The sequence below is a fragment of the Helianthus annuus genome, chromosome 3, assembly GCF_002127325.2.
Source record: "Helianthus annuus cultivar XRQ/B chromosome 3, HanXRQr2.0-SUNRISE, whole genome shotgun sequence".
Taxonomy (NCBI): domain Eukaryota; kingdom Viridiplantae; phylum Streptophyta; class Magnoliopsida; order Asterales; family Asteraceae; genus Helianthus; species Helianthus annuus.
In genome coordinates this window covers 52973367-53045455 of record NC_035435.2, presented here as the reverse complement: position 1 = coordinate 53045455, position 72089 = coordinate 52973367, and the positions used below count along the sequence as shown (strand labels likewise).

The window sequence follows — 72089 nt, the reverse complement described above, 5'->3', positions numbered from 1 at the left end:
CGAACCTGACTTGAATGGTATCTATGTTAGGACGTAGTTGACCACTTACAACTTGATTGAATTTTCTGTGTATCTGCCGAGCAAACCAAGGTGAGTTCACACCCTCTACAAAGCATGGGATTCCCTGGGTTGGGAATGGGGTTAAGGAACGTAGATTCCTCGTCCTCCTTGGGTAGGACATCAATGGTGCAGGAATGTAATTCCTCGTCCTTACGGACAGATAACTCGTACTAGACCAAAACTCTATCACGAAGTCCCTCCTTTTATATCGACTTAATCGCCGGGCCAATGGCGAGCGGGTCATTAGTTAGATAGCGCTATTTAGGTCTGACAAACCTCACACCGTGCCGCAGAGGACAGGCGTGAACTAATGGATCTGGGGCACGTCAATGATGATAGACATTGACAGTTTCAGGGCACATAAACATGACTACAGTCAGCAGTCGATATGGTAACGAGTCTAGTGTATACATGGGGTAGCCCCCACGGCCGAAATGCCAGATAACTAACACGGGGTAACCCCCACGGCTGGAATGCCAGAGTAACCGGGAATAAACAAGTCACGTTTTCAACTATGGGGTAACCCCCACGGCAGGATGCCAGATAAAGGGAACTGTTTTTGAAACAAACTAAAACAAACACCCAACTGTGAACTCGCTCAACTTGTTGTTGACTCGTTACTACATGCTTTGCAGGACCATAGGTACTTAGCTGGAGCTTGCACGGAGGAGAGTCGTTGTGGGACATGGATAGCTGCGTGCCATGTTAAACATGGAAACAATTGAACTTATGTTTTGGTTTTAAATCTTATGCTTCCGCTTACAACTTAAACAATGTTTTGTTTGAACACCAATTGTATTGGTTGGATTTTATAACTACTTATATGCCTGTTCAATATGATTGGTGGCTGGATCCTGGTCAGTCACTCCTCCAAGCGGTAGTACTCCGCAGGTGGATTTTGGGGGTGTGACATGAATTACCAGACAATATTGATGTTACATTCACAGCATCTTACACTGATCATGAGTCTGTGTTAGTTAAGAGAGTTGTCGATCAGGTGTTGGATATAGATGAAGAGTCAAAGTCGGAGTCTAAGTCGGATAGTTCAAGTTCATCTGAGAAGAGTTCGAGTTCGTCTGTCAAGAGAGTCTATAATAAAGAATTCTTGTTATCAAAGAATAATTTGAATGACGAAATGTTTAAGGTTGCTTATACCTTGAATAATTCGGACAAATTATTTTCTGATGAGGAATTCCCAATAAGAAGTGTAAAAACTAAAATGATCAAACAGGTTTTCAAATTAACAGAAATTGATATTTCTGAAATAAAAGATTTAAATCTTTCTGCAAAACCTAAATCTTACACTTCAAGGATTCAACAAAGAATAAACAAGAAAATGGGTTACGATTGTGGTTATAATTTCCAAAAGAAACCAAACCATAATGGTAATCTAAAAAAGAAAGGTCTTGGTTTTAGTTCGTCAGAAAATTATAAAAATCAGAAAATTTAAAAACCAAAAACAAAATTTGTTTCAGGAGGAAGCTCAGAGGATGAACAGAAGAAATCATTCTGGAAGCAGTCAAATCAAGAGTTTCTTGCTGAAGTGAAGAAGAATGTGAGAAAGTTTGCTGAAAGAGTTGACAGAAGAACCTGTTTCAAATGTCAAGAAATTGGTCACATAGCTTGGAATTGCCCCAAGACCAATTACCAAAAACAGGGAGTTTCTTCTAACTCAAATTTGAAAAAGATTTGTGTTGATAGAAAAGAACAATTGGTGAAAATTGGTAACTTGTTTAAAAATTCAAGTTCTGAAAAAGGTGAAAGTTCAAAACGTTTTTACAAAAGAAGAGGTGATTTGAGTAAACAAAAATGGATTGTAAAAACAGAAAGTAGTTCTGACAATGAATCTGATTCCATAAAATCAGAGGAGTCATTGGTTGATAAGAAGATTGTGATTTCCGTTCCAGAAGTGAACGATGAAAATTTTCCTAAATTGTCAAAAGAAAATTTAATGAAGAAAGTGGGAAAAGTTGAGATCTCAAATCAATTCTTCGCTGATAAGGGAGAATTTGATGTTGAGAAAGCTTTCAACGGGAAAGTCAAGCACATTTTCGGGAAGATGGTTGATAGGAAGGTTAAGGGTGCTAAAGAGTTTTATAAATCAAAGTGTTGGTGGGACAGATGTGTTCCAAAATCACCCAAGGCTGGTCAGGCTTGGGTGGATGTTATGTTTGATTAAACACCTGACTATGCCGGAGATCCCTAGTTGGTAATCGTGGATCAGGAATCGGCATCATTCTAATTTTTGGTAGGTTGTTTAAAAGACTTCAAATGAGTTTATTTTTACAAGTTGAAGGACTATGCCGGAGATCCCTAGTTTATAATCGTGGATCAGGAATCGGCATCTTTCTTAAAATTGATTATGTGAATGAATCTTAAAGTGTTAAAATTTTACAGGTTGAAGGACTATGCCGGAGATCCCTAGTTTATAATCGTGGATCAGGAATCGGCATCTTTCTTAAAATTGATTATGTGAATGAATCTTAAAGTGTTAAAATTTTACAGGTTGAAGGACTACCCGGAGCTTCCAGGTTGGTAAGTGCGAAGCAGGAATCGACATCCTGATTGGTAAATGGTTGTGTAGATGTGATATTCCTACAATTGGTAGTGTGTTTTCTTCAAGTGGTAAAGAGGTTGCTTAATTGCAAATGGTAAATCAGGGATATTAAGTTGTACCTGATTTACTATTCATGATAAATAGATGAACAAGATGATGAACCATATCCCCATGCTTAACTAGTGGTAAATCTACAAGTGGTAAAAACAAACTCATTTCCCGGAAAAATCATTTTGATTAAAACAAACTTAAGTGTTTTGAAATCTAAATGAGAAAATGGTTTGTTGTGAGGGGGAGTTCTGATTGTTTATGCCAAATGGATGGCGATTTGAAGTGATTTAATATCAGTTGTCACTTTGTTTGTACAGTTTGTTTTGATTTTGATTCTTCTAGTGGGTAAAGAGTTTAGATAGTTTTCAAATTCTTTTATTGTGTTTGCATTTTAGGGGGAGTAAAAATTTCACAGAAAATCCAAAAACATTAAAGATTTGAAAAAGCCAAAAACATGATAAAATGAAAAATGTGTTTTGTTGTATTAAAGAGGAAATGATAGTACATCAGTGGACGATCACAACATGCTAAAGAATTGGAAAGTTAATTAGTGATAAATGGTCTCACTAATGATGTATCAGTAGGTTTTTGCATATTTAATAAACTGTGACGAGATATAAACCTAAATTTCAAACTTGCTTAATTCGTGGGTAACATCTCTCGGATATATGTGTAACCCCCGAAATCTTGTTTGAAAGGTCCCTTATTCTGAGATACTAGGTCTTTATGCTTAGTGATATCTGGGGTATTATCCCGGGACTTCTGCTCTATGGAAGTACTGACCTAGTCCTCGGATAATACTTTCTGTAAATGCTTGAAAAAGCGCCGCCCTCAGCAAATCGATGAAACAATAAAATTGATAGTCATTGCTGTTGTAAAAAAAGATCCTCTAAAGGAGACCCACCAAAAGTCGAGCCGTCATCTTTCTGCTGAACGGAAGTTCTGACCTGAGCTCTCACGGTTTCACACCTAACCCCTTACAGATATCATCTAGGTATACTCACCTGTAAGACTGAATATTGGGATCTGGATACGGGAGTATATTCTGAGGTGGGACACGTGAATAAGTTTAAGTGTTTAAGACATTAATCTCGTATCTCGAAACAGTTGAACTTTGTGTGAAAATTTAAGTGGATCAGTATACTGACAATCTAAGTGAATTGTTTAAAACTTAAAATGTTTAAGGCTTAACGGTGTTGTTGATTTGTCTCATAAACTGATATGATCCTCTTACACAAACTCGAAAAAATATTGTATGTAAATATTTCTTTACTGCATTTCATTTCGATTATTTCACAAAATTCCAAAAAGATTTTCAGCGTATTTTAGCATAAAATTTTGAAAAATCCAAAAAGATTTTCGACAACTGATATTGAAGAACTGATTTTCAAAATTCCGAGTGCTAAACATGATGAACAGGTTTGGAAGAATTTGATTGAAAAGTTTTTAGGTAAAAAAAAATTCGTTAAATGATCAATGTTAATACCTGATTGTATATTGATTGTAGAGGAGTCAGTGTTGGTGCATGCAATTTGATAATTTGTTAAATATTTTTTTTCTTGTGAATCTTATGTTTTGGGTAGAGAATGTGCAGGATTTCTTGAGCTGGATAAGAGTCAGGTTCCATATCTGAGGACTATGTAAAGCCAGGTTGCCATTCTGATGCTGTAAAAATCAAACTTTGATCCCAGCATGTTTTGAGGGGGATACTGTTAGAGAAAGAGTTTGAAGATACAAGAGATAGATAGAGATTCTGGATGCCCGAAGGCTGATCAAGACTGAAGATGCGAAGACTCGACACTTAAGACTTGTCAACATCTGAGGGGGAGTCTGTTGGTGCATACATCTGTCGATTTCGTCTTGTATCGAGTCTTAGTCTTAGAATGTTAGATTAGGGCACGTTGTACGGAAAAATAGGAGAATGTATATGTATTAGAAGCTGATTTCGCTCATAGGTGCATAGCTAGTGATTTCGCCCGAAACCATCTTGTAATTTCGCTCATAGTGTCATGTGCCATTTCAGGCGAAATCAGCTTATAGCTGATTTCGCTCCAAATGGTCCCATGTCACTTTGGGGCAAAACCCCATCCCCTATATATACTGTCTGAGCGAAATCAGTAGGAGAAGTCTTGTTTCCGGTACCGAATTGCTGCCGAAGTGCCGTTTGATCTGTAATCAGTGTGAAATTAATATACAAGGCAAGAATTAGTAGAACAAGCTGTTTTTCAAGTTCGTTTCTTGTTATTCCGCACCTGAAACGGATTAGAACACCTTCGATTGACTCGTTCGGGTCAGCACGCGATCCTACATTTCCTTTCTTCCCAGCACCGGTTGTAGCTTGAACCGGCGTGCTTGACTCTCCTTTCTTAACAACCCCGCTTGTTCCTTGTTTGAAATTCGAGAACCTCCTTTTATTCTCGCCAGATGACTCTACGTTGGTCTCCTTCTTCTTTGGCTCAACATTTGAAAACTTGTTTAAGCGGACGGCTTCCTCAGTAAGAGCTACGCTCAGATCGATTGCCTCTGTGATTGTCGCAGGCTTTGAAGTAGTCACCATACTCATGATTTGAGGAACTAAACCCCAAATGAAGCGCTCGATTCGCTTGTATTCCGGTGTAACCATATAAGGTACCACATGAGACAGGTCGTGAAACATTTGAACATACTCCGCGATTTTGGGTCCTTCCATCTTCAGATGCCAAAACTCAGTTTCCAACTTTTGAATTTCAGGCGAGAGTAATACTTTCTTCACATAAGCTCTTTTAGCTCATTCCATGTCATTGCATATGCAGCGGCTTCACCAAGGGTTTGTACTTGTAAATTCCACCAGGACAGGGCTCCGTCCAAGAATAGCCCAGAAATGTAAGTAACTTGTTGGTCTGGAGCGCACTTGCTCATTCAGAGAACAGACTCCGTCTTCTCGGCCCATCTGACAAAAGCAACGGCACCTCCGGTGCCATCAAAGTTTACAGGCTTGCAGTCTAGGAACTGCTTGTAGGTGCACCCTGCACATACGTTAGAATATACAAATGGTATTAGCAAACTTGCTAGAGATATCCAAATGTATCGTGGTATGTCTTAATGACTTAATATTACCATGAGGCGGATTGTTATTGCCATGGTTTTGGGAGATATTCCCACTGGTTTCCACCTGCGAAGCAGCATATTGCGCAATGGCGGCAGCAATGACTTATTGGAGTTCTGCCTCGTTGGTAGGCATGTGTGTCTGGCGTCTTGGTGGCATCTTCTAAAAGATGTGTTTACGTTGGTCAGGTCGTAATAAATAGAAGGATCATACGTATATAGTAACAATATGAACACATAACATCTCATGTTATAAACAAATCAAACACACAACATCTCATGTTATAGAACATAAACAGTAAATCAAACATCACATATGATGAGAATACTACGATTGCACTGTCATAAATCAAGACCACAATGTAAGGTTTACAAGTACACAACTGTATCATACAACATCCATGACAAAGGGCCACATCGCCCTAGTCCAAAACTATCAAATCAGTGTCAATACATCCAATATACATAGCAACAAAAGTCATAATCAAAATGCAGTCTCCCAAAAGCTGCGCAATCTGTGCAATCGCCATCTTCTCAACAAAAGTCTACCCGTGTCGTACAAAATGGCCCTAAGCTGATGGCGGTGGAGGAGGGGGAAAATGAGAAAAGAGCAAACGTCGCATGTGAAGCCAATCCTCCTCCATAGCTCGATGAGAGCGCAACAAGTAAGCTATCTGCTGCTCAGGAGTCCAAAAGCGAGCGGCAGAATCTGGTGAAAGTGGACGTGGAGGATGAGATACTGCAGGTGGAGTCTGGCACTGGCACGGGAGTCGCTGAGCTCTCTCAAGCTCCTGCACGCGACGGGTCAGCGCCTCCTGCTGTATCATGAAAGATCTGAGAATATCCTCTGTAGAGTAACCCATGTGATAAGGATGATAAGGATCAGATGGTGTCATGATGGGTGACGAAGTCCAGAGGAACGGCTCACTAGCTGGAGCAAAGGATGGCAAAGCAAACAGTGCAATAGGGGAAATCGCAGTATGATGAGAGATCTGTGGTACAAACTGATCTCCTCCAGTCATGAAAGGTATCTGACCAAACGGCTGACGGGATGAACCCTCCCCAGGACGTGGTGGGGGTATGTCCTGGAGAAATGTGATAGGCAAGTCGGTGCGGTGAGCATCAGCGGTAAGTGTAGGTAACAATGGTGCATCAATAGGAACTAAAGCAACAGGTACCACGAAAGGTGGGTAGTCATCATCATCGTCTATCCACCCATTTCGGGTGTGCGCATATCGAGGATCAACATGGGTCGCGAAAGGTGCATGATCGGGCTGCACAGGCACGGGATCAGGAAGAGGGGCAACAAGAGGAGCAGCAGGAATATCAGCGATATGAGGAGCATCAATAGCATGATCATCCTCCAACAGTGGAGCAATAATAGGATGATCGTCAACAGGTATATTAGCAATCAAAGGATCAACAACGGGTACATCAGCATGAATAGGGTCATGCTCGAATGCGGGGTCTGGAGCAACTACTGGCTCGGTGGCCACAGCAGGCTCCGGATCGTCAAACTCCATCTCAAAATCAGCGGGATCAACAAACATAGGGTCAACAGGGGCTACGGGATCCTCCATGGGCTGATCTAAATGTATGGACTCAATGCCATGATCTGGGTCAAAACCGGGTGGGAAAACAGGATCCGAATCATCATCAATGTCATGATCAAACTCAAAGCTAGGGGCAGGGGCAGGTGCAGCGGATGATGCCATATCAGGGTCCGTGTCATGCGAATGATGCTGCACTCCCTGCGCATGTGAAGGTGCAGATGCCACAGACTCAAAGGAGTCTGGGACAGGTGAATGGATGGGTGCCTCCTCCGCAGGAGCATCAGCGAGAAGTAGGGGATCACCAGCAGCAATAAGGGCCTCGCCCTCCAAGTCATCCTCGAGTGGGTCCTCATCAAACAAGTCGACGTCGTCGTTAGCGACTACGTCAAGGGGCATATCAACAATAGGGTAAGCGGCAAGGGGTACAGGGGCAGGGATCACCGTGAGCGGCAAATCCCCAGCGATAGGGCCATCAGCGGGCTCAGCAACGACATCGGGCAGCGCAAATGGCTGGAAATCATCATCGTCTGTGCTGGTAGTATCTGAGGTATACACCTCGTGCTCTGATGAGACCATGTCGTCCGATACTATAGGCATGGGGTCTGTGGTGTCCGACTCTCCAGTGCCGGATGAAGACATGACGTCTGTACACATATACACAAATAATCAATCATATAGTCAAATAAACATGTTAGTCATCAATAAGCAATCAAGAAATCTTCCTAGTCCCACTAGTCTAACCTCCCAGCCTCCCAGACTGCACCTCCTAGTCCCACTAGATTAATCTCCCGGCCTCCCAGACTGACTCCCTAGTCCCACTAGACAATTCTCCCAGCCTCCCAGACTGACTCCCTAGTCCCACTAGACAATTCTCCCAGCCTCTCAGACTGACCCCCTAGTCCCACTAGGCTACTCTCCCAGCCTCTCAGACTGACTCCCTAGTCCCACTAGACTACTCCTTTAGCCTCCCAGACTGAGCCCCCTAGTCCCACCAGACCACTCCCTCAGCCTCCCAGACTGAGCCATAACTAACAACTAAAATGCGCTCAACTTTTGTTTGTAAAAACGTTTTGTTCTCAGGATCTGGACTTAGTGGATGCAATGTAAAAATGTTTTCGTGAGAGCTCTAGTGATCATAGTCTAGACTCGAGAAGGAATCCTAGTTCGCTATGATCAAAGCTCAGATACCAAGCTGTCACACCCTGGCTTTGCGGAAGCGTGGGTTTATTTGGTGTGACTTCTTAATACCATAGCTTAATCACAACAAAGCTATATGAAAGTAAAACCATGCAGATCATCCATTGATTTAAGTTTTAGTATAAAAGTACCACAACATTGTCTTAGAGCGTTGACACATGCAACGGAAATTACAACCTAAAAATATAAAAACATTGTTCAGAAGACATAACCACAAACATAAAACAGACGCAGTTTAAGAACTGTGACTCGTCCAGGTAAAAGCCACAACCCCTAAACTTGGATGATCCCATAACTCCAATGCAGCGTGAAAACGTAGCATACCGTGCCAGATCCTTAGTTCCCTGAAATACATGTAAGTTGGAAAAATCAACAAAAATGTTGAGCGAGTTCATGTGTAGTGAGTATGTAAAACCTTTGTAAGTATAAAATCCCTGGTATGTAGCAAATAAGGAAATAAAGAGATAACCAATGGTTTGCAAGGCCATTGATATGTGTGAAGTGCAGTAGGAAGACTCAAACCTAGCAGATTTTTGCGTCGGGCACCAAGTCACCCCGAGGTCCGTACTGTTGGGCCTGGGGCTGGGCTCGCTACACCCAGATAGATCTACCGCTATTGTCCCTCGGTCCTACACTGAGGATTAATGGACTCCAGTTCCCGCCTACCCACTCACATGATCTAAGTAGTAACCCTCCTTACGCTAACCATACCATGTAAAAAGTATTCGTAATCATAGTAACATGTATTTCACCCCCGGAGTATAAAAACTGAAAACAGTTAAGAGAAAAGGGGGACATGAACTCACCGTAGTGCGGCTCTAACTAGTAATCTCCCAGTCAACCTGCTGTGCGACGACCTACACGTACTAACTTCTATTAGACGGACGGTCGTGCCTTAGCTTAAGGTTTAAGTTTTTGGGGAACAGTTAGACAACTATTTCGTGTTTACACTTGTTAATTATGTATCAATTATACTCCTTCCCAAGGCTGGGGGTTTCAATACATGTGTGTTTTCTTGCAATTCCAAAAATATATTATTAAGTCACACTTAAAATATATTTTAATTGTATCTCCAAAATATAAATATTTTTCCCAAAAATATTATATTTTATTCCATATAATTTTTCCCAAAATAATACTTTTGTCAAAATATGCATGTAAGAGTATTTTTCTGAAAATACGTAAGTTACATTTGAAGTTCGGGTGGTAATAATAATACCGGTGTAACTTAAATATTTATTGTGAAGGCGTTGGTATTATTTTGGAGTCGTCAATATTCGGTATGTTCCAGTAATATTATTTTTACTCTAAAAATAATATTTATATAGTTCACAAAATAATCATAAAATTACACAAGTGTTACTTTGAAAAATATATATTCTAAATATATATTTAACAAGCTTTATTTATAAAAATCCCACCTCCGACACTTGGAGATTTTGTAATAAAAATTCATGGCGAAGTTTGTTTGGAAAAACAAGTTAAAAAGATATTTTTAAGCACTTGTCATGAAAATAATTCTAAGTGTTATTTTCTGGAAAATTTCGCCAGAGTTTCCTCTGTAACTGGAGGTGGCCACGCTTTCTAGCGTATCATTTTCTTTTCAAAATTCAATCAACAACTTTCCCAACATCATCAAACAATATTCAAACATTAAACTAGTAAAAAATATACATAAATCGCAACCACATGAACTTGTAAGTTGTGTAAAAGTATGTAGTAACTTTCCATCATTTTTAGTAGATCTTTCTACCTTTATAAATAAAATTGGTTTCTCGGACATCTCATTTTTAAAGAAAATGCAAGTTTACAACTTCTAGTCCAAGGATTACGAAAATATTTCTTTGTTAAAACTTTTTGTCACACAAGTGTCTACACACTTGTTTGTTCATAAAAATGTCTTTGTTGCAAGAAGGATCCAACTTTTAAACATGGTTTTATTTTACGCTTGGTTCTTCGAAAATACCACTTGTAGATCCTTAGATCTACTAGTTTAGAACTCCATTTTACAAGAAAAACTATTTTTACACAAGTTCATGTTTATGTTGTGGAAAGATTCGTCATCTTGCAACTTTCACATTTAACATATCACTAGTTCATGTTCCATGACATGAACTAGCATGGTTAGACGACGATCCGTTCCACTACTAGCATTCAACAACATAAAATAACCATAACAAAACACGATTCATGAGTTTTACACCATTAGTTTCTTTTTATCCACCATGTTCATTACACTTTCAAGACTTTAAACTTTGATCTTTAGTGTTTATAATTTTTACCCGTTAAATCTCTTATTAACCACTTCAAACAAGATCGAGAGGGTGTTTAGAATCACTTACAACTAGCTCAAGGCTAGGGAAGAATCTAGGCGAAAAATAGGTGGATAATAGCGTCGTAGAGAGGTCCTTGTGATTCCGCAAGCACCGAGCCTCCTTATATGTGATCCTTCACCTTTGTATGTATTTGGAATGCCTTGATCAAAACTTGAAAGTGAGTGGATATGGGTGTGTGTGTTCGGCCGAGGATATCTTAGAGAGGGAGAGAAAGATGAAATTTTTGTTGGTTGGTTATGTGAATGTAATAATCCTATGGTGTTATTTATAATCCATCCACATTCATTAACCACTAGATATTATGTCTCCATGATATTAAGCATGGATTAATAAAATATTCAAAATATTTGTGGGTGGTGTCCTCTTGGGACCGATTCGGTTCATTGGGGGGGGGGGGGGTAAATGGGTTGTTTCCAACTTGATAGTTAGGTAACTAGTTAGTTTAATTAGGAAGTTTGATTATTACTAGTGTGTGGTGTTTTGTACCGGGTGTTAGGGTATTCAGGGACCCTAACTGGCTCAGAAAAGGGAAAATAGTGTCGTTGACAATATTTTTATGTTCCGGGTAAAGTCCGGTTGTTTGGTTGGATAATGATCCGTTAAAGTGCTTAATAAGCATTTAAAGTGTCTTTAATATTATTTTTAGTGACACAAAGAATTCCCGACACTTTGGAAAGTGTCTAGTGTTATTTTCCCATGTTTGTGCACTTTACTAGTTAAATACAATGCTGAATTTTGTGAATAAAGTGCAGAATTTGTGTTTAAATCATATTTTTGGCACATCCGGTCACTATAACTATCACCTAGTGACGCAGTTCTACAATCCTCACTTCCCTACACTTCCTACTAGTGTAGTAAACTATTCCCGGCTCATACTGGCCTTAGAGACAGTGTCTGTCTGATGCTGGCTATATCAGCATGTTTAATGGGTTATCCGTTCATTGTACTACTGTGCTTTTTATGCATCAAGTTTGTCACTGTAGTTCTATTTGTAAATAATGGAGTGACAGTTAATAAAGTATGATGCATGGTTTTATATATATCAGAAATCATGTAGCAGTTTATTCACAACTGTAAGCAAGCACAGTAATTAAGCATCATTTAAATATTAATTAATTTGTACGGATACCTGGTTTGGTTTGGTGAGGGTTGTCACATTCTCCCTCTCTCTCAAGAACACCACACCAACCCGCCGACATCCCCCCTCTCTCCTGAACAACACCACCAAGAGCCACCAAAATCGGAGGGCTTCCACCTATCCAAAACAGCTTAATCAGGTCATAAAATTGTCCATCAATATCACCACAAACCGTCACCGAACGTTTCACAAGCTGCACATTCCATTCCTCCATCCCTATCAGATGTTTCACCAGCTTAATCAGGGTTTCCACATATCCAAGACCGTCACAGACTCACAATCACCGGACGTTTCACCGCAAAGCTTCACCGAAGGGTTTTCCGATTTCGTTTTCTTCTCAAATGTTACCAAATCTGTGAAAATCGATGGTAAAATTTGAGACCTGTGAAAATCGATGATGATTTTGTTCAGCAGATTTACGTCACAGGTTTGATTATCAGATCTGAATTGTGGTTTGATTAGGGATATGTTCAGCCAGATTTACGTCACAGGTTTGATTATCAGATTTGAATTGTAGATTTGGGTGGTGGTGGATTTGAGAAAGAGAGAGAGAAGGAAAGAAGATCTAAATTGTGATTAGGGATGATCTGCAGATAAAGAGAGAGAGAAGAGGGAGACATGGTTTTTTTTTTTTTTTTTTTTGAAAATGATCATTTTGCCCATGAGGAAAAGGACAAAATAACAGGGTTTTTTTTAGAAATCTGACCTGATTTGATTTTTGGAACAAAATGGCAACAAAAATGAAACCATAGAGACCCAGATGTAACAGGTTTCAAATTTAGACTAAAGTGGTAAAATAACCAAATCTCAGGGACCAAAATCGCAGTTTATACTCTAAAAAGAAGTTTGTATGTATGTATATATTTAGAGAGAGAATATATAAAGTAGTGTAACCGAAGTGTCTTGACCTTCATCACTATTCACAACAGCTTACAGAAAGAATCTCTCTCCCTCAAACCGCACGATGAACAAGCATCACAACACTCTCTGATCTCATCTCATCTCATCTGGTAATAATCTCTCATATACCAATCTAAAAACTCACCATTTCATGTTTCACAATCAAACAAATCCCTAAAAATACTTGCAAAATCAATCCATATCCAAATTCACCTAGTATTATTCGATTACACACCTTTTTCGCTTCCAATTGTTTTAATTTCAGTACTGATCTATACTTTTGTACCTAGGGTATCAATAATTTATGCAATTAGGTCAATTTGCATGACAAAATGTGTTGGATTTTGACCTAGGGTTAGGAATTTGGGGGTTTTTGGTTTTGTATGAAGATTTGGTGTTGGTTATGTTTTGGGGAAGAAGAAGAACATAATAATAATAATTATAAGAGAGAGGTGGTGATGGAGAAGGAGGGCACGTTGGTAATTAATGATGTGGATGAGGGTAAACATGAGGAGCTAGGGTTTTGTAATTTTGGGGGTGATGATGGAGAAAATGTTCAAATGCAATTGGGGAGTTTAGAGGAGGGTTCTTCTAATTTGGATGTTGGTTTGAATTTGGGTTCGTCTTCGTTGGCTGCTGGTTCTGAAATGGAGGGATTGGATCGTGGCGGTCATTGTAAACGGCCGAAAGTTAATTCCTTGGCAATGTGAGACCTTCTTACTGTTAACTTTTTTTTTGTTTTGGTAGGCTTTGTGATTATTGTTAAAATATGATTGATTAAGGTTAAAATCTTAAATGGTTTTTGACGGTTTTTTTTTTTTCAAGAATTAGTTAATATTTTTTGGATAAAAGAAACAAAATGTGATAGGTTAAGGTTAAAATCTCAAATGGTTTTGACGTTTTTTTCAAGAATTATAATGCGAGGTGAAGAAGCTTTAGAGCATCCACAATGGTGGTCAAAGTCCAAAATCCAGCACGCCACATCATTCCAAACCTCAAACATTCCAAACCTATTTTTTCCTCCAACACTAAACCATTCCAAACCTCCACATCACACCCCACTTTTACACACAAAAAAAAAAAAAACAAATAAAAAAAGAATTCATGTGTGTGTGTGGTCCCCACTAAACCAAGCCGGACGACAAAAGCCCAACTCCTCCAACGGCGTGTGGGTTTGGAAATGATGTTTGGATCTCGGTTTTAAATTGCGCGCATAATGCGTGATGCGTCCGATGCGCTGATGAGAGCGCATCACCACAGCTGACGCGTTGCGTTAGTGATGCGAGAATATTGCGCCGATTTTGCATAATGCGCTCCGATGCACGCAGCATTGTTTGTTATGTTTTTTTCCCAGATTTAATGAAATGGGTTGGGTTTTTTCAGTAATTAATATCCTAGTATGCTTGATTTGGACCATTATGGTTCCTAAACACTTTTTTTGGCTCTAGAAACATTTTAGCATGCTTGATTTGAACCAAAAAGCACAATTTTTATCTTTATACCACGTCAGTTGTTTTAGTCAAGTATTTTTTTATTAGTTATGTATAAATATTAATTTAGTATTTTTTATTAAGAGCGCATTGCATACGTGATGCACTCGCATCGCGCATTTTGGACCAAATGCATCGGAGCACATCACACAATTTAAAATTATGGTTTGGATTTTAGACTTGTACACATCATCTCCCGTTGGAGATGCTTTTATTGTTGTTGTATTGTGTATCTCATTGCCAGTGGTGCCTCTTGATTATTGTTTCTGACTGCCATGGCTGCATATTTAGCATTTTAGTGTCAATCCTAATATAAATTGAAAGAAGTTGCAAGCTGAATGTGACTATCTTTAATGTCATTAACATTATGTCGGTTTGTGTGGCGGTTGTCAACATCTTTGTAGGGAAGGTGATACCCCTTTTGTACGAGTGCCTGCTCAAGAAAGCAATCCTTTCGGTTTAAGTGAAGAAGAATACGAAAGAATGGCTGCACAGTACCTTCAGCCTGTATCTGATGGTGAAGAAACGGACCACCTTGTTGACTCTACTAGTTGTGAGGTGAATGAAGATGACCAGGTGTCTGCAGAGATAAATGATTGTGACAATCGAATGGATCTAACCGACGACTTGTTACATATGGTAATTTTTTTTAATATTTCCTTCGCTTTTCTTGTTTCTGTGTTTTTTGTTTGTATGAAGTACTTATTTCTGTTAGCGTAAGTGTCAACTAATTTGAATTTTTTTTAGGTCTTTTCTTTCTTGGACCACATCAATCTTTGTAAAGCTGCTAAGGTTTGCAAGCAATGGCACACTGCCAGTGCACACGAAGATTTCTGGTGGTTCTTAAACTTTGAAAATCGAAACATATCTCCACAACAATGTAAGATTTTCCGTATTATTTTATTTTGTTTGATTATGTAACATGGCAAGGGGAAAGGGTTGTTTTTCAAATGTACTCATATGCATCTATGTAAGATTAATATTCCATCACATATTGACATTATCACTTTGATGTATTTGTATAAGAGTATATAACTAATTTACTGGTCTTGTCTTATTGCAGTCGAAAGTATGTGTAGTCGATATCCGAACGCCACTCGAGTGAACATAAAAGGCGCACCTGCTATTCATACGCTTGCTATGCAATCTCTTTCTTCACTAAGGCAATGACCTTCTTTTACTTTCTATTCATTCGGTTATTTTGATTGATGATAAATTCGTCTGTTTTCAGGAATCTTGCAATGTTGACTTTGGGAAAAGGTCAACTTGGGGAGCCCTTCTTCCAAGCTTTAACTGATTGCACCATGTTAAATAGTTTAACTGTGATTGACGCTGTTCTCGGTAACGGGCATCAAGAGATACCCATATACCATGATAGGTTAAGACACCTTCAAATTGTGAAATGTCGCATGGTCCGCATTTCTGTCAGGTGATGTATCTGCTTAAAAGAGGTCTAAATTGCTGCATTACTGACTGTGGCAAGTTTGACCCATTTGTTACGAATAATGAACAGAACGAATACAAACAGAGGCATGTTCGTGTTCGTTCATTTAACTTTAACCGAACACAAACACATTTTTTTTTCATGTTCGTTTATTATGAAAAAATGCGCATGTTTGTGTTTGTTTATGTTCGTTCGTTCAAAACCCAAACAAACAGTTCACGAACATAAACAAACAAACTTAAACGGACATAATTTAACAAACAATAAACAACACAAATGAACATAAATGAACACAATTGACTAAACATAAAGTAATCTTTTTATATAAATTAGTGATTAATTACCATTAATTCCATTGAAAACCCCATTTTTATTATTAGATAGCCCGATTACCAATTAGTTATATTTTTATGAGTAGTTAAAAGTTCCTTTTATGTTTAAAATTTGTATAAAATATGTATTTATATTTAAACGAATGAACATAAACAAATGTAAATAAATGAACGTAATTGAACAAACATAACGTGTGTTCATGAACTTCATGTTCGTTCGTTTGTTTATTAAATAAACGAACTTCCCTCTGAACAAGTTCACGAACAGTTCATGAACGTTCGTTTACGAAGTACGACCTGGTGAGGTTATGTTTTATCTCTTACGGGTCAACAGGGTAAAAATAAAAATAAAAATATTGGAGAGGAAACGGGTCAAATGGTTTGAACTTTGAAAGTCACCGAACCTGTAACTTGAATACATAAAACCTCCAAAATCGCTTTATTAAAGAAAATAGATTTTTATTGTATTTACTTATTAACGGGTTGATTTGGATTATTTTCTATCTCTAATATGCCAAAGTGGGTGAATAAAAAAATAGCAAAACTAACACTTTAGATGATAGAATGGCCTGCCATTTTGACACCTCTAAGTTTTGCTATAGAAATAATTTTTTTTTTATCTTTTACAGGTGTCCCGAACTTGAGACTTTATCCTTGAAGCGAAGTAGCATGGCACATGCTGTCCTGAACTGCCCTCTTTTACGCGATCTCGATATAGCATCTTGTCATAAGCTTCTAGATGCTGCAGTACGGTCAGCAGCCACATCATGTCCGCTCTTGGAGTCCTTAGACATGTCAAACTGTTCGTGTGTTAGTGATGAAACATTACGTGAAATATCACTGATTTGTGAGAATCTTCATATTCTAAATGCCTCCTACTGCCCAAACATCTCACTTGAGGTATATATTTATTATGGGTTTATACAGTTATTCGTATGATATTATTTACATAATCGTAATCCTTCTTTATTGGTATTTTTTTAGTCTGTAAGGCTGCCAATGCTGACCGTTCTCAAGCTTCATAGTTGTGAAGGCATTACCTCTGCTTCTATAGCTGCTATATCTTATAGTTATGTGTTGGAGGTTTGAACCGTCTTTTTTTGCCTCTCAAAATTTACAGCCAACATTTTTTCCCATTTACCCTTTTCAGTGTTTTTCATGATCCCCGCTACAGGTTTTGGAGCTCGATAACTGCAGCTTATTGACATCAGTCTTCTTGGATCTTTCTCACCTGCGAAATATCAGACTCGTACACTGTCGCAAGTACAGTACTATACATCAAAACATCAATTATAAAGAGAACTATTAATATATTTTTAGTTTAATCTCGAGTAAGATGCCTTTTTCACCCCTGAGGTTTGGCCAGTTTTGCGATTTTCGTCTAAAAGTTTGTTTTTCCGCATCTGGATCCACAAGGTTTGAAATCTTGCCATTTTCATCCGGCTCGTTAACTCCTTCCATTTTTCTCCGTTAAGTCAGGGGTATTTTCTCTTTTGTTAACTTAAAGGGCAATTTGGTCTTTTTCACTTTATGTACAAGTGTTCAAAAAAGATGAAAATGCGCTTAAGTTTACAAAAAAACGAAAATACCCCTGTCTGTCTTAACGGAGAAAAGTGGATGGACTTATCGAGCCGGGTGAAAATGGCCAGATTTCAAACCTTTTGGATCCAGATGCGGAAAAAACAAACCTTTGGACGAAAGTCGCAAAACTGGCCAAACCTCACGGACGAATATGGCATTCTAATCTTTGACAACATGTGAGAATTAATAATTTCTGATATTGATCTGGTTGCAGACTTGTGGACGTGAGTTTACGGAGCATGGTATTATCTTCCATTAGAATCTCGAATTGTCCTTTACTCCAGAGAATCAACATCACATCAAGCTCACTACAAGTATGTCGTAAATCATAATTATCTCGGTTCATTGGGTTCCTAATTTTAGATGTGCTTTACGTTGGGTGTATGCAGCAATTAATTCTGCAGAAACAGGAAAGCTTAACGACATTAGAGCTACACTGTGAATGTTTACAAGAAGTGGACCTAACAGATTGTGAATCTCTGACAAATTCCATATTTGAGGTTTTTAGTGATCGCAGTGGATGCGGATGCCCCTTGCTTAAATCTTTAATTCTTGATAACTGCGAGGTTAGTGATGTACTACTGATGCTTATAACTTATAGCTGTTAAAAAAACAAACAACTGATTATTGGATATTTTGTTTATTGGTTCAGAGGTTGACGACTGTGGTTTTTAGCAGCGGTTCTGTAAGAAGTCTTTCGTTTGCTGGTTGCCGTGCTATTACTTCTCTTGAACTCACTTGCCCTAATCTTGAGCAAGTCACTTTGGATGGATGTGATCATCTTGAAAACGCAACCTTTTGTCCTGTAAGTAAACAAATCACACATCTCTTTTGTTTATGGCTTTATGCTGCTTCATTGCAATATTTTCAGTAATTTAGTCAACATCCACATGTTTCCCAGTTATGTTTTTGTATATCGGTTATCGGCCCTTTACAAAATATACGTTCCGATATTATCAGCGGTATTGACCATTATATTGGATGCTCTGTGATTGATGTGGACTCAGAGGAAGATTCCATGGCTTACGATTAGATCATGTTTCAAATATTCACACTTTTGAGTTTTGACTTTTATTATTATTATTATTACTATTATTATTATTATTGTTACTATTAGTATTATATATGTGTTATGTTCTATATATGTGTGTGTGTGTGTATATATATATATATTATAAATTCTGCATGATATTAAAATTACCAATATCTCACCGCGATAACCTGCATCTCAAATATCGGCCTTGACCGATATTTGATTTGGGACCTCATTAACTGCATAGTTCATGATTGATTTAGGCCTCTTTCATAATGTCCATTGTTATTTGCTTCATTTACATCATTTTTTGTTGTATCTATCTTACTGAGTGCAAAAGTATTTAAAGCGTAGCGGTTATGGTATATGGTACACACATTCGCCTTTATAAAAAGATTATGATTCACATGATGCCCACGGGCCACTGAATTAATGAATAGTATATAATAGAAATTGCATAAACATACCAATACCTGATAAATAACACAAATGGTATTCTTTTATTTTAAGCTTGTAACATACTAAAATAAAACTAGCAAACTGTTCCTTTCCACTTCTTAGTTAACAATTACAATAGTTGTTTATTTGATTGGTTTAAAAATGGCATTTGTCGTTTTGTTTGCATACATAGATACTTGGATGAAGTTAAACTGTTTAATATTGACAAAAATAGTCATGTAATTATTATTTTTTAATTAATTAAATTGAGATATAGCACTAAATAAATTACATTTTAAAATATCTAATGTTCACTTGAATTGTTTTATGGGGAATTAGCCTGTAATAATCTCACCTAGACCTTATTGGCTATTAATAATCCCACCTCAGAATATTTCCCCCGCCAGTCCCACCTTTCACCTTTTTTCCTACAATGGTCCCCCGTTAAAAAAACTTAACGGAGTTAAGCTTTTTTCCAAATTACAAATAGATTTTTTAGGGCTTTTGATCAGAACGATGATACGAGTCCATTGATGTAAAACTTACTTCGAAATGGTGCTCCAAGTGACTTGATTTTGGTTAATTGGAAATTTAAACACCCGAATTGAAGCACAATTTTCATCGTTTGGAGCACCGTTTCGAGGCAAGTTTTATATCAATGGACTCGTATCGTCGTTCTAATCAAAAGCCCTAAAAATCTGTTTGTAATTTGGAAAAAAGCTTAACTCCGTTAATTTTTTTTAACGGGGGACCATTGTAGGAAAAATAGGTGAAAGGTGGGACTGGTGGGGGGAATATTCTGAGGTGGGATTATTAATGGCCAATAAGGTCTATGTGGGATTATTACAGGCCAATTCCCCTTGTTTTATTTATGTAACAAATAGTGAAGCAGTTTTTTGATGCTCATAGAAAAGTGATAAAAGAATATATTTGTAAATTTGGTGAGTCCCATTTTTACCGTCTTGTCTCTTGAATTATCCTCAAACCTTAACTTATAGTTTTTCAATCGGTCCGTGTAGTTTTTGATTAATAACTTCGCTTCTACACGCTTGAGTAATGTAAATCAAGTCCTAGTTACAACTTGCAATAATAAAAAGAAATAACGCTGAAGTCCGTGAAATGACATTATTTGTAGTATCTTAACGGTATGAGATATCTGGTTGAAAATAAAATGCATTTTTTTCTTTGTTAGGTTGGACTTTCATCTCTTAATTTGGGAATCTGTCCTAAACTTAATGTACTCAATATTGATGCACCAAGTATGGTCCAGCTTGAGCTGAAGGGATGCGGTGTTTTATCACAGTCACTAATCAATTGCCCTTTATTAAAATCTCTCGATGCTTCATTTTGCAGGTCAGTTATTCCGTTTACTTAAACTGGTCAAACGGGTTTAATGTCGCCCACAATCTATTTTAAATGTATACAGCCTCGTAAATTTTTTCTATAGAAAATTTATCGTAATAATATTGTTTTTTGTAACCATAATAAACCCATTTGTTATCTATTAGCATTTCTAAAAATTAGATAAAGTCAAGGTTTTTCAACTTGTACTATTTTACACTACTTTTTGTCTTCTCGTTAAATGTGATACTAACTTTAAACGTTCTGTTGCAGCCAATTAAAGGATGATTTCTTATCAACTACTACAGCTTCATGCCCGTTGATCGAGTCATTAATATTGATGTCATGCCCATCCATTGGTTCCGATGGACTCATGTCTCTGCGTTACCTTCCGAATTTAACTTTACTGGATCTTTCCTACACCTTTTTGCTGGACCTGCAGCCCGTTTTCGATTCCTGTTTGAAGTTAAAGGTATAACTGCTATTTTTTACGTCATTTCAAAATCTTTTTGCTGTTACTAGTATACATTATTTTATATTCTCTGTCTAACCCAAGCCTTGGAGTAACCAGTAAGGCTTGTTCGTGTTCGTTCGTTAAGGAAATTAGGTGTTCATGAACACTTACTGAACAAGATTTTCTATAAGTGTTTGTTCATTAAGGAAATGAACGTGTCCGCTTTCGTTTGTATTTGTTCGTTAAATTTAGGTAACGAACATTCATGAGCACAAACGAACGTTCATGAGAGCACAAACGAACGTTCATAAACACAAACGAACACAACAAAAAGGAACATGTATTGAATTTTGAATGAAATTAGCATCTTTCATCACAAATATTACGTAGATCCACCCATAGCAAACTAATCTGAAATTTATAAAATTAAATTTTAAAAAAATACAATACACCAATATTTATTAAATATTTTACTAGTGGAAACTTTGAAGTATTTAAATATAGTATAAAAAATTAAAGCCCCAATGAACTATCCAACCCAAACGAACACATTACACATTCACGAACTTAAAAAATGAACGTGACCTCTAATCATGTTCGTTCGTTTAACTAAACGAACAAAATTTCTTGTTCGTGTTCTTTCATTTATTAAACGAACGAACACAAACGAACTTCCCGCCAAATGGTTTACAAAGTGTTCGCTGAACGTTTAAAATTAATAAAAAAGCATTAATATGTATATGCAAACGAGTTTTAGTATCTAAATTGATCGAAACTGATTCTTTTTTTAATCATAAAGGTTTTAAAATTGCAAGCATGCAAGTATCTTACCGATTCATCACTGGAACCTTTATACAAAGATGATGCTCTTCCCGCTCTCCTTGAGTTGGACTTATCGTACGGAACTCTATGCCATTCTGCTATACAAGAGCTTATTGCTTGCTGTACTCATTTAACTCATCTCAACTTGAACGGATGTGTCAACATGAATGACATGAACTGGAATTTGACCAATGACCATGATTTTAACCTTGACGTTGACATTGACAGCCAGCCTCATCTTCTGCTACAAAATCTCAACTGTGTGGGTTGTCCTAATACTAAGAAAGTAATCATCCCTCGATTGGCGCGTTTTTCTCATCTCTCATCGTTGAATCTTTCGTTATCTGCCAATTTAAAAGATGTTGATTTGGCATGCTCTAATTTGTGTTTTCTCAATTTAAGGTAATGGCTTTTTGGTGTTGTTTATTTGTGGTTTATTGACATAAATCATGTTAAAGATGTTTATTTATTTATATTATTTGTTTATTACTTCAGTAACTGCTGCTCGTTGGAAAGTTTGAAGCTAGAGTGTCCAAGATTGACTACCCTCTTCTTGCAGGTATGCATTCGTGTCATGCAAGTCATAGTAAAATGCCCCTCAATGGTGACAAACTAGACGAACATGTGGACAAAATGTATATCTTCTGTAATGGGAAAAGACAAACTATATATATATATATATATATATATATATATAGAGAGAGAGAGAGAGAGAGAAAGTATATCGTACATTACTGCTTAACGTACAACAACGTGCGTGATTTGTTCTATAACATGCGTGATTAATGTTTTCAATATGCGTGATTATTGTGTTTCAACATGTGTGATTTTGGATTTTTGAGTTATAACGTGCGTGATTTTAAAATGAACGTGCGTAATTACCTGTCGTACGTGATGTACGTTAAGCCGTAATGTACGTTAACCTTCCTCTCTCTCTCTCTATATATATATTAATTTCCTGTTTTCTCTGTCTTAATTTAATCAAATGTTGACTTCTATCTGTCATAACAACTTTTTGTGTATGTTCTGTGTCAAATAGTCTTGCAATATTGGCGAAGAAGTGGTTGAATCTGCCATATCACATTGCAACATGCTCGAGACTCTTGATGTTCGCTTCTGTCCAAAGGCAAGTCATTGAATCAAATCCTATGTTGTTATTATTATCATCAATTTAATGATATTTTGGTATTATTCTAATAAAATAGTTTCGTAATCATACTTTATATGCGTGTATTCTTTTGTTAAATCTGACAAAAGCAGACGGAAACTGTTCCCGATTCGTTTTACCATCTTATCCAGGAATAAATATGGGACTTGCATAATGAAATTTATAGTATTGATATAAGCAAATGTCACTTTGTTAAGATTATTAGTTAGTTTCATTGTAACCCTTTTTCTTTTTGGAATACCAACAGATAAGCCCACTGAGCATGGGGAGATTGCGGACCGCATGCCCGAGCTTGAAACGTATATTCAACAGCTTGGTGCCAGTTTGATCTAATCATGCATCATTGGCTAAAACCGAGCCATGGCTCCTTGTTTGCCCATCAAGAACATGAAGCTTTACATTTCAGTTGTAGATGTATGGATATGTTTTGGTGTTTTGTTTTTTTGCTCTTTTTCGTGTACTTTGGAATCTGTCTGTATTGAACGTTTCGAGTGTATTTGCAACGATAAGGTGCCTAGTGCTTGTAAACCGCTTGTCCTGTTAATCATAAAATTGATGAGCTGCTGATACACATTTTGGTTGTTTAGCTGTAGATGAGAGAGTGTAACTTGTCTTTACTCGTATAAGCGTAAACAAAACAATGAACTTGTGGTAGGTAAAGTAAACAAAGTTGGAGTAAGAGTGGTCTGGTGTCGAATGATATCAGAACTACTTGTTGCATATTTAAGACAGTGGGTACAAGCCTCATTGAGAATGTGGTTGAATATCTTAGACAAATTTCATTTAGTCAATATATATAAGAGATAGCTAGCTATGTTACAAGGGATCTCTTTTAATTCAAATGATTTTTTCATAAAAGGTGTCAAAGAGACCTCTCTTACACCTATGCACTAAGCGAACCCTTGGGCTAAACACCCGTTATGCATTAAACTCGGGATCACGAAGTGGTATTGCGGCTTCGGACTTGGGAACTACGAGGCAATATTAGGGGTTGGGGGTGCCACCCTTACCAAGGACGTGTAGAGGTGTTCGACAACAACCCGGACAATCGACAAGGGAATGATGGGTACCTGAAGTTGCGAACATGATGGGTACCAGCAGGGAAATCTTCTTTCTTTATCCATTATCCATATATGATTGTAAAAAAGATAAGGAATATTGGATTTAATAATTAATCTCAACTATTTTTGTCGTTGGCCGCAAACAGTCCCAAATTCAAAAATAACCATTGCCAGTCCCAACTATTAATATATTGGCCTCCAGTGAGGTGTCGAAAAAAACCCGGACAATTGACAAGGGAATGATGGGTAGCCGAAGTTGCGAACATGATGGATACCAGTAGGGAAATCTTCTTTCTTTATCCATTATCCAAATATGATTGTAAAAAAATAAGGAATATTGGATTTTAATAATCTCAACTATTTCTCATGTTGGCCGTCAACAGTCTCAACTTCAAAAATAACCATTGATAGTCCCAACTATTAATATATTGGTCTCTAGTGTAACATGACTAAGGGGCTATTTGACAACATTTGAATTGTTAAGTGCTGAACCAGTAAGAGGTCTGAACCATTAAGTGCTGAACTAGTAAGAGGTCTTAACCATTAAGAGTCTGTATAATGCTTAACCGTTCACAGACAAATGTCTGAAAAATTCAGATTAGAGGTCTTAACCATTCAGACTCTGTATAATGCTTAACCATTCAGAGGCAAATGTCTGAACCATTCAGACATCTCCTCGTTAAACAAACAGTCTAAACCATTAAGTGCTGAACCAGTAAGAGGTCTAAACCATTAAGTGCCTCATTAAGAGGTAAACAAACAGCCCCTAACAGAACCCCAACGTTTTTAGTCTCTGGTCGCCGGAAAAGCGTTTTTGGCCGGAAAACTCATTTTTAGCCGGATAACTCAACCTTTTCGTCCCAAACCTCTCTGTAACCTTATTATGGACCTTTAGAAACTTTTTTCTAGTAAAAGCCTCAATTATTGAGGTCGCCGGAAAACTCTTTTTTTCGCTGGAGAACTTCTTTTTAGCCCCAAAACTCAACTTTTTAGATGGAAAATTTATGATTTTCGTCCCAAACGTCTTTGTAACTTTAAATCGGACATTTAGGAACCTTTTTCTGGCCAAAAACGTTTTTCCAGCGACCGGAAACTAACGGCGTTAGGGTTCTGTTAGCCAGTGTCCATTGGAGACCGTGGTTATTTTTTAAATTTGGACTATTGGTGGGCAATGGCAAATAGTTGGGTGATGTATTGTAAAATATATCCTTTATTCGTGTATAGTTTGTATATGTTTCGTTTAGTTTAATTCAGTTTTTAGTTAGAAATTCATTACTTCAGTTACTTTTTGTGTTTCTGGGTCATTTGTGCTGAAAGTGAAGAAAATTGGTGAATAATCCACTAACTACGAAGCTGAAATGAGAATCGGATCGTCACGTAGCTGAACTGGAATGGAAATCGAAGAATTATGATGAAATTGGACCTTGGGGCTACGCGACAAAGATCTGGCTTCACCGTGGCATAGCGCGACAATATAATAATCATTTCTGCAATTTCATGCCGTCACGTCGCGCGACCACCAATAGGTTTTCCCGTCACGTAGCGCGACGGGGTTGAAAGTCGGCACAAATTTGCTGGATGATCAGGGTTACACTATAAATAAACATTAACTTCAAACAGCAAACAACTTACGAATCAGCAAGCTTTTGGACGAATTTTGGGTATTCTTGCAAGCATTTTTTAGATCTCGGAGTTGTCGGTTGAAACTTTGAAGCCTAGGAAGTCATCCTTGTCGAGATTCTGCAATTCGGGTATCTTTTATCTTCATTTCTTACTTTAATTATGTTTCGTTTGATTGAAAATACTTTGTTCTTGATGTATTCCATGACTTTGATTGGCTAAATACTTGAAACTACCTAGACTTGGATGAATGGTTTTGCTAAAGTTTTGATTTTTTATAATGGATAAATAATTATTTATGGTTCGTTTACGAAAGTAGTCGACTTGATTATTGATTAGATGTATATGCATGCTTAAAATGCTTGAAAATTGTTTATTGCTTTGTATGATTCTTGGTGACGGTCTTTATCACATAATAGAGTCATGTTAGGTTATAGATTTTGGTGAGTGTCTATATAGCAGAATAAATTTATAATCTTTAGGGTTACGTGGCCATCAAACCTTAGAAGTAATATTCGGTAATTAAATAAATCTAAGTGTTCTACTAATTCTCAATAGCTGTGAGGTGCGAGATTATTGTTAGGTCTAAGTCATTAAATCGTAAGGTAGGAGCTTCTTAAGGAGTAGCCCTTTTGACTGTTGTCTAACAAGTCTAATCGAGAACTCAAGTCTACCCTAGGTTTAGGTCCTGTGAGGGAGTAAATCTTGTAGGGTACTTTCGTAAACCCCTTAGATGTCCCGTGAGGGAGTCTAACCAACCGGTGTTCGTAATAGCCTCTAGGGTGCCGTAAGTGTTTCTTTGAGAAGTGTCGAGGGTCTTGTTCGGTATCTCGAAAGGTTTAGGATTATAAGATCCCGGTTCCATAATAATTAATATCCTAATAAAAATCATTACTAAAGCAAACCAGGATTCCAGTCTAGGTAGTGTCTTCACCATCTGAGTAAAATCTGAAGCTAGTTCGTGTTAGTTAATTTAGTTGATTAATTTAATTTATTTGCAATTTTTAGGATTTTTAGAAACACCCCCTGTAACACCTCGAAATTTTGTGTCCAATAACGTGTTAACACGTGTCATGAGTTAACACGTGGCATTAAATATTAAATAAAGGATTAAAGTTGACAAACCTTGAAAGTATGTAAATTCGAGGGTTATAAATGTCAACAAAGAGTAAATATACTGTATAGTAACCCTAAACGATGCTCGTACTTTCAGACGAATAAATCATGGATCGTACGGAAACGAAACGCGGAAGAAAGTGAGAGATTACAAGCTGCAGGGGTTAATTGTGTCAACATGTTTAATTTATACCTCTGAGTGACCCTTGACGAACCCGAGGCTTTGTAACAGTAAAATACGCTCACTAGGATGTACTATATAAATTTCGCGAAGTTCCGTTTTAAAACGAGAAAGTTATGATCAAATTCGTACAAGAGGGGTTAAAAGCGTCAACAATGAAAGTTAAGGCTTTCCGGATAGTAATTAAAATAACCGGGGACTTAACAGTGCGGGTAAATGGCACGAGGCCCCTAATTGTAATTAACCGAGGGCCAAATCGCAAAGTTACCCCTTCGAACCCGAAAGGTCAGGTTATTAATTACAAAGATTCGGTTAATCATTACAAAAGATTTAAAAATCTTTGAAAACAGGCCCCAGGCGGCCCGCCTGAGGGAAACATTTAAGTTGAAGCGGGCCGCGAGCCACCTGTGAATACGCGTCTGACATGAAGATTCATGCGGCCCGCGTACAAGCTGCATGAAATCTAATGCGGGCCGCGTGAATGTCCCAGATGCAGAAACTTTGGACAGACTTGTTGTTTGAAGTTGTGAACGATCAAAAATGCAATAAATGAAGCATGGGCGCCTCTACTTGCCTCCTAGCACCAAGGGCCACCTGCTGAACATCCATGCTCCATTGTAGGTTGATGTGTAATGATCTAGAGGCCCTTCTTTCACTATAAAAGGCATACATTGTGCATAAGTGAAAACACACCTCAAAACTTACCTTCTGATCATTCTTGGAGCTCTCAAGCTTTCTTCTAGCATTCTAAATCGTGCACCAAGCTTCTGTAAGTATGCCAACCCTTTTGTGGCTTAGTTTTCGCTTAGTTTAGCCTAAAAGTCAATCCGTCGTAATTAACGATTGACTTTGCGATAAATCACGAATGGTCCAGTGGTTTGTCGAATCAAAGACAGTTATATGATGGTAATCATGTGGGCATTAAACCCCTAAAAGGGCACCCTATGATTCCCACTCTAACTAGTTCAAATATCGAGTCAAACGTGCTTAGAAAAAGTCAACAGAAATGTCATTTTGCGAATTCTTGCATAATCTGTAATGTAGACGATATGTAACCTGTTTGAACACTCATAAAACATGACAATAAGTATATAAACTAGTCTAAGCTTGTTTGATCCGACCATTTCCTGTTTAGACCCGGTTCGGAGCCGAAAGTCGCAAAAGTTTGACTTTCACATTGACTTCAGTTCTGACCCGTTAAAGTTTGATTTAGATATGCCTTAGGACTCTCTTAGGACCAGGTTACATGATGGTATAACCCTCTGTGACCGGTTCGTTGTTTGTCCGAGTCTTTTACACATTTCCGTTAAATGCTTAAAAGTTGACCGTAACGCCCTTTTTAAATTAAAACGAGAATTTCGGACATATGAAAGGATCATGACCTTGGTTACTGATTTCTAAGCATGTCCCTAAAATTTCACGTCGATCTGAGGTCCAGAATATGAGTTATGCTAAATAGCGCAAATTGCGAAACTTTAGTAATTAAATAGCGCAATTAGCATAACGCCTATCTAAACCCGGATTTCGACACCAAACCTTTTACTCACTGTTGTAAAATAATATTTTGGGATTTTTAAGGATTTTTAATTATTTTTAACCTGCTCATAACCTACGGTTATGGCAACGGTTCGGTAAATACCGAATATACCCTTTTCGGCCATAACTTGAGTTCTACAAGGTCTTTTGACCCGATTCCAGTTGCTACTGATTTTAAATAATAAATAAAGTATTTTAGACTTTATAAACTGTTCGGGAAACTCAGATTTCCTGTAGAACTCTAAAACCTCTTTTATAATCTTTAAAAGGACCAAAATACCCCTACGGGGCATAATATGAACTTAAACTCGTTACGGGCATTACGGAAGGTATCCTACTGATACCACAACCTCTTTAAGGCATATTGACTTAGGAAATCAGTGTAGGACTCCTACGGTTACCCGTTGCGCTTTTAGCGCGCACGGTTCGGCTTATGTAACTAGTTTACATAAGTTAGCCGAAACGGGTCAAACCATATTGTTTGGACCCCAAAATCCAGAGTATGATTATTATACCCATATAAAACAAGTCTTCAAACTTGTTGGGTCGAAATCACACTCCATTCACGGTTTTCGCCTTTCACGCGATTAAACCGTAACTATACTTTAAACTAACCGGTCTAAGCTACGGCAAATATAAAGACCCGTTAGGATTCTAATAGGTTATTTTAAAACCTTCGTTCCAGAATAGGAGACCAGTAAAAGCTATCTGTGATTTATTCAATTAAGGATTATACTTGTAAAGGTAAATACTTTTAACTTATTTTCCGTTATACGGGCTTGGGTTACGGTATCTAAAATACTGCTTGGTCGGGCAATTGACCCCATCTCATTTGTAGTTGGGTATTATCAATGTGACCCGTTTAAAAACTTGTTTTGTTGGCTTAACGCCTTTGGGGGCTTAATGACCATGTCCCGGATATCCTTGGCAGCATTTACGAATGGCCACGACCTTGACATCCCGGTGTAGGCGTACACCCGGCATTATGTCTATAATTATAAAAGTGTAGCCGTTGGTTACCCACCACGGTTTTATACTATGTGGTGTGTCTATTAATCTTTAACCCGATATGACTCGGGCGACCGAACACATAGTAACATGTAATTCTTTACAAGATTTGATTATAAATTATCCCAAGTTATAAAGAGTTTGTGCCTTGAGCATTTAAACCATTTTTAATAAACATTTTTACAAAAGTGTATGTTGAACGTATTTACCAGTGTAAACTGACGTATTTTCCCCAAAAAGACTAAATGCAGGTACTAGGCGTAATTGGCTGGGATTTCTCCTTAGCATCATTAGAAGCCTCGCAAGCTTAAGATGCCTGAAGTCTGTTGAAGAACACTTTTGTTATTTCTATTTGATCCCCTGTGGATTATTATTTCAACAATGGTGATACATTGATATTACACTTAAAGTTGAAATATATTATCTTATTGCTTCCGCTGTGCATTCATATAATTGTATGGTTTAACTATATTGTTGCCAACTACGTCACGGTAATCCCCCACCGGGCCCACCGGTGATACACGTGGAAATCGGGGTGTGACAGGTTGGTATCAGAGCCAACGTTGAGTGAATTAAACACTATCCTTAGGTGTTTAATCTCAATGACACAATTGCACATACTTGAGTCTAGACAAGAACATAAGACAAATTCGAATTCGTTATTCCAGTTTGTCTTTTTATTGTTTATTGTTATTTAAAGTTTTAAAAGCAGGAAAAATGCCACCTGCAATCAGACGAGGAAGAGGAGGAAGAGGAAGAGGCAGAGGAACAATCATTACTCACAATGATCACGAAGCTGGGCCTTCGAACACGCGAGCTCCTTCCAGTACAAGGAGTGAAGAACCACAGAGACGAAGAAACCTTTTTGAACCTGCGAGACATTCTACCTCGCATAGCTCAACACCCTCATACCGCCATTCATTTGGCCCAGACTCGGAAAATAATCCCAATAACCCTCAACCATCCTTTTTACCTCTACAGCGATCTGCATCGCACCGTGCTTTTGATGACCCCACTCCTTACTTCAGAGGTCACTTTAACCCAGCAGATTACATTCAGGAACCTGCAGGCTTTGTCCCGTTAGGACCACAGGATCACTTCTCAGAAGACCACATGGATGAGGACACAGATCCCGTAAAACCTGCTCGTGGTACGCCCACACATCCTATCGAGATCTCTGATGGATCTTCTTTTCATGGCACACCTTATCAAGGGCCAGATAGTTTTCAAGCGCTTTTCAACCAGCACGAGTGGTACTTCACACCTTCCCATCAAACAGCGCAACACGAGCAGCAGCAACAACAGGATCCTTCAGAGGATTCGCGGTTTGTGGCCGTTACGCCACCACCACCGCCACCGGTTCAACCAGTAATTCCAGATCCGCCAAGCCGTAGAAGATCAGGCGCACGGATGTCTACCCGAGGAGGGGAATTCCATTTCAGCACCCCTCGCCACTCGAGTGCAAGTCACTATCCGTCAGTACCTGAAGAAGGACCTTCAAGTCCAGTACAGGAGGTGAACTCCGCACCAGTTGCACCATCTTCGCCACCATTTGGGTATGACCACCCAATACCTGCATACACGGGTCCAACGGCATACAACCCGTTCGATCAGCCATCGCATACGCATTACAATTACAACTATGAGCGCGACCCATATGTGATAGCGGCTAGGTATAATGCCCGCTATCCCGACGGAGCTTTTGGAAACCTAGGGATACCGGACTACTCAGCTCATGGGTATCCAGCACCTCCTAGACCTCCAGTTCCGCAACCGGCGCCACAACCACGTTTCTCTCCTCCTGAGCAAGAAGAAATCCTCCACCGGTTAAGTCGTGTGGAACGGGATTTCGAGGAAGAACGAAAGAACAACAGGGGATTCCTTAAGGGTCTAGCGAACCTGTTAAAGGGCAAGAAGAAGAAACGTGACCATTAGTCTATATATGTCCTAATGTAATGTCTATTTTAAATAAGTCCCTGCGTGGACGTTTATCGTATTTTAGTCCCTACGTGGACTTATCCTTTAGTCCCTGCGTGGACACTTATCTTGTATTGGTCCCTGCGTGGACTTGTCTCTTTATTTACCTATATGTGGGTATGTACTTGTTTAAAAGTCCCGTTTAGGGCAGCGTGTAACCGTATTTGAAGTTATGGAATGTTATGTTATAAATTTCATTTTTGTTATTACTATGTATGAAATAAATCAAAATCATTCCTTTTAAATTGATCTGCCTAATATATACAAAGAATCTTAAAGAGTGAAACCTAGTCAGGTGTCATTTTAAAGACCCGGCCAAGATGGTAAGACCTGATTAAAAGATTCAGAGTTCCAGTTAACCTCTGTAATCATGTTAACGTTCATGGCAGATGTGATTCGTTAAAATCGCACGAGTCATTCTTGAATAAGAATCCTTCTAAGGATTTCAAAGCCCAAATTAATGATATAATAAATCATGGGTTAAATCGTCAATAAAGATGATCAATTGTTTAACATCCATTAGCGATGTAGTGCCTACGGGCCGAACTATTAAGCATCCATTAGTGATGTAGTGCCTATGGGCCATAATTGTTGTCATAATAAGACAAAAGACAGTGGTGGTCTATGACTCCCTGTCAAAAAGGGTAAAAGGACTACGGTTCAAACCTTCATACCTTGATTCTCTGTAATCTCGGCTAATATTATAATAACGTCCTCGTGACTAGGCATTGTGCCAATAGCAATATTATTTGTAGTTAGGATAAGTATGTTCAAATCCTAAATAATAGTGAGTAACAAATTAACCAAATATGGTCTCTGTCACCATGGTTAATGAATTGCCATAAAAGACAATTCCAAAATAACTCCTAAATAAAATTTTCGTTATCTTCTGTAACAGATTCAAGTTACCATGGCTGACCCTAGAGGAGAAAATAGCCACTCGAAGGAAGACGAATACGATAACGCCCAAGTCCATCTGACGGGCGCAGAGTTGAAAGCCCTTGTCGATAATGCTGTCAAGGCAGCTCTGGATCGACAATATGAGGAATATACTGAATCTCGGAGCCGAACCATATCCAAGCCACACTCAAATCCAAGAACCCACGCAAAATCTCACAGCAAACCGCTGTCCAAACCTAAAAAGGACGATGATAATCATTCGTCCAATGAAAACAGTGTCCGTCAAGAAAGAGTATATACTGACGCATCTCGCGCCAGAGGCTGCACCTACAAATACTTTGTATCATGCAAGCCCCGAGACTTCAACGGGGAGAAAGGAGCGGTCGATTGTATGACATGGCTTGACGAGATGGACACCGTGGTGGACATCAGCGGCTGTGCGGAAAGAGACGTGGTAAAGTTTGTGTCTCAATCATTCAAGGGCGAGGCCCTGGCTTGGTGGAGGTCGTTGGTTTAGGCCTCGGGAAAGGCTGTTCTGTACAGCATGACATGGGAGGAATTCGTTTCTCTCATTAAGGAGAATTACTGCCCTCAACATGAGGTGGAAAAGATAGAATCTGATTTTCTATCATTGGTGATGACAAACCTTGACTGCCAAGCTTACCTGACGAGCTTCAACACGATGTCTCGGTTGGTTCCATATCTGGTGACCCCGGAACCAAAGAGAATCGCTCGTTTCATCGGTGGGTTAGCCCCCGAAATAAAGGCAAGCGTGAAGGCCTCTCGGCCAGCGACCTTTCGATCTGTAGCCGATATATCTTTGTCCCTTACTCTGGATGCGGTCCGACAAAGATCACTAAGGAACAAAGAAGCTGAAAAGAGAAAGCGTGAAGATGAAACTTCATGGAGGTCGAGCAAGAAACACCGTGGAAACGGTGATAACAAGAGGGGGCCGGAGTCAAGGAAAGATGGGCAACAGACTGGTGAGAAGCCCAAGTGCAAGACTTGCAAGAGACATCACTTTGGAAAGTGTAGGCTCGAGTCAAACTCGCAGACCCAGTCGAGGTCGTATGCTTGCGGGTTGTGCAAGTCCAAGGACCACAAGACCGTGGACTGCAAGTAGATAAAAGATGCAACCTGCTATAACTGCAACGAGAAGGGGCACATTAAAAGCAACTGCCCTAAATATGCCAAGAAGCCTGAAGAGGCCAAGAAGAACAATGCTAGAGTCTTCAGGATGGAGGCGAAAGAAGCAGTGCTGGATGACAACGTAATCACAGGTACTTTTCTCGTAAATGATATCTTTGCAAGAGTACCTTTTGATTCAGGCGCTGATAAGTCTTTCATAGATCATAAATTTTGCAAATTGCTGAATATGCCTGTCAAAACCTTAAATGTGAATTACAAGGTAGAGCTAGCAGATGGAACCATAGAAACCGTCTCCACTGTGTTAGATGGATGTGTGATATCCATTAAGAACCACTCTTTTCCTCTATCTCTACTTCCCTTTAAATTGGCCGGTTTTGACCTAGTATTGGGTATGGACTGGTTATCTCACAACCAGGCCCAAATCGTCTGCAACAGAAAGCAGATTGTGATAAAGACTCCGGCTGGTGAATCGCTTACCATTCGGGGAGATACCCAGTACGGATTGCCTGAGCAAGTGACTATGCTCAAAGCTTCAAAATGTCTAAAGAAGGGTTGTGTCATCTACATGGCACAAGTGATTATTTAAGAGCCTAAACCAAAGATAGAAGACATTCCCGTCATTTCGGAGTATCCAGAAGTTTTCCCTGAAGATCTGCCTGGTTTGCCGCCAGATAGACAAGTGGAGTTCAGGATCGATATCATCCCTGGAGCAGCACCTATTGCTAGAGCACCTTACAGGCTAGCACCACCGAGATGAAGGAGTTAAGGACCCAGCTGGATGAACTACTGGCTAAAGGTTTCATCAAACCTAGTTCGTCTCCCTGGGGAGCACCTGTCCTGTTTGTTAAGAAGAAGGACGGATCGATGCGTCTGTGCATCGATTATCGCGAGCTTAATAAAGTCACGATAAAGAATAGATATCCCTTGCCGAGGATCGACGATCTGTTCGATCAGTTACAAGGGGCAAGTTATTTTTTGAAGATCGACTTGAGGTCAGGCTATCATCAACTAAAAGTCAGAGATGAAGACGTACATAAAACAACATTTAGGACTCGATACGGACACTACGAGTTCCTAGTGATGCCTTTTGGGCTCACAAATGCACCGGCTGCGTTCATGGATCTCATGAATCGCGTCTGCAAGCCGTACTTGGATAAATTCGTCATCGTCTTCATCGACGATATTCTCATATACTCGAAGAACCGAGCTGACCATGAGAAACACCTTCGCTGTATTCTCAAACTGCTACATCAGGAGAAACTCTATGCCAAATTATGAGTAGTCCAATTTCTAGGACACGTTGTCAGCGAGCGTGGTATCCAGGTGGATCCCGCTAAAGTAGAGGCTGTCATGAATTGGCAAGAGCCAAAGACGCCTACTGAGATTCGTAGTTTCCTGGGGTTGGCAGGATACTACAGGCGATTCATTGAAAATTTTTCAAGGATTGCTGCGCCCTTAACTTCCTTGACCAAAAAGAAGGAAAAGTTTGTTTGGGGTCCTAAGCAGCAAGAGTCCTTTGATATTTTAAAGCAAAAGCTGAGCAACGCCCCTGTGCTGACACTGCCGGAAGGTACCGAGGAGTTCGTAGTTTACTGCGACGCTTCACACACTGGCATGGGATGTGTGCTCATGCAGAAAGGCAAGGTTATTGCCTATGCTTCGAGACAGTTAAAGGTGCACGAGAAGAATTACACCACCCATGACTTGGAGCTGGGTGCCGTTGTGTTCGCACTAAAACTGTGGAGGCATTACCTGTATGGTATCAAGTTTGTGATCTATTCGGATCACAAGAGCCTTCAACATCTGTTTAATCAGAAGGAGTTAAATATGAGGCAACGCCGTTGGATGGAAACTTTAAGTGATTATGATTGTGAAATCAGATATCATCCCGACAAAGCGAATGTAGTCGCTGATGCCCTGAGTAGAAAGGAAAGGGTGAAACCCATCCGAATCAATGCCAAGAGCATTGAAGTCAAGAATAATTTGATTGAAAGGGTGTTAGCTGCACAGAGAGAAGCTGTGTTGGAAGCTAACTATCCTAAGGAGAAGTTAGGAGTAACTGAGGAGCAGTTAACTCTTAGCAAGGACGGAATTTTACGATTGAATGGACGAATATGGGTTCCGATTTATGGAGGACTACGCGATGTTATCCTCCAGGAAGCCCATAGTTCCAAGTATTCTGTTCACCCGGGAGCTGATAAGATGTATCAGGATCTAAAGGCAAATTATTGGTGGATAGGCTTGAAAAAGTCTGTAGCCGCTTATGTAGCTAAATGTTTAACTTGTGCGCAAGTCAAGGCTGAGCATCAAAAGCCGTCTGGCTTGCTACAACAGTCTGAACTTCCTGAATGGAAGTGGGAATGTGTAACTATGGATTTTATCACCAAGTTACCCAAGACGAGGAAAGGAAATGACACAATATGGGTTATAGTCAATAGACTGACTAAGTCAGCTCATTTCCTACCCATCAAGGAGACTTATAGCTCCGACATGTTAGCCTAGTTATACGTTGATAAGATTGTAGCCCTGCATGGCATACCTGTGTCTATTATCTCTGATCGGGATACTAGATACACGTCGCATTTCTGGAAAAGCTTCCAGCAATCTTTGGGCACACGTTTGAATTTTAGTACGACTTACCATCCTCAGACAGACGGTCAGAGTGAGCGTACTATTCAAACGTTGGAAGACATGCTACGAGCATGTGCTATCGATTTGGGTGGTAGTTGGGATAAGAACCTACCACTAATCGAATTTTCCTACAACAATAGCTACCATACCAGCATTAAGGCTGCGCCTTTCGAGGCATTATACGGTAGAAAGTGTAGATCGCCTGTTTGTTGGGCGGAAGTTGGAGATGTCCAATTGTCAGGACCAGAGATAGTTTTCGAGACGACGGACAAGATTGTCCAGATTCGAGACCGTCTCAAAGCTGCCCGAGATAGGCAGAAGAGTTACGCGGATCCAAAGCGTAAAGATTTTCACTTCGAAGTAGGTGAAAAGGTGCTACTTAAAGTATCACCCTGGAAGGGGGTGATGCGTTTCGGTAAGAAAGGCAAACTAAGCCCGAGATACATAGGACCTTTCGAGGTTATCGAACGGGTCTGGTCAGTTGCCTATAAGTTAAACTTACCAGAAGAACTCAATGGAATTCACAATGTGTTCCACATCTGCAATCTAAAGAAGTGCTTCGCTGATGAATCATTAGTGATCCCACACACAGATGTGCATATAGATGAGAGCTTGAAATTTGTGGAGAAGCCTTTGTCGATTGAAGATCGACAGGTAAAGAAGCTTCGAAGGAATCATGTACCTATAGTAAAGGTCAAGTGGGATGCCCGTAGAGGTCCCGAATTCACGTGGGAAGTTGAAGCCACGATGAAAGAAAAATACCCTTATTTGTTTGAGTAAATCTCGGGTCGAGATTTATTTTAAGGGGGTGAGGATGTAACACCTCGAAATTTTGTGTCCAATAACGTGTTAACACGTGTCATAAGTTAACACGTGGTATTAAATATTAAATAAAGGACTAAAGTTAACAAACCTTGAAAGTATGTAAATTCGAGGGTTATAAATGTCAACAAAGGGTAAATATACTGTATAGTAACCCTAAACGATGCTCGTACCTTCAGACGAATAAATCATGGATCGTACGGAAACGAAACGCGGAAGAAAGTGAGAGATTACAAGCTGCAGGGGTTAATTGTGTCAACATGTTTAATTTATACCTCTGAGTGACCCTTGACGAACCCGAGGCTTTGTAACAGTAAAATACGCTCACTAGGATGTACTATATAAATTTCGCGAAGTTCCGTTTTAAAACGAGAAAGTTATGATCAAATTCGTACAAGAGGGGTTAAAAGCGTCAACAATGAAAGTTAAGGCTTTCCGGATAGTAATTAAACTAACGGGGGACTTAACAGTGCGGGTAAATGGCACGAGGCCCCTAATTGTAATTAACCGAGGGCCAAATCGCAAAGTTACCCCTTCGAACCCGAAAGGTCAGGTTATTAATTACAAAGATTCGGTTAATCATTACAAAAGATTTAAAAATCTTTGAAAACAGGCCCCAGGCGGCCCGCCTGAGGGAAACATTTAAGTTGAAGCGGGCCGCGAGCCACCTGTGAATACGCGTCTGACATGAAGATTCATGCGGCCCGCGTACAAGCTGCATGAAATCTAATGCGGGCCGCGTGAATGTCCCAGATGCAGAAACTTTGGACAGACTTGTTGTTTGAAGTTGTGAACGATCAAAAATGCAATAAATGAAGCATGGGCGCCCTCTACTTGCCTCCTAGCACCAAGGGCCACCTGCTGAACATCCATGCTCCATTGTAGGTTGATGTGTAATGATCTAGAGGCCCTTCTTTCACTATAAAAGGCATACATTGTGCATAAGTGAAAACACACCTCAAAACTTACCTTCTGATCATTCTTGGAGCTCTCAAGCTTTCTTCTAGCATTCTAAATCGTGCACCAAGCTTCTGTAAGTATGCCAACCCTTTTGTGGCTTAGTTTTCGCTTAGTTTAGCCTAAAAGTCAATCCGTCGTAATTAACGATTGACTTTGCGATAAATCACGAATGGTCCAGTGGTTTGTCGAATCAAAGATAGTTATATGATGGTAATCATGTGGGCATTAAACCCCTAAAAGGGCACCCTCTGATTCCCACTCTAACTAGTTCAAATATCGAGTCAAACGTGCTTAGAAAAAGTCAACAGAAATGTCATTTTGCGAATTCTTGCATAATCTGTAATGTAGACGATATGTAACCTGTTTGAACACTCAAAAAACATGATAATAAGTATATAAACTAGTCTAAGCTTGTTTGATCCGACCATTTCCTGTTTAGACCCGGTTCGGAGCCGAAAGTCGCAAAAGTTTGACTTTCACATTGACTTCAGTTCTGACCCGTTAAAGTTTGATTTAGATATGCCTTAGGACTCTCTTAGGACCAGGTTACATGATGGTATAACCCTCTGTGACCGGTTCGTTGTTTGTCCGAGTCTTTTACACATTTCCGTTAAATGCTTAAAAGTTGACCGTAACGCCCTTTTTAAATTAAAACGAGAATTTCGGACATATGAAAGGATCATGACCTTGGTTACTGATTTCTAAGCATGTCCCTAAAATTTCACGTCGATCCGAGGTCCAGAATATGAGTTATGCTAAATAGCGCAAATTGCGAAACTTTAATAATTAAATAGCGCAATTAGCATAACGCCTATCTAAACCCGGATTTCGACACCAAACCTTTTACTCACTGTTGTAAAATAATATTTTGGGATTTTTAAGGATTTTTAATTATTTTTAACCTGCTCATAACCTACGGTTATGGCAACGGTTCGGTAAATACCGAATATACCCTTTTCGGCCATAACTTGAGTTCTACAAGGTCTTTTGACCCGATTCCAGTTGCTACTGATTTTAAATAATAAATAAAGTATTTTAGACTTTATAAACTGTTCGGGAAACTCAGATTTCCTGTAGAACTCTAAAACCTCTTTTATAATCTTTAAAAGGACCAAAATACCCCTACGGGGCATAATATGAACTTAAACTCGTTACGGGCATTACGGAAGGTATCCTACTGATACCACAACCTCTTTAAGGCATATTGACTTAGGAAATCAGTGTAGGACTCCTACGGTTACCCGTTGCGCCTTTAGCGCGCACGGTTCGGCTTATGTAACTAGTTTACATAAGTTAGCCGAAACGGGTCAAACCATATTGTTTGGACCCCAAAATCCAGAGTATGATTATTATACCCATATAAAACAAGTCTTCAAACTTGTTGGGTCGAAATCACACTCCATTCACGGTTTTCGCCTTTCACGCGATTAAACCGGTCTAAGCTACGGCAAATATAAAGACCCGTTAGGATTCTAATAGGTTATTTTAAAACCTTCGTTCCAGAATAGGAGACCATTAAAAGCTATCTGTGATTTATTCAATTAAGGATTATACTTGCAAAGGTAAATACTTTTAACTTATTTTCCGTTATACGGGCTTGGGTTACGGTATCTAAAATACCGCTTGGTCGGGCAATTGACCCCATCTCATTTGTAGTTGGGTATTATCAATGTGACCCGTTTAAAAACTTGTTTTGTTGGCTTAACGCCTTTGGGGGCTTAATGACCATGTCCCGGATATCCTTGGCAGCATTTACGAATGGCCACGACCTTGACATCCCGGTGTAGGCGTACACCCGACATTATGTCTATAATTATAAAAGTGTAGCCGTTGGTTACCCGCCACGGTTTTATACTATGTGGTGTGTCTATTAATCTTTAACCCGATACGACTCGGGCGACCGAACGCATAGTAACATGTAATTCTTTACAAGATTTGATTATAAATTATCCCAAGTTATAAAGAGTTTGTGCCTTGAGCATTTAAACCATTTTTATTAAACATTTTTACAAAAGTGTCTGTTGAACGTATTTACCAGTGTAAACTAACGTATTTTCCCCAAAAAGACTAAATGCAGGTACTAGGCGTAATTGGCTGGGATTTCTCCTTAGCATCATTAGAAGCCTCGCAAGCTTAAGATGCCTGAAGTCTGTTGAACAACACTTTTGTTATTTCTATTTGATCCCCTGTGGATTATTATTTCAACAATGGTGATACATTGATATTACACTTAAAGTTGAAATATATTATCTTATTGCTTCCGCTGTGTGATGCGTGTGTAGTGTAATATATTTTAGATGTATATTTAAGCCCCTTTTTACACTTTTAGCCAAGTTTTAAATTTATAAAACACGATATTTACTAACACTAAACACACATATGGGCAAGTGCACCCATCGTGGACGTAGTATAGTGTTGGTAAGATACCGAGGTCGTCCAAGGACACAAGAGCTTTTAATACCGGTTTATCCTCAACGTCTAATCAAATCAAAAAGTGAGAAAAATGTTTTAAACTAAGAAAAATAAAAACTAACTAAATGCTGAAAAATAAAATAAAATAAAAACAGATAGACAAGATGAATCACTTGGATCCGACACGTGTGTTAGTGTAACCTTTGATTATTTTCGCACTTTTGCACTTGTTTAAGAGATTATCTTAGTTATTGTAGTAGGCCCCTCTTTTGAAGGCGACGTTACCCTCAACCCAGTAGTTTGAGTCAGCAAGGATACAATCCTAAAGGGTCGGATTATTGAAAGATAATAAATTAAGTTATTAATGCAAATTGTGGTAGGCCCCGCTTTCGGCGGTGACGTTACCCTCGGCTAAGTAGTCTGAGTCAGCATGGATACAGTCCTAAATAGCCGGTTTATAATATTAATAGTAGTTAACTTATGAGGGGGTCAAAGAGTTTGGATCCCCGCCATCCAATACCTATGGGCATTGAAGGAGATCCTACTAAATTTGACCCAGGTCCCAAGCAGGACCTCTAAACGCTGAACAAGGGCAAGACCCTTACCAAACCGTTCCCTTAACCCCCGACCAGGTAGCCAACATACCTCCATATAGACCGTGGAGATATGAATGGTGAAAATCTTTTATTTTATATAGACAGTAAAATAATGCCAAGACACCACGGACAAACGATAAGGAAAGATCACCTTCAACATAAGTAACTAGTTATTAAAGTCATTAATACAAAACCAAATAAAAAGTGCAAAAGATTAAAAATAAAAAGTATTATACTAAACACTTGTCTTCACCAAGTGATGTAAGAGACTTAGGCAAACATGGCCTTGATTGTCAAGAACTCTTACGATCAATCTTGGATCCCGAGACGACTCACACACTCTATGATGGACAATGGATGATGGTGGTGGATGATGGTGTTATGGTGGTGGTGGGTGGTGGATGAAGTGTGAGAGAGGTGGTGTGCCAAGGGATGAGATGGAATGAAACCAAGCACCCCTATTTATAGGCTGAACAGAAGGCTGGGCACGGCCCCGTGTCCGCTGGACACGCCCCCGTGCCCGTCTGACATTCTCTCTCTTCATTAATTGTAATTCGCAATTACAATTAATGCGCCTGCTGTACTTTCACCACGCCGCCGTGCCCGCTGGACACGGCCCCGTGGTGGGCAATGGAAGCTTCTACTGGTTTGTCTTTTCTGCTGCTTCTTGGGCACGGCCCCGTGTTCGCTGGACACGGGGCGTGTTCAGTCTTCTGTTTTCTCTTCTTTGCCTTAGGAGGTGCCGTTGAGGATCCGGGCAGTCTACTTTTATTCCTTTTCTTGTATTTATGCTAGAATTAGTTGTCTTTTTGCTTCTTTTGTGATTTTGAGCTCATTTCATCCTGAAAATACAAAAGGAAGACAAAAACACTCTTTTTCCAACATTAGTACTTAAAAAGGGTTAGTTTTATGCCTTAATTGATGTGATTTATATGTTGCATTTTACACACATCAAATACCCCCACACTTGAACTTTTGCTTGTCCTCAAGCAAAACTCTTTTAAATGTGGCTTACACTCCCAAATGGAATAAGTAGAAGAGAAAGTTTTTAGCTTGTCCTAGAGTGTCGGGAATCCAAGGTCTTTGTAAGTTTTATTTTTATTTATTTACAATCCTATTCGTTATGATTTATTTTGAACATTTCATAAGATAAATTACTTATTTGGGCATAGCATGCCTTATTAAAATTCCATTTATATACAAGTTCACATACCTCGCGGGGGATCACTCAACACTCGGCCGAAGGTGTAGATTTTTAGTGAATCACTCGTGAGCGGCATGGAACTTACGCCTTCCATAGGCTTGCCGAGCAATCAATCCTCCTCCTTTTTAACTTTTTTACCTTTGTAAATATCAAGAGGACTTTTGGGGTGAAGGGTTAGGCTTGGGTTAAAGGTGGTTGGTTGGGTTAGTTAGAAAAAAGGGCGAAAATCGTAAAAAGCGTCGGTTTTCGTGACATACCTTGTTTTTAGTGACTTTTTATTTTGAAGTATTTCTCCAAACAAGCTTTTATATAGCTTTTGTTTGTTTTTGACTTCATCATTGTTTTTTTTTTCATCACATAAAAAAAAGCGAGTTTACGAAAAACCGAGCTTGTTACTAAAATAAAGGGTGAAAAATAAAAAGGGTTTTTGGTGGGTAAAAAGGGTTTTGGGGTAATGAAATGAAAGGTTTAGGCTCAAAGGGGCCATCTAGGGGGATTTTGGGTAGGTGGTAAAAAAAAATGAAAAATAATGGTTTAGAAAGAAAAATATGGTTAGTCCTAATGCCTCCATCACTTACTTACTTGGGTTTAAGTTGGTAAGGACCGGGAATGTATTGTCGTGGCAAGTTCTAGAGTTGTAAGAACCAAGCGGCTATTCACACAAGAAACGAAAAATGAGCATTTAGTCTAAATATGTATATCTTTATGCTCAATAAAGGCTCAAAACTCACTTTTGTGGGAATGGGTTTTTAATGTGATCAAGTATATATAATCGAATTTTTAACTAGACTTGTTATGCCGTTTCGTAATTTTCTTATGTTGGTTCTTTGTTATCACGACGCTATCGGTTGTAAATTTGTAAAAATATAACCTTTTTAAAACTTGTTATTCCCAACTTAAACTAAGACAAGTAAATGATAAAAAAAATGAAAAAGTTTTTGAAAAAATTTGGGGTGTTTAGCGGTTCCAATAGAGTTTTGTGTAAGGCTTGTATTTAGGATTTGTAAAATTCAAGGTTTTAGCATTCCCCCCACACTTAAATTACACATTGTCCTCAATGTGTCCAAAAATAAGGTTTTTGGTTGATTAGAATGTGTAAAAGTAGGTTAAAAAGCAAAGATTTATGTTACTGGCATCCTGGACACGGCCCCGTGGTGACCGGGCACGGCCCCGTGGTCAGGTGCCAGTAACGAAAATTAAAGAATTAAAACAGAAGCCTGGACACGGGGGCGTGTCCGCTGAACACGGCCCGTGTCCAGTTACCTGAACTGGGTGTTTTTCTGCAGGTGGCTCAGCACGGGGTCGTGTTGGTTGGGCACGGCCCGTGTTGAGCCTTCTGTGATGGAGATTTGTGTCGGGTTGCTCTGTTCTTCGTGCATGGGTCCATTTTTCTCGTTCCCCTTTTCATCCATTACCACCATGAGTGTGTTTTATTCGCTAAACAACCATCAATCTTAAAAACCATCATAACATTGCAAACATAGAGAGATATTACATAAAGTTAAAGAAGAAAGTACATAAATATTAAACCATGGAGTTCTAGCCCTATGTTTTATTCTAATATAGCAAAATTTCCGAGAAGCTACTAATCTTGGTTAGATAAGGCTTTTTAGAACTCCTTTTTCCGGGCGTGGTCCTCCTCATATATCGGCGAGCCACTCCTCTACCTCCCTTGGAAGGAGAAAAGAGGGCTCATTTGCATTAGTTTGAGGAGTTTCGACTTCCGCTGGAATTTCTTGTGGGTGTTCCATGGGAGGTTCTGCGGGAAAGTCGTCCCAACCGGTAGGGTTGTTAACCCCGAGTGCCAAGTTCCAGTCCTGTTGTGGAAGGACTGGCTCCATAGGAGGTGCTACAAGAATGTTTAACCTTTGGTGCAAAAGGTTAATTTCTTGGAAGCTACTTTCAAGTCCCATTGTAAGATCGTTAATACGGTCAATAAGGACCTCCTCTACTGACGTCATTTCGTCGAGAGCTTCCCTCAATGCTATCACATAGTGCACAAGTGTAGCTTCAACGGAGGGCCTCTTCCCCTTCTGCTGTTTGAGGAATGAACGGATGATGTTTCGCTGTTTTCACTCGCCATTCTAGGAAAAATAAACCAAAAGTAGTTTATATGACGAAACAGTTTCTGGACACGGCCCCGTGCTCATTGAGCACGGCCCCGTGTTCATCTTTCTGCAGAATTTTGAAGCAAGGAATCTTGGGTTTCTAAGTTATTTTCTGAATTTATGTAGACTTTTTGGTCATAAATAACTTTAAACAATGTTACACAACATGCTTTCACCAAGATTCCATGATCAAAACTCCTTGTTTCCTACCACAAAGGTTGAAAAATTCTAACTTTTCATGGTAGTTCTTGAAGAAAGATGAAAAGAAGGAAATGTCTAGAAGAGGAAAGGACAAGATGGGTTGTTGGAACCTTCTTTTAGACTTACCTAGGATTGTTTGAGAGAAGATTCCTTCAAATCTCTGTCCCAAGTTGGTCCAAATGTGCAGGATTTTTGGCTGCATTTATAGAAAACGACAGCCTTCTGGACACGGCCCCGTGTTCGCTGGACACGGCCCCGTGTGCAGATAAAATTCTGACACAGTTTGTCCGTATTCTGACGTTCTGATCAGAAGGGAATCTTTTGGTGGACACGGGGGCGTGTTGGCCGGGCACGGCCCCGTGTCGGGTAGCTGTTTTATGAAGTTTGTCGCTACTAAGGAGTTTATTTATATCGGGTGGTTCTTGATTTGTTGGAACAACCCCAAAGTGCCTAAGATACCTTAATTGTCCTATACTAAGGCGAGAACGCAAGAGGTTATCGGTGAGGGTAATTCCTATTTTCATTCTAGGTGGACAAGTCCAACCCTTTTCCGGGCTCTCGTTAAAGAAGGTGTATGCCGAATCGCTCAGGTCTATGTATGCACCGAACGAAGTCGATGGGGAGTCCTTCACGGCACAATCGACACAGGGCGACTATCGTCCACGTCTTTTCTAGGTATGAAGGTATTTTCGGGAGCAACGAGGTTGTCGGAATGCGGTTCCAACATTTCCTCATGGTCATTATCTTGGGATGGATCTATAAAATCCTTCCTAAGTTCTTTTGACCAATTGAGAATTAGCTCTTCTAGTTGAAATAACTCGTCAAGGAGCATTTCTCCTAGAATATCTGGCTGGGCGCATTCGAGGGAGAGATAGTGCTTATTTTTACTTTCGCCCCTCTTAAGGTTACAAGGAATCGGTGGGTCTATATAGTGGGGCCTATAATTGAGAAAATAACATTTTAATTCCTCATGTTCGCCTCCACATAATCGACACCACATACCATAAGAGTGCCGAAAGTAAAAAGAATTACTATCACTCATGTTTGTGTCAGAAATTACCAACCGCCGGGATCTAACGGTTCTGTTTTCAGTAAGAGAATCTTGGGCACGGGGGCATGTTGAGTGGACACGGCCCCGTGTTCAGCTTACTGTCTGACTTAAAACAGGATTGCCAGTTCCAATGATTGAGCACGGGGGCGTGTTCAGCAGGCACGGCCCCGTGTTGAGCTCTGCAGAAGCTGAAAATCTAAGAAAAATCCTAAAAATAAAAAAAAATAAAAAAATGATTAGGCCGTTGATTCCTAACTTTCTTAAAATCCTTGTGTCCCCGGCAACGGCGCCAAAAACTTGATGCGTGTGTAGTGTAATATATTTTAGATGTATATTTAAGCCCCTTTTTACACTTTTAGCCAAGTTTTAAATTTATAAAACACGATATTTACTAACACTAAACACACATATGGGCAAGTGCACCCATCGTGGACGTAGTATAGTGTTGGTAAGATACCGAGGTCGTCCAAGGACACAAGAGCTTTTAATACCGGTTTATCCTCAACGTCTAATCAAATCAAAAAGTGAGAAAAATGTTTTAAACTAAGAAAAATAAAAACTAACTAAATGCTGAAAAATAAAATAAAATAAAAACAGATAGACAAGATGAATCACTTGGATCCGACACGTGTGTTAGTGTAACCTTTGATTATTTTCGCACTTTTGCACTTGTTTAAGAGATTATCTTAGTTATTGTAGTAGGCCCCTCTTTTGAAGGCGACGTTACCCTCAACCCAGTAGTTTGAGTCAGCAAGGATACAATCCTAAAGGGTCGGATTATTGAAAGATAATGAATTAAGTTATTAATGCAAATTGTGGTAGGCCCCGCTTTCGGCGGTGACGTTACCCTCGGCTAAGTAGTCTGAGTCAGCAGGGATACAGTCCTAAATAGCCGGGTTATAATATTAATAGTAGTTAACTTATGAGGGGGTCAAAGAGTTTGGATCCCCGCCATCCAATACCTATGGGCATTGAAGGAGATCCTACTAAATTTGACCCAGGTCCCAAGCAGGACCTCTAAACGCTGAACAAGGGCAAGACCCTTACCAAACCGTTCCCTTAACCCCCGACCACGTAGCCAACATACCTCCATATAAACCGTGGAGATATGAATGGTGAAAATCTTTTATTTTATATAGACAGTAAAATAATGCCAAGACACCACGGACAAACGATAAGGAAAGATCACCTTCAACATAAGTAACTAGTTATTAAAGTCATTAATACAAAACCAAATAAAAAGTGCAAAAGATTAAAAATAAAAAGTATTATACTAAACACTTGTCTTCACCAAGTGATGTAAGAGACTTAGGCAAACATGGCCTTGATTGTCAAGAACTCTTACGATCAATCTTGGATCCCGAGACGACTCACACACTCTATGATGGACAATGGATGATGGTGGTGGATGATGGTGTTATGGTGGTGGTGGGTGGTGGATGAAGTGTGAGAGAGGTGGTGTGCCAAGGGATGAGATGGAATGAAACCAAGCACCCCTATTTATAGGCTGAACAGAAGGCTGGGCACGGCCCCGTGTCCGCTGGACACGCCCCCGTGCCCGTCTGACATTCTCTCTCTTCATTAATTGTAATTCGCAATTACAATTAATGCGCCTGCTATACTTTCACCACGCCCCCGTGCCCGCTGGACACGGCCCCGTTGTGGGCAATGGAAGCTTCTACTGGTTTGTCTTTTCTGCTGCTTCTTGGGCACGACCCCGTGTTCGCTGGACACGGGGCGTGTTCAGTCTTCTGTTTTCTCTTCTTTGCCTTGGGAGGTGCCGTTGAGGATCCGGGCAGTCTACTTTTATTCCTTTTCTTGTATTTATGCTAGAATTAGTTGTCTTTTTGCTTCTTTTGTGATTTTGAGCTCATTTCATCCTGAAAATACAAAAGGAAGACAAAAACACTCTTTTTCCAACATTAGTACTTAAAAAGGGTTAGTTTTATGCCTTAATTGATGTGATTTATATGTTGCATTTTACACACATCACTGTGCATTCATATAATTGTGTGGTTTGACTATATTGTTGCCAACTACGTCACGGTAATCCCCCACCGGGCCCACCGGTGATACACGTGGAAATCGGGGTGTGACACCCCCCCCCGCCCCAATTTAAAAACAGTTAAGTGTCGTGTTAGTGTCAGTCTAAATAGAGTCATTAGTGTAATTAATTAGTGTCTTGTGGGTTCGATATCCGGACTTACTTTGCTTTACTAGAGTCGATCGGTTCACTTGTCAGTTATTAGTTTAGTCAAGTTTAGGGAGTCTAGAGTATTACTTTTGTGTCAAGATTAGATTAATTTTAGTTATTTTTATTAAACTACTTTTAGTACATCAAGTTTTTGGTGTCGTTGCCCGGGACTCTAGGCAATTGCGTTGATTACTTTGTTTGGACTTAACTGATATCATAGGTGCTATTTATGTGTTTGAGTCGTAGGAATCTAAATAGTATTAGTGTCTTTTATAATTTTTTGAGTCTCTCGTTAGAGTCGTCTTACTTGTTTATTGTCGGTTTTGCAGTGGATGCCTCATACACGTTCGCAAGGACCACCGAAGCCGCCAACTGACAAGCCTGTTTCCTTGTCTTCTAGTTTAAAGGTTAGTAAAACTTCTACTTCATCTTCCGCCTCTTCTGACTCTACTCTCCAATATAAACCACCAGCCTTTAACTTCATTCCGAAGAACCTAACCGTCCTCTAAGTCCGCCACCCGTAGTCCAAATGGCTGCAAATCAAACCGTCCACCAACGATTCACCGCTGGTTTCACCGGTGCGAACTCACCAGTCACCTTACCCGCCTTCGAATGAAAAATCTTGGAAAATCCCCTCATACATCATGACCGCTATCACCAACTCGTGTCAATTTCACGGTCGTGATGATGAGGATGCACCAGCTCATATCAACCGCCTTTCCTACCTTTGTGGTACCTTCTCTATAGAGGCTGCCAACCTAGACGCCCGTTTCCTTCAGGTCTTTCCATTCTCACTTGCGGGCCACGCAGCCACCTGGCTTGATTTGCAGCCCGCGGGTACGTTTACCACATGGGCCACCATTCGAGATGCCTTCCTTGCCAAATACTTCCCACCCGCCAAGGCATCTCGACTTCGTGATCAGATCCATTCGTTCCGGATGGAGCCTGACGAGCCTTACCATCTAACCTGGGAGAGATTCCAAACCTTACTATCTCGTTGCTCTCAACATGGTCTATTTGATTAGGCACTTGTAGAGAAATTCTACAACGATCTCACTCCCGAGACTCGAGCCCGGTTCGACACTTCGGCAGGAGGCCACCTCATGGGTAAGAAAACAATGGCCGAATGCAACGACCTTTTTGAGAGTTTCGCACATTCTGACATCGATCACCGTGCTGCCACCAGGACTTCCATTCATGTATCTAGTACTCCCTCGGCCGGTTGAGGGATACATCAAGTTAGCTTGGAAACATCGGTAGTCGCGACATTGGAAAATCTTGAGAGGAAGCTTACCAAAGAGATTCACGACTTAAGAGCTATGGTAGATAGGTGTGAGGTGTGTAGGGGAGGTCACGACACTATAGATTGTCCCATGCTCACTCTTGAGCAGGTTGAGTTCATAGCAGGTCAAAACCGAGGTCCAACGAACCCTTTCAACAACTTAAAACTAGGGTCCAATTGGCGTAGTAATAATAATACCTTTCGTTCTTCCGGTAACCCCCTGGTTTCCAAACAGGTCTAAATCAAAACAGGGGGCAGGGTTATTATTCAGGTGGGGGTTCAAATCAGCAGGGTCAGTTTTCTGGTGGGATCAGGGTCAGTATTCTGGTAGGGGTTCACATGGTCAGTTTAGCTCAGGGGGTTCAAATAATCAATATCCTAGTGGGGGTTCAAACCAAGAGGGTCAAACTAGGAATGGGGGTTCGGGTGGTAGTCTAGATAGAATTAAGGAACTTCTTTCTCAATTAGTGATTAAGGATCAAACAACCCAAAGAACCTTATAAGCCACTCAAAGAACCTTAGAAGATCATGCCATATTCTTAAAGAACAATCACTCCAACTTTTTGGACCTTCAGAGGCAAGTCGGCGACATATCTCGCCAGTTGCAAGAAAGGCCTTTTGGTCAATTCTCAGGAAATACCCAACAAAACCCATCTGGCCAACTAAAGGTAATCACTACTCGAAGTGGTAGGTCGTTAGGAGAGGTAGTTAGAGAGAGAGTCGAGGGCGAGGAGGAGGAACAAGTAGATGAGGAGATCGAGATGGAGACTCCCGGTAAGGTGCACATGAGGCTAAACCCAACAAGTACCGCACACACCGAGGAGCCTCAAGTAGAGCTGAGCGTAGAAAAGCGACCAATAGAGGTTAGGTCGTCACCACTCATAGATCATTCACGCGTCCCATACCCCGCCTGCCTTAAGCATCAGAAATACGCTAAGGAATACGAGTAATTTCTAGAGATGTTCAAACAACTAAAAGTCAATCTTCCATTAATTGAGGCCCTTCAGTCCATGCCCAAATATGCAAAATTCCTTTAGGACCTTCTCAAGCCTAAGGATAGGATAAGTGAGCTTTCGAACATTCCATTGACCGGAGGTTGTTCCGCGATGGTTTTGAACAAGCTACCAGAGAAACTAACCGACCCGGGTACCTTCACCATTCCATGCCTATTCGGGCCTTTTTCTCTTTACGAGAAGCTAGGATTAGGAGAGCTTATGCCCACTCGCATGACATTGTCATTGGCTGACCGCTCAGTCAAATATCCACGTGGGATCATAGAAAATTTGCTCGTTAAGGTCGATAAGTTCGTTTTCCCCGTAGACTTCGTTATTCTAGATATGGAGGCCGACGAGAGAGTTCCTGTCATATTATGCCATCCATTCCTTCGTACTGCAAAGGCAATCATAGATGTCTTTGACGACAAGATTTCACTTCGCGCGGGCGACGAGATCATCACATTTGAGATCGATAGGGCCATGCAACACCCGAGTGGTAGAGATGAGGATGGTGGGCCGTGTCACTCCGTCTACTTTCTAAATTCTTTCATTTCATGCGTCGACACGTGTCTCGAGTATATTAGTGGAGCCGACTTGGTGAGTAAGGGAGTTGTTGACGAGGAAGTTGAAGAAGTGCCCCTAGAAGAGGAGGATGAGTTGTGGGTTCCCAAGACATTGGAACTCAATGAGATTAGTGAAGAGAGTGCTCCCATAGATATTCCACCCCCCTTAGAGCATAAGGTCCTTCCCTCACACTTAGAATACCCATTTTTAGGAGAGAAATTGAATATGCCCGTCATCATCTCTTCTAAGTTGATGGAGGAGGAGAAGTTGAAATTACTCGAGGTGTTAAGGACACACAAGGAGGCGATTGCATGGAGGCTATCAGACATAAAGGGGATTAGTCCCACTTTTTGCACACACCGGATTCTTATGGAGGAGGTCTACAAACCGGTGGTGCAACCACAAAGGCGCCTCAATCCAAACATGCAAGAGGTGGTGAAGAAAGAAGTGATGAAGTTGTTAGAGGCCGGGTTGATATACCCAATTTCCGATTCCGCTTGGGTGAGTCCAACTCAAGTTGTCTCGAAGAAGGGAGGGATGACGGTTGTTATGAATGAAAAAAATGAACTCATCCCATCACGCACGGTCACCGGTTGGCGAGTATGCATTGATTACCGAAAATTAAATGACGCCACCCAGAAAGCCCATTTCCCGCTTCTGTTCATTGACCAAATGCTAGAGCGTCTGGCGGGGCAACAATTCTATTGTTTCCTCGACGGATTTTCAGGTTACTTCCAAATCCCCATCGCACCAGAGGATCAAGAGAAGACGACCTTTACATGTCCCTATGGCATGTACGCGTACCGACACATGCCGTTTGGATTATGTAACGCTCTGGCGACTTTTCAGCGGTGTACGGTTGCCATCTTCCAAGATATGGTTAAGAGTTCTATGGAGGTCTTCATGGACGACTTTTCGGTTTATGGCAACTCAATTTGATTAATTAGGTAACCTCGAGAGGATGATGAAGAGATGCATGGACAAGAAGTTGATGCTAAATTGGGAGAAGTTTCACTTCATGGTGACGAAGGGGATAGTTTTAGGTCACAAGATTTCTCGAGCCAGCATAGAGGTGGATAGGGCTAAGATTTACACCATTAGTAGACTTCCTCCACCGACGAGTGTGAAATCTATTCGAAGCTTTCTTGGCCATGCGGGCTTCTATAGGCGTTTCATTAGGGACTTTTCCAAAATCACACGCCCCATGACCCGACTCTTAGAGAAAGAAGTTCCTTTTGTCTTTGACAAGGAGTGTCTCAAAGCATTTGAATTCCTAAAAGAGAAACTTGTGAGTGCCCCCATTCTTATATTGCCCGATTAGAGCTTACCCTTTGAGCTCATGTGTGATGCGAGTGATTACGTAGTCGGTGCGTTTTTGGGGCAAAGGCGGGAGAACCATTTCCACCTGATCTACTATGCGAGTAAAACCCTCATTTACGCCCAAGAGAACTACACCACCACCGGAAAGGAACTTCTCGCCGTTGTGTTTGCATTCGATAAGTTATGTTCATACCTCATGCTTTCAAAGACCATCGTGTTCACCGATCATTCGGCTTTGCGTTACCTCTTCCAAAAGTAAGACGCTACGCCTCGTCTCATACGATAGATTCTCCTACTTTCCGAGTTTGACATAGAAATTAAGGATAAGAAAGGAACGGAGAATGTCGCGGCCGATCATCTTTCACGATTAGAGGATCCGAGTAGAGAGGAGATTCATGAGGAGGCACTAGGAGATAGATTCCCTCACGAGTCCATTGATTTTATTGCGGCTGAGAAGGAAGGTTTGCCATGATTTAGCGATTTGACAAATTACCTTGCAAACGGGGTTGTGATGAAGGATATGAGTGCTCAACAAAAGAAGAAGTTGCTTCGGGATGTGAGGAAGTACATATGGGATGACCCATACCTTTTTAGGATAGGAGGAGATCGCATACTTAGGAGATGTGTGCCAAAAGAAGAAGGGTTAGAGATCCTTAGGCATGTTCATGAGGGATAAACGGGAGGTCACCATGGTCCACACACTATCGCACAAAAAGTCTTTGATTGTGGTTTCTATTGGCCTTCGGTAGTTCAAGATGCCTTAGAGTTTGTTAGGAAATGTGATGCATGCCAACTTACCGGCAATATCTCATCCAAGGACGAGATGCCCCAAAATCCAATTCAAGTTCTCGAAATCTTTGATGTGTGGGCATTGACTTCACGGGACCTTTCCCCTTCTCTGGTGGGAATAGGTACATCCTCGTGGCAATCGATTACGTCTCTAAGTGGGTTGAAGCTCAAGCTTTGCCTACAAATAATGCCCGAGTGGTGGTGAGATTCCTTAAGAAGTTATTCACGCATTTCGGTACACCAAAAGCCATTATAAGTGACCGAGGCACTCATTTTTGCAATGCCTTGATGGAGAAAGGCCTCAGAGCGTTACAGAGTTACACATCGTTTGTCTACCACATACCATCCTCAAACAAACGGTCAAGTTGAGAACGAAAATCGAGGGGTGAAGAGGATTTTAGAGATAATGGTAGGAAAAAGTCGAAAGGATTGGTCGGATAAGCTCGATGACGCATTGTGGGCGTTTCGTACCGCCTACAAGACACCTTTAGGGTCCACTCCATTCATGATTGTCTATGGCAAAGCGTTCCATCTTCTCATGGAATTGGAGCACCGAGCGCTTTGGGCTCTTAAAACCGTAAATTTAGATCTTACCGAAGCGGTTAGGAAGCGTTTCTTCCAAATTCACGAGTTCGATGCACTTAGAGATGCGGTGTATAAATGTTCATTCAGTATTAAGGAGAAAACGAAGGCGTTGCATGACAGTAGGTTAAAAGGGTTGAAGGAGTTTAAAATCGGTGATAAAGTACTTCTATATAATTTGAGGTTTAAATTGTTTCCCAGTAAACTGAAATCCAAATGGGCTGGGCCATACGTAGTGAAGGAAGTGTTTCCATATGGTACCATCAAGTTACTAAATGAAGCCGACGGATGTATTTGGAAAGTGAATGGTCATAGGTTGAAACATTACTTAAGAGGGCCCATCGACACCACCGAGAAGGAGGAAACTCCTCTCGAAGACCTACCGAACACCACCATTTAGAATCTTGAGAGAATTCTCAAGAGTAGAGTTTGTATCGTCTGTATCAAGTCGTTATTTGAGTCTTTTAGTAGTTAACGGTAGTTTTTTTCATAGATTTTCGTGTCTTTGTTTTGCGTGTTTGAGTATTTTGCACGAATCGTTACCGTCGAGGAGTGAGAATTGAAGAGAAAACGACATTCCAGGTAAGTCCCAGTGTTAGAAAATATTTGGGGTGAGTTTTGGGAGGCTTGGGTAAAACCTTGAAAATTTTCTAAGGTATGAAAGCCTCAAATTCACAAAACTTTCTGTTAAAAATGGGGCTTCGCATCACGCCACCACAAAACATCTTCATCGTCGTGTAGTGCGACAGCCCAAGTCAGAATTAATTGCACCTTTAGGTCCTCGCGTCGCACGACGGTATTTCATCTTCAAGGTCACGTAGCGCGATGGCCTCATTTGAACCGACCCCTTTGACCCTTAAGCCCTGGCGTGACGCGATGACAAAGGAGTTTCATGGTCGCGCCGCGCGACGACGTTAAAGACGAGTTTAAACCTCCCAACTTTCCCTTTCTTCCCCAATCTCTCAAAACCCTAACATACGAACTTACAACCGAAAACCAACTTTTCACCACTATATCCACACCAAATCACCACCAATCTTCAACCATTTTCACCCACATAACCCAAATCACTTCCCGAACAATACCCACCATCAGTTTCACCATTTCACCCGCTGAATTGCTCAGATTAGGGACTTTCCGTCATTACTTCAAATTTCAAATTTTCCCTACCATTCTCCACGAATCTGGTATGTTTTCTTGATTATACTCTGCATACTACTTGTCTAGTGTCTAGTTTGAGTCTTGTTTCAAGTCGTAGTGTCGGTTAATTGTCGAGTCCCTTTTGAGTCTAGTCTAGTATAGTTTGTTTAGTGTCTTTAAAGGGTGCTGATGGCTTGGTTTGGGTTGTTGAACATTGAACTGAGAATTTTTGATTGATACATTGCTATATGCTTATAAAGTTCTAGTCTTTCGTTTTGAACATCGGACACTTTAACCGGATTAAAATCTCCTTTAAGTAGGCGGAATTTTTCAAGTTAAAATCTGATTTTTGACATCAAAAGTTCTGACTTTAAGCAACGATTGGACTCAATGTTCGTTTTAGGCAGGCGCTTGATTTTAATTAAGACAGTTAAAGTGCCGGGAGGAGGTAGTGTACATTGAGTCGTAGTTAATGAGTCAGTTTTAGCATAGTCTAGTCTTGGTCTTGGGTTTACTTATATGTGCTTACAAGTTTGATATAGGTCGCCGGTACTCAATCTCCATTTGGGCGAGCTTGTTCATCACTTATGCTTTTGTAAACGGTAACCCGCATTTTTAATTATTTTTTTCGGATTCAACCGCGAATGTAATGCTATACGGCTGTTTCCATTTATTTGAAAAAAATTTCAAAAATCCGAACAAATAAAAAAAATTAAAAATTCCAAAAATAGTTTGTGAGCTAACTGTTTGCTAGTTTGTCTTTGTTTAAACATTGTTTGTGCAGATATGTTAGGTGAAGGAAGCAGTAGTGGGGAGCGCCCACGCAAGAGAGGTCCGGTTGCCCGAGCACGAGGGGATCCTAGTCTACAAGTTGATAATCCGAATCCTCAAGGTTGAAAAATCAAGTATCACACTCGTGAACGAATACCTACTTTCAAGATAAACAACAGAGGTGATCATCCGTCGTCACAATTCGGGTTAGATACAAAAGATTGGGGAAAATTTGATAAGTTAAGTAACACTGAGTTCCTAGAGCATCGGGTCATGGATTGGGAATGGCTAGAGAGTGTGGGTTCGCGTCAAAGGGTCGAAGAGATTTTGGGTCCAAGGTTGAGAGACATGGTGAACTGCATTTGGGATCAATATGAAGAATTGGTTTTGGAGTTCCACAACACCTTTAAACACAAAGAGGGTGCTTTTGATCAGCGGAATGCAGTACTATTTAGTCTGGGGATGACCGTGTTTGAGATGAACATGGCACGATTTGCGGTGGCGTCGGGTTTTTACACGCCAGAGGTGGCTCAGTCGCCTGGGTTTTTGACTAGTTTGAGGGGAGCATATCAAACACCTAGACCGGTTAGTGTTGGTCCGGCTGAATTGTCACAGTTTGGGTCTACTATTTCGGAGCACCCATTTGCTACCACGAACCTTATCACCTCGGTTCGTGATCCGGTTTACCGCTACATTTTAAAGATCCTTTCTAATACCTTAGTTGGGCGGAAATCGGGGGAGAACAAAGCAAATTAGTCTGATTTGTTTATTACAGGTTGGAGAATCGGGAGATGAATTTGGCAAGCGTGTTAGCTTGGTCGTTTAGTAGGGTTCATCGTGGAGGTCCTCGGGTTGCTTTGGATATGGTCCCATATATTACTCGTCTTGCTTTGAACTTGGGCGTGTTTGACAAGTAGAACGCGCAGTTTCTTCATAAAGGGCCGACGACAGCGATTTTTGGGATAAAGGAGTTGCAGATGGCTTGCATTGTTACATGGACTGAGCCGATCACCTGGGAGAATGTTCGACAGGGGGCTCAGGTCCAACCACCCGAGGGACATGCGACTGCGGATGTGATGCATCAGATTGAGCCCACTCATAGGCAGCGACCTAGACAGAGGCATGAGGGGCCGGCATCGCAGTATCCCCGTCGACAGCCGCCCCCAGATCCGCTTACTTTGGAGTCTTTATATACTCATATGGATCAGGGGTTTGGAGAGATGCATAATTGGGTGTCTCAGCAGTTTGGAGAACGCACTAAGGTACATGATGAATTGTATGAGTATGGACGTCCCTGACTTCTTTCAGCCGTATACATAGTCGAGTCAGTTTAGTCAGCCGGGTCAGTTTGGGTCGAGTGGAAAGGGTGGTTCGAGCCATTATGTTGGGTTTGGATACGGTTCAGGGAAGTATGGATAAATGGATCCGAATCCCTCCTTTACGATTTATGGGCAAGGTAGTTCTAGTGCTCATGGAGGTGATGAAGAGGAAGAGGAGAGTGATGATGATGAGTAGTGTGGGGATGAAGGATGCAGCAGGAGCTGAAGGAAGTATCTTTTGTTTTTATATTATATGCTGTTTTAATCCTTATCTCGGTCTGTACTCATAATTTTGAATACTTTGAACTGGATGGTTGGGCAGGGTTGGTTGGTTGTGGTTATTCGACAGGGGGGCTTAGGTCCAACCACCCGAGGGACATTCAGCTGCGGATGTGATGCATGAGATTGAGCCCACTCATAGGCAGCGACCTAGACAGAGGCACGAGCGGCTGACTCCGCAGTATCCTCGTCGATAGCCGCCCCTAGATCTGCTTACTTTGGAGTCTTTATATACTCGTATAAATCAGGGGTTTAGAGAGATGCATGACTGGGTGTCTCAGTAGTTTGGGGAAGTCAGACAGGTGTTACGGACTGGGCAGGAAAGGCAGGAGAACGCACTGAGGTACATGATGAATCATATAAGTATGGACGTTCCTGACTTCTTTTAGCTGTATACACAGCCGGCTCAGTTTGGGTCAAGTGGTGAGGGTGGTTCGACCCAGTTTGCTGGGTTTGATTACGGTTTGGGGCAGTACGGATACGGGGATCTGAATCCCCCCTTTACGATTTTATGGGCAAGGTAGCTCTGGTGCTCATGGAGGTGATGAAGAGGAAGAGGAGAGTGATGATGATGAGTAGTGTGGGGATGAAGGATGCAGCAGGAGCCGAAGGAAGTATCTTTTGTTTTTATATTTTATGTTATTTTAATCCTTATCTCGTTCTGTAGTCATAATTTTGAATACTTTGAACTGGATGGTTGGGCAGGGTTGGTTGTGGTTGTTGAAATGGAAATGAAGGATTACGAATAGATTCCCAGTGGGTATTTCTTCAGAAGAGAAAATGAATGGATAATTCATTTTCCTCAGTGGATACTTCGTCAGAAGTGGAAATGAAGGATTATGAATTGATTATTCATTTCCCAGTGGGTATTTCTTCAGAAACGGAAATGAAAGGATGATTCATTTTCCTCGGTGGAAACTTCGTCAGAAGTGGAAATGAAGGATTACGAATAGATTCCCAGTGGGTATTTCTTCAGAAGTGAAAATGAAGGATTATGAATGGATTATTCATTTCCTAGTGGGTATTTCTTCAGAAGCGAAAATGAATGGATATGTAACACTCTAACCCGTTTTATCTAATATTTTAATAAAAACGCGGATAATTTGGTCCCAATTTTTTTTACATAAAACATAGAATTTATACGTCTGGGTTAATTAATAACCGAAACGAACTGACATAACGGACTATACACTTAATTACAGTTTAAGAACATTAAGGTTTTATGCTTGAAATTTGTTAAGCATGATCATGCTTCATTCTTCTCATGATTATTTCCGAAAGATCGCGGTTTCAGAATGTTCGGTTCTTCGCGTGCTTGGTCGTCCTTCCGTCCAGTTCCAGTCTAGAGAAAACCTATCATAAACACTAAAACCCATTAGTTTTTAAGTTAAATAGTCATTGCGGGTTAAAACGACGGAAGAAAATAACTTTTTGCTGAAACATAGTGCTCTCGCATTGCGCGACAGGCAACCATTTATTCCCTGTTACCCAACTGACCCGTTAGGAGGCATTTCACACTCTAAAACATGCCTTCCTCTTTATAACCAACATGCTAATTATTTCCATCAACCATAACTCGATTACGGTTGTTTACATTAGACAAGCCTTATATTTTTCATTGATTTCTTCCAATATAACGTTTACCAAAAACGACCCATTAGTAGGCATTAAGCCAAAAGCTTATGCCCACTTTTACGCTACCGAAAATGTTTATCCCACTTATAAGAATCATTTTTATTCTACCTATAAGGCCAGTTTGTCCGATTCATCATCCGGGGGAATTTTAATCAACTTTAGCCCTTCTGCAACCCGGAGACCTTTAAAGGTTTTGATTAAAATAGTGGGCATTTGAACTCGTTGTAAAATTATCAGACATTGTTCTATCAACCACTATTTTTTTGGCAAAACATCGGCATATACCGCATTGAACATTTCATAAAAATGTATAAAACTTACCAAACATTATTTATGTTGTTAAAAAACTTCTGGCCAAATATCATGTCAAAACTCGATAGTTAAGACATCGAAATAATTTTTGCAAGTAACGGAACTGTTGCTGTCAACAACTAATTTATTGACAAAACATTCGTGAAAACCTCGTCGAAAAACTTTAGAAAAATCTATAAAAATTACGAAACATTCTTTATGTTGTAAGCCAACTTCTGGTCAAATATCGTGTCAAAACTCGATTGTTAAGACCTCGAAATAATTTCTGCAAGTAGCGGAACTGTTGCTGTCAACAACTAATTTATTGACAAAACATCCGCGAAAACCTCGTCATACAACTTTATAAAAATCTATAAAAATTACTAAACATCCTTTTTGTTGTAATCCAACTTCTGGTCAAATATTGTGTCAAAACTCGATGGTTAAGACCTCGAAATAGCTTCTTGAAATAGCAGAACTGTTTGCTGTCAACATTTATTTTATTGACGAAAAACCCGCAAAACCACATCAAACGAATTTAGAAAAATCTATAAAAATTACCAAACATCCTTTATGTTGTTTAAAAAGTTCTGACCAAATATCGTGTCAAAATTCAATGCTTAAGACCTCGAAATAACTTCTGCAAGTAGCGGACCTGATTGTTGTCAACAACTATTTTATTGACGAAACACCCGCACAACCATGTCAAAAGACTTTACAAAAGTCTATAAAAATTTCCAAACATCCTTTATGTTGTTTAACAATTTCTGACTGAATATCATGTCAAAACTCAATGGTTAAGACCTTGAAATTAGTTCTGCAAGTGACGGACCTACTTGTTGTCAACAACTATTTTTTTTTTGACAAAACACAATATGTGGTTACACACCATTTTACTCGTTTGACCCGTTATGGTTGACACCATAGGGTCACATTTTAACATTTTCTCATTAATCACCAAAATACTTTCCGTCACGTAGGTTGTAATTCTATTCTAGGAGTTCTAAGGTTTACTTACCTTGCGTCCGTTCGAGCTTCCTCGCGCCTTTAATCCATTTGAACCATTCATTTCCAAGCTCCCACCTAGGTTGTCAAGTGTCAAACTATTATATAATATCCATAATATGGTTAGATTAGTCATCCTACATCATGACCATCACCTTATGGACTTATATACTATCTTTTTTTTTCATCCAATTCTATTATGGGTCAATTCAAACTGCCAAATGATATATGCAAATGCATTAACAAGTTTAATAAACTCATTTAAACATTTTATCATACACTTGGTAGGCATCATTTTTAGTCTATCATATTAGCTAACTTTATCATACAAAATTACCATATTTCTTCCAATTCAACAAATTTATATACTTAACAACATCAAGTTAACATAAAATTTCAAGCATCATAAAATATTTCATCAAATTATGACATTAGAAATTGGGGGTTTCATCTCATATGCAAAAAAACCCATTTCACCATATAATTAGACATTCATCCGAACACCTAAATTATTCAAGTTCCTCACATATTATTGTATACATGATGATTTCAACATCAATATAACATCGATTTCCTTATATCATACAAAACCCATTTCATGTCAAGTATGAACATATACTTAAGCCTCTAAATTGTTCAAGTATTTTACACCTACAAACTAGTATGATGCTTATGAACATCCGTACATAATCAATTTCATCATATCATCAAAACCCATTTGACATCAAAATTCATCATAATGAAATTCACCACATACCTTATGTATAAATGATGTTAGTGGCTTGAAATCTTTAATCATGCATGCCAAACACTCAGATTTCATCTTGATTTCTCTAGATTCTTCAAATTAGGTTTTTGGTGTTCTTTCGCTTTCTCTCTCTCTTTGGTCGACTAAAACACACACCAGTGTGTGTGTGTGTGTTTTTTAAATTCAGCTTTTAATCATTAAACTTTCATTTGTCCAACCTTAACCCACTTACCTTTTAGTATTTGACTCATCATATAACTAACTTAGTTACTTTTATTTCATGTCATACTTAAAAATGTACTACTTAATAAAATCGGGTTCCGGGTCGTCATAGAGTATAACTGGCCTGATTTAATTCAAGTCTCGGTAGCCCGAGCCTTTTATAATGTAATGCCCATAAATTTAAAATCATTATTCTAGAAATAAAAAGAATAATAGTAATTTATAAATTAACCACTAGAAAACCCTAATTAAGACACCCAAGCATGTCAATCAAGCAGGTAGGTAGGCATGTCAATCAAGCAGGTAGGTAGGCATGTCAATCAAGCAGGTAGGTAGGCATGTCAATCAAGCAGGTAGGTAGGCATGTCAAGCAGGTAGGTAGGCATGTCCCAAAAATTAGTATAAATAGAGGACATTGGGACTTGATCTGGGAAGTTGAAATGACGCTCATAAGTTCTGTGTACGTCGAGTTATAGTTAAATCAGTCCACAACACACACTAATTCACGAAGTGCTGCCACAATCAGGGTAATAACTCGATCGCTATTACAATTCATTTTCCGACTGATCAATATATCCAATGGATGTTTAAGTGCCGCCCACATTAGGGTTATACTTTGTCGTTCGTCGTTAATTCGATGGATGAGTTTAAGTATCGTACTTTGTCGTTCGTCGTTAATTCGATGGATGTTTAAGTATCGCACTTTGTCGTTCGTTGTGAGAATTTGATCTCGTGAGTTATCGTAAAAGCTGTATTAAGTTACTAACCTAGTTTGTGTGCATGTTATTTAAATTAGGTTAAAAGATTAATCAATAGTCTAAACTCTGCCCATATAAATCTAAAATATTAGCACAAGGTAGCTTCACCTTGGAGTTATTAAGGTACGGATCCTTACCCCACTCTTTATTGCTTCATATTCAAATTGTTATAAACCACTAAGTTACTATATCTTTTAAAAAACTCCTCACGTCTTTGATTATCGATTCATTTGACAGTCCTTTCGATTCCTATCCTAAACATTTGATTTAACTTTCATGTCATGCGATAGTATTATGTTGTTATACTCATTATCGCATGTTCCAATATATGTTCCGTTTTGTTATGAAAATAAGTTTTATAAGTTATGTGAATAAGACCATTTGTACTCTGATACCCTGAGTATCGCTTCTCGTGGAGTGTCCCACGAGCATGTTGTTGTGGCATCAACATCATGTGCTCCATCCGTGACGGAGAGATCAGTTCACGGTGTCTCTTAAGTACAAGTGTGGTACATAAGGCTATTAGGAGGCGTATGGATCGATCCTAGGATTTAAGTATAAGGAGGTGGATAACGGGTATGCCAATTCGCCATCTCATGTGATAATTATGCAGGAGTAGCTACCTGTGTATTGTCACGTTTTAAGTTTGCTCATGGGTACATCCGTAAGATATGATTATGAAATTATGTTCTTGCATCGTATCATTTTCGCATAAGGTTCCATCCGGATAAGATTTCATATAAAGCATTCTTTGTTATTTGAGCCTAAAATTCCGTACTGAGCATTCGGCTCATTCCATAAACTTTTTGTATATACAGGTCCACAGGTTACTTTGGGAGGGGAAAAGAGAGAAGAATAAAGCCTAGGAATAAATCTGAAGATGTTAGTTAATTAAGATGAATATCTCCGCTTGTATATTAATCTTAATTTTAATGGTCGTGTGGTTGTATCCTTATCAAATAATGGAATTATGACTTTTGTTTATGTTACCGTTATTGTGACACGTCAGCCCTTCCGGGTTGGGGTGTTACAGCTATGGTATCAGAGCAAAGGCTCTTTCCTGTAGAAAACTTGAAGATAGTAATTAAGACCTGGGAGGAATGGGTAGATATCTATGATAGGATTCAACTTGATCTCTTATTTGGTTTAACTCCTATGTCTATTCTTATAGATGCCTCCTCATCGTCCGCCACGTAGGAAATATCAGTACTAATAGTCACTCTAAGTATCCGTAAGTCTCTATTGACTTTTCGTACGGTAAGATATTTTATTAAGATACGTTATAAAAGGACCATTAGGGCACATATATAAGGTAATTGACAAGTATAGTCATGACCTTAGTTATGAATTTCAGATACACATGTATGGTTAGGAGATTCTGGTTATATAAGTTAGTAACTCTGCTATAAAAGTTTCGTTTCTGTTACTTATGCAATAGGTTATTGTTTTGGTCAAAAATCACACAAGGATAATGCAACCAAACTCTTTGTAAACGGGGAATGATGCTTGGTATGATGAACTAAGATAAGGATCACTATAATGAAAATTGCACAAGTGACACAAGGATTTATACGAGGAAAAAGCCCTTGATCAATGAATGATCTCCGGCATAAAAAACCTCGGGTGATGGAAACTACCGATCACCAAACTTCAATATAACAAACAATGTTTACAACTTCGGATGGTAACGAGCTAGGTACAAGGATCACTATAGTATCGTATGCTAAAGCGTGTGAGAAATGTGTTGTGTCTTCTAAATGCCGAAGAGTGCCATTTATATAAGCGTGTGTGGTTGTATTTTAGGTAAATCACCTAACTACTAGCTCATTACCCCTTTAGAAATAGAAGTAAATTTAGCCTAACTAATTGCCCTTAAATTGTGCTGAGTTTCCATATTCTTCATAACGTCCATCTTTGATTATGCATGTGCAAAATTAGCGTGACAGGTTCCTTGATTACGTTGCTAAGACCAGGTCCAACTCGTAATTCCTGTAAAATAACATTAAATCCAAAGAGAACAATCGTTAGTATGAGGATCCTTAGGATGTTCAGTGATCCTTATCCTGGAGCTCTTCTGAGGATCACTATCTGCCAAAGAAACAAGGATCACTTGTTAGGATACCAAGTAAGGATCATAGGTCATAAAAATCCAGCCCTAACAATTGCCCCCAAAATATAAGGAGTATTTATGCAATATAAACGAGTTATATTTTGCCGGTCTTAGCTCTAACTAACTCAACGGATATATAGCCGTTAAGATGGAACTATCCGTTGCGATCTGACGTCATTGAGGTGACAGCCCTGCACAATCATGATTATAAATAGAGATATGGATAGGATCGTTTGCATTTAAATTCAAGAATTCTTCCCTTTTAACCGCGATCAGAGGATTTGAACAGGTATTCCCCTTTATCTTCTTCTTGCTTGTTCAGTTTCTCTTTCTCTTTCCATCGTTCTGTAAAAGATGTTGCTCCGGAACTCTCCCTGTAAGGATCCTAAGAAGAACAGCCCTTTGAAGGGTCAAGGGATCATCAAGGATTCCCCTACCGAGAGGTGTTGTTTTACCGACCCTCAAATCGACAAAATCCGTCGTTGCTTTCCGGCGGAAACCCTTTTCAAGTCTTTTAGTCCTACCGCTTTGAGTGATTTCATCTCTGAGACTTGGGTAGCTTTCCCGGTCACTCCTTTCATGATAGGATACTCGTATCCTTTCCCTCAGTTTACCCAATCCTTTTTCTCCCTTACCGGCATCTACTATATCCAGGCTATGCCGATGATCTGGAGGGTGTTATACACCCTTGAAAGGATCATTGATCAAGAAGGGATAGACCTTGGCATGGCAGAGTTGGCTGAGATGTATGATCTCACAACTTTTGGATCCCACCGATATTTGTTCAAACGAAAAGCTGGAGAGGATCACCCTGTTCTCAAAGTTACCAAAAATGACCTGAACTGGAAGCGGCGGTTCTTTTTTGTAAAGAGAGATACCATCCCTAATGGAGAGGATTTGCCCAAGAAGTGGGCCACCCATGGTAGGATATAGGATCCTGGAAGGATCACCGTAGAACTTGTCCTATAGCATGAGAATCACTGATGTTCTGTTGTTTTCTTGTTGTGCAGCTATCTCCGTTTCACACCTGAAGTTGACTCCTGCTGCAAAAGAGAGATTCCTGGCTTTTAAGAAGCTCGATCCTGAAATAAGAACTTTCCAGGTTACTATCCAGGATCCTCAGGAAGTATCCTCTACCTCTGTCACAATGTCAAGTAAGTATCCTTTATTAAAAAGCAATTCTGTGTAGGATTTCAAATTTAGCTAGAATACTTATCTTATTTTGGTTGTGTAGGTGCTGGAAAATCCTCTAAGTCTGCTTCGAAGTTCGGCATCGATGATCTTACTAATGTCAAATCCGCAAGGAAGAAGACTCCTGCCGCTAGCCCAACTGCTTCAACCCCTAAAGCACCAATCAGGGGAAAAGGAAGCAAGAAGAGAAAGGCCTCTGAGGATTTGCAAGGTCTGCCCCTGCTTCGCCAACAGTGTCTGGATTACATCAGCGAGGTAAGCATCACTGTCCTGCTTGTGTATCCTGCTGGTCTAAGGATCACTTGGTTTCTGACATTATTCCTTGTCTTCCTTGTAGAAATTTGCTGAAGTAGAGACATATGTTGGCCATGTTGAGGATCAAGATCGCCAGATTGCTGACCTTCAACAGGTTGGGGTGTTGAAGGATCTCAAGATAGCCGATCTTCAGAAGGAGCTCCAGGCCACCAAGAATGATGCTGCCAAGATGCTGATCAACTTTGACTATGAGAAGCACGAGATCACCCAGGATGCCAAGGTCTCTGCCGCGATAACTATGTACAAGATCCAGCTGCAAATGGCCATGGAAGCTCAGGATCCTGCTTTTGACAAGAGCACCTGGGATGTCGAAGGCTGGAAGGCTAGGCTGGCAGAACTAGAGGATGATGAGGAGGCTGAGGAGATCCCGATGCTTGAGGGTGGAGACATTGGCAAGGATCAGGGTGGAGAGGCAAGTGGAGCCGGTGGTGATGGTGCAGCGAAGGATTGAGCTGCAGGATTGGGCAATGATGGAAATTTCGAGACTTAGCCGGAGCCCAATTTTTTTTGTTTGGTGGTTGTTTTTTGTGGTTGTGATGTTTTAAAACAATTATGGTCTGTATTTGAACAATAGGTTTAGGGTTGAGGATCTAGGATCCTGTGAACAATAGGTAGGATTACATATGGTGGAGGGATCCTCTGTTTAGGGGATGAAGCCATTGTGATCCTGCCGCCTTTTAATTTCCTGCATGCTATGACCGCACAAACAATGGACACCCTTTGCCAACCCATGTGGACGGGCCACGTTTTGCTGGTAGAAACGTGGGTTGGCAATTTTGACAACTTTTGAAAGGGTTAAATATTTAATAAATAAAACTTTTAACTTTTGACTTATCCTGTGATGTTATCCTTGTATATCTTTTATTCTTTCAATTGTTTTGATTTATGCTTGTCTGAGTAAGAAAAGTTAAGCAAATTATGTTTAAGAAATTTAGGATACGATCCAGGATCAAGTATCCTATAGTTGAAAACTTCCAAAAAGTAGTTCATGTTAAGGATCATAGGTTCCGTTGTCAAGGTCTAAGGGTTAATTAAATGAATAATGAATGAAATTAAAAATAGTCAAGGATCATACTTGAGGATCCAAGTTAGGATCCTAACCTTTAATCAGGATAACCATAAGTAAAACTTTAATGGATAATAAGGATTAAGGATCCTTAATTGTTTAACTTCGAAAACCTGAAAAATAGAATATAACTTGGGACTAAGCCAATATCATAGATAAGTTAGTAACTAAGGACAAGCCCAAAGGATCACTGGGGACAAGCCCGAAGGGTAACTGGGGACAAGCCCGAAGGATAACTGGGGACAAGCCCAAGGATCGTATGTAAACTGGAGTATGGCCCTCACTGGCGACTATCCAAACTTAGTGACATGAAAATGCCAAAACCTTAGCTAACGTGAAAACGTTAGAAACCTTAGGAACGGATGTATGGTACGTCTACCATTATACGTAGGACCCTAGGTATAGCCAGTACGATGGGGTTATCAGCCCCTAAAGCGAGTACTGGTCCCAAAGACGTGAACTATACCAGGATCATCGTGCGCTACAGGCGAAAACTGGGGACAAGCCCAAGGATAACTGGGGACAAGCCCAAATAACTGGGGTTGAACCCAAGGATCTGAGTTGCTTCTGAAGATTGTCGACATTATGCTAAGGATACCTGGACTTATCAGAACTCAAAATCTCGTGAGAGAAGGATGAAGGATACATGATCCTTATCCTTAAATAAGAAGATATGTAAATAAGAGTTCAAGCTTAGGACATTACCAGAGTAAGGATCATTGATGCTTCAGGGATCCTTGAAGGATACTTCCAATGTAAGGATCATTCATACCAGAAGGATCCTGCTTACATGAAATATTTTTTCAAGTGGACAGCATTCCAGGCTCTTGGTAACAGATTACCTTCCATGGTAAGCAATCTATATGCCCCCTTTCCTGCTTCGGCTTCAATCAAATAAGGGCCTTCCCATTTTGGTGCCAATTTCCCATCAGCAGGATTGGTGGTATTTCGGAATGCTTTTCTCAATACCATATCCCCAACTTGGAATTTCCTTATCCTGACATTTTTGTTGTAAGCACAAGCCATTCTTTGTTGGTAGCTAGCCATCCTTATCCTAGCCAGATCCCTGATTTCTTCAATAGTATCCAAGTCTTGAGCCAGGTTTGCATCATTCTCCTCAGGATCACGGGTACTTGTTCTAGCAGTTGGAACCACCATTTCTGTTGGGATCACTAATTCTGCCCCAAACACCAAAGAGAATGGTGTTTGACCAGTAGCATTCTTGGGGGTTGTCCTATCAGCCCAAAGCACATAAGGCAATTCCTCTGCCCATTTCCCCTTCTTGGATCCAAGTTTCTTCTTCAGATTGTTGATGATGATCTTGTTGGATGATTCTGCTTGACCATTGGCTTGTGGGTGGACTGGTGTTGATGTTATCATCTTAATCCCCCAACTGTCACAAAAGTTAGTAGTCCTGCTCCCAATAAATTGGGAACCATTATCACATACAATTTCAGAAGGAATGCCAAATCTAGTTATAATGTTTCTCTTAATAAAGGATATAACTTCCTTCTCTCTAACTTGGGTAAAAGCTTCAGCCTCTATCCACTTGGAGAAGTAGTCAGTCATAGCAAGCATAAACACTTTTCCACCAGGTGCTTTAGGGAGCTTGCCAACTATATCCATCCCCCATCTCATGAATGGCCAAGAGGATGGTATAGGATGTAGAAATTCAGCCGGCTGATGAAGGATATTGCTGTGTCTTTGACAAGGATCACACTTCTTAGCATACTCCACAGCATCCCTTTTCATAGTTGGCCAGTAGTATCCTGTCCTTAAGATCCTTGAGAACAATGCCCTGCCCCCAGTATGGTTTCCACAATCTCCTTCATGGAAGTCTTTTAAAACTTCTTGAACTTCAGGATCCTCGATACATCTTAAATATGGTCCTGCAAGAGATCGCTTATATAGCATATTATTTAAGATTGTGAATTGAGATACCTTAATTCTGAAAGCCCTAGGATTTTCTCCCATAGGAATCTCTCCATGTTGTAAGTATCTCATGATTGGTGAGATCCATGATCCTGAACAAGATTGAGTATCCTCACTAGTGATCATTGCAGAATCCTCTTCTATATCCATGGCCACCTGATTTTCAATAGCAGGAGCCAGGATATGGATGATGGGGATACTTATATCCTCCGGGATCTTCAAAGATGATCCTAGATTGGCCAATGCATCAGCTTCTGTATTTTCCTCCCTTGGTACCTGTGTCAAACTGAAAGAAACAAAGGAGAGTGCCAGTTCTTTGACTATCTCTAAATATTTGGTTAGTTTTTCACCTTTAACAGCATAGGATCCATTAAAGTGATTGGTGATTAACAATGAGTCCACGTATACCTCAAGATACCTGATCCTCATATGCTTAGCGATTTGCAAACCAGCGATTAAGGCTTCGTATTCAGCCTCATTATTAGTGGCTTGGAACTCACAAGCTATGGAATGGGGTATTATGTCCCCCTGTGGCGATTTTAGTAGTATACCAAGCCCCGTGCCTTTAACATTTGAGGATCCGTCAGTATGTAGTATCCAAGGATCCTTGGTTTCATCCAGCTGCTGGACTTCCAATTCGGCTTCCTTTTGTAAATCACTACTGAAATCAGCCACAAAGTCTGCTAATGCTTGGGATTTGATGGCTGTTCTAGGCTCATATCTTATATCATGGGCACTAAGCTTTACTGCCCACTTAGCCATTCTTCCGGACATCTCTGGTTTCCTGAGGACATTCTTAATTGGAAAATTAGTTCTAACAACAATAACATGGGTTTCAAAATAATGTCTTAGTTTAGTAGATGCCATAATCAGTGCAAGAATAAGTTTTTCAAGGTGTGAATACCTGGATTCAGCATCAAGTAAACTCTTACTTACATAATAGACAGGATATTGTGTACCTTCATGATCCTTAACAAGGACTGCACTTACTGCTTTTGAGGATACCGCAAGGTATAAGGATAACACATCTCCTTTTTCTGGTTTCATCAATGCTGGGGCTGAGGACATGTATTCTTTTAGGGCTTGTAAAGCATTCTCATGCTTTTCAGTCCATTCGAATTTCTTGTTCTTTCTTAGGATATCATAGAATTCTTTACACTTTTCTGAGGATTTGGATATGAATCTGTTTAGAGCTGCTATCCTGCCTGTTAGCCTTTGCACATCCTTAGCGTTGGCAGGGGATTTGATATTCACCAATGCTTTGATTTGTTCCGGGCTTGCTTCAATGCCCCTCTGGGTTACCATATATCCTAAGAATTTACCTGCTTTAACACCAAAGTGACATTTTGTAGGATTAAGCTTCATGTTATAATTATCAAGGATATCAAATGCTTCCTCCAAGTCCCTTAGGTGATCCTCAGCTTTTTTGGATTTTTCCACCATATCGTCTATGTACACTTCCATAGTTTGTCCAATTTGATCTTTGAACATCATATTCACCAGCCTTTGATATGTTGCACCTGCATTTCTTAATCCAAAAGGCATAGCAATATAACAATATAAACCGGTTGGGGTCATAAAGGCCGTATCCTCTTGGTCAGATGGTTCCATCTGAATTTGTTGGAATCCAGATGATGCATCCATAAAGGTTAACAGTTCATGACCCGCCGTTGCATCCACCATGGAGTCAATGTGGGGTAAGGGGAAAGGATCCTTGGGACATGCCTTATTCAAATCAGTGAAATCGACACATACCCTCCACTTTCCATTTTTCTTTTGAACAACAACCACATTGGCCAGCCATTTTGGATACTTCACTTCTCTAATCATACCTGCTCGTAGTAATCTTTCTACCTCTTCCTGGATAATGGCATTTCTTTCTGGTGCAAATTTCCTCCTTTTTTGATGGATTGGTTTAACTGATCTGTCAATGCCAAGTTTATGAGTGATAATATCCTTAGATATACCTGTCATATCCTCATGTTTCCATGCAAAGGTAGATTTTCTTCTTTTGAGGAAGGATACTATGTCTTTTTTCATTTTACCAAGGATCCCTGATCCAATGTAGATTTTAGATTCAGGATCATCAGGATCCAAGAGGATTTCGTCCACATCCTGCTCTCTTGCCTCCAAGACACCCCTTGGAGGATACTTTAATTGCTATTGCTCCCTTGATTTCGAGGCTGGTTTCATTGATGAGGTGTAACAATCCTTAGCCTCCTGCTGATCACTATCGATCTTGATTATTCCCCAAGGGCAAGGGAGCTTCACACATTGATGGTAGGTGGATGGGATTGCCTTCATATCGTGTATCCAGGGCCTGCCAAGGATAACATTACAACAAGACAAACAGTCAATAACACAAAATTTCTGATAATTATGTAATCCTTCCACGTAAATTGGGAGTTTGATGTCCCCCAGGGTTTTCTTAGTTTCGCCACTAAATCCCACGAGCACGGAGGATCTTGGTGTGATGTCTGATTCAGGAATACCCATTTTCTTCAGAACATCAAGCTGGATAATGTTTACCGAACTTCCTCCGTCAATAAGGACCCTGCGGACAAAATGGTTAGAAATAAAAAGAGTAATAACTAAACTATCATGATGAGGATCCTGGATGTTAATTCTATCATCCTCATCAAAGGTTATGATTTTTCCTTCCGAGACACTTGATGTTCGAATAGGTCTTTCTCCGTTATCCATTTTAGCTTCCTTTGCATGCCTTTTAGCTGCTGAGAAGGATGTACCACAGATGTCTGATCCTCCAGAAATAAAGTTGATCACTTGTGCATCTGCCGGAGGAGCTGGAGCTCTTTCAGGGATCCTTTCAGGATCCTGAGTCCTTTGCTTTTTTCTTCCCAACAATTCTTTCAAATGCCCCTTGCTCAGCAGATATCCAATTTCCTTTCGTAATGCGATGCATTCCTCTGTCAAATGCCCAAAATCCTCATGGTATGCACACCACTTTGATTTATCTTTAGCTGCGGCTGGTTTGTCATTTTTTCTGGGCCATCTGGCCTTTTCTCCTAGATTCTGCATTGCAAGGATTAGTTCATGGTTATCAACGGAAAAACAGTATTCAGAAATCGGAGGATAATCTTCATCATCCTCTTCTTGGTCAACAACATGCACATTCTGGTTGTCAGTTCTGTTATAGGATTTGAATTTGTTGCTTTTGAAAGAGGATCCTTGCTTTTCTTGTTTTGAGGATCCTACTTGTCTCTCCTGGATCCTCTTGTCATCCTCTAGCCGGATGAACCTGAGTGCCCGAGTTCTTACTTCATCTAGGTTCCTGCATGGTGTCATAACAAGATCATCATAGAACAATGAATCCTTAAGCAATCCCATCTTGAAGGCCTCAACAGCTGTGGCCACATCCAAGTTAGGAATATCCAAGGATTCTTTACTAAATTTGGTTATATAATCCCTTAATGATTCATTATGACCCTGAGTTATCCTGTATAAATCGCTAGTCAATCGTTCAAATTTTCTACTACAAGAAAATTGATTATTGAATAAGTTAACTAAATTAGCAAACGAAGTAATAGAGTAAGGGGGAAGACTTAGCAGCCATTTAAGAGCTGATCCAGTAAGAGTGGATCCAAATCCCCTGCACAGACATGCTTCCTTTAACCTTTCTGGAATTGGATTGATCTCCATCCTCTCCCTGTATTGTGCTATGTGTTCCTCAGGATCCGTCGTACCATCATACAGCTTCATAGTAGGGATGTGGAATCTTTTGGGTATCTCAGCATCACAAATTGGTGGTGCAAAACGAGATACCTTATGGATTCCATCTGCAATTTCCGGGATAGGTTTGACTACCCCTGGAACACTTGATATCATATCCTTCAGTTTCTGCAGTTCTCTGGCCATAGCATGGTTGATACCTGTATCCTGCATGAATCCATGGTTAGTGGTATGAGAATTATTAAAAGTGTTACCTCCCATCAGGTTCAAGTTAGGAACATTGGATGTGAATCCATATTGCTAGGATTCTGGGATGATGGAGGGACCAGTGGAAGCAATGGTCTGCATCGGAATAAAATCTCCTTGATGGACATCTGGA

General features: G+C 40.0%; 2 protein-coding genes and 1 long non-coding RNA gene across 4 annotated transcripts; 2 read left to right on the top strand and 1 right to left on the bottom strand.

The window, feature by feature from the left end:
* The first annotated feature begins 12837 nt into the window (after window positions 1-12837).
* Window positions 12838-23552, top strand: LOC110928876 (F-box/LRR-repeat protein 15). 2 transcript variants are annotated; one of them, XM_022171931.2, is made up of 18 exons: window positions 12838-12986; window positions 13167-13582; window positions 14771-15005; window positions 15114-15246; window positions 15430-15529; window positions 15598-15795; window positions 16772-17042; window positions 17127-17225; window positions 17317-17405; window positions 17938-18037; window positions 18113-18289; window positions 18376-18528; window positions 20387-20547; window positions 20809-21007; window positions 21789-22213; window positions 22307-22370; window positions 22851-22937; window positions 23227-23552. In XM_022171931.2, the coding sequence occupies exons 2-18, from the start codon at window positions 13260-13262 to the stop codon at window positions 23305-23307; spliced, it is 2895 nt and encodes a 964-aa protein (XP_022027623.1). In that variant the 5' UTR covers window positions 12838-12986; window positions 13167-13259; the 3' UTR covers window positions 23308-23552. The 2 variants fall into 2 exon arrangements, with proteins under 2 accessions (XP_022027623.1, XP_022027624.1); XM_022171932.2 differs by having other exon boundaries at window positions 12871-12986; window positions 13230-13582.
* Window positions 23553-53062: 29510 nt separating this feature from the next.
* Window positions 53063-53638, top strand: LOC110931382. The gene has a single exon (XM_022174779.1). It carries the CDS (start codon window positions 53063-53065, stop codon window positions 53636-53638), a length of 576 nt encoding a protein of 191 aa, XP_022030471.1.
* A 4250-nt stretch (window positions 53639-57888) lies between these two features.
* LOC110927628 lies at window positions 57889-60593 on the bottom strand. The gene is made up of 3 exons (XR_002585777.1): window positions 60436-60593; window positions 59692-59756; window positions 57889-58089 (listed from the first exon to the last, which is right to left on the bottom strand). It is a non-coding gene; the product is annotated as an uncharacterized LOC110927628 (long non-coding RNA).
* Between the last annotated feature and the right edge of the window lie 11496 nt (window positions 60594-72089).

Excerpts from the sequence above, each read along its gene's own strand:
- LOC110928876 (XM_022171931.2), top strand. The coding sequence starts at position 13,260 with ATGAAGATTTGGTGTTGGTTATGTTTTGGGGAAGAAGAAGAACATAAT. Across the intron at positions 15,247-15,429 it reads AAACATATCTCCACAACAAT|TCGAAAGTATGTGTAGTCGA; the intron begins GTAAGATTTTCC and ends GTCTTATTGCAG. Across the intron at positions 20,548-20,808 it reads CTCGATGCTTCATTTTGCAG|CCAATTAAAGGATGATTTCT; the intron begins GTCAGTTATTCC and ends GTTCTGTTGCAG.
- LOC110931382 (XM_022174779.1), top strand. The coding sequence starts at position 53,063 with ATGGTAGGAAAAAGTCGAAAGGATTGGTCGGATAAGCTCGATGACGCA.